At 35.9% G+C, this 72,089-nt stretch overlaps 1 protein-coding gene and 1 pseudogene across 1 annotated transcript; both read right to left on the bottom strand.

Moving 5' to 3' along the window:
- Nucleotides 1-18,381: 18,381 nt before the first annotated feature.
- LOC116020175 lies at nucleotides 18,382-23,702 on the bottom strand (annotated as a pseudogene).
- Nucleotides 23,703-40,053: 16,351 nt separating this feature from the next.
- LOC116020174 lies at nucleotides 40,054-44,021 on the bottom strand. Its single transcript, XM_031260657.1, has 2 exons — nucleotides 43,140-44,021; nucleotides 40,054-43,053 (listed from the first exon to the last, which is right to left on the bottom strand). The coding sequence occupies exons 1-2, from the start codon at nucleotides 44,019-44,021 to the stop codon at nucleotides 40,054-40,056; spliced, it is 3,882 nt and encodes a 1,293-aa protein (XP_031116517.1).
- Between the last annotated feature and the right edge of the window lie 28,068 nt (nucleotides 44,022-72,089).

The raw sequence follows: 72,089 nt of genomic DNA, 5'->3' as shown, positions 1-72,089 counted from the left end.
CTTTAATTTGTTTCATCTTCTTGTATAAGTTGTATCCCATAAGATTAAATCTTGAAACCTCGTTGCTTTTGATAGAGGAAGATTTAAAGCTTATAGGAAAGTGATCACACGCCTGAAGATCTCATTTCCTCACTTCCTTACACCTCTTATCCAAATTTACCAACAATCTATAAGCTTTAAATATCTGTTTCTGAGGAAGAATGAATTCTGGGTTCTTTGACTTTGCAACCAACATCCCAATGTTGGAACACTTTGAAGGCGTGGGCTTTCGTAGGTGGCAGAAGAAGATGGAATTCCTCCTTGCGGCCCTAAACGTGGCATATGTTCTCAGCACCCCAAAGCTGGAAGAACGCGAGAATGAGACTCTCGAAGCTTACATGAGATTGTCAGAATCCTGGACAGATAAGGCAACATGGCATGAATATGGATGACTCCATTGCTATTGCCAGTATCATAGATAAGTTGCCACCTTCTTGGAAAAAGGTACATCGTACCTTGATGCAAAAGAAGGAAGAACTTACCATGGAACAACTGGGTTCCCACTTTTATGTTGAGGAAGGGATCAGAGTGAAGGAAAGTAAGAACAAAAGCGGTGCAAAGGTCACCGGGGCCTCGGGTTCTACCATCAACTTTGTTGATGAAGGCAAATCAAGTGGAAACCGCAAAGGGAAAGGGAAACCGGNATCCATTCTAGGTAACAATTCTTTATTCGTTGCAAGTTGGAATCTTGAGTTTCATTCTTGATTTTTAGCCACCCTATCAAACATGAATTCGGATTGCAAGTTGTGGACCTGAATCCAAAAGGTCGAGACGTCCAACTCCACCATTGCCGGATCATCGCCTTGCTCTAGTCGTCGCATAACAACCAAATTCTGATCGAATGTCCAAAGACCATCTGCCAGTACTCGTGCAATATCCCCTTCATGGAAAAAACGAAATAGAAACCTACCAGTACCCAGTTCACTGATGTGCACGCCCTTCACAGGTTTCCAAGCTAAGCCTTTTCCATCACTTCATGAAAAACAACAAACTTAATGTTCCTATCGGTCACAACTCTCCCTACTGCCGTGAAACGATAATCCACCTCCTGCGGCTCCACCTCATCAACTTCCTCGATCACTCCCTCGTCGTCGTTATCCAAAGTTAACGCCTCGCAAGCTTTTTGTTGGACATTTATATAGTAATGGAGATTAATATTTCAGATGGACTATCATGAAACCTTAAATAATATTTGGAGATGTGGAGTTATGAATATTATTTTAGTTTGGTAGAAAGTTAATTGAGAAATATATTGGTATAGCCGAATTCATGAATGGTGGAGTACATGACCGAAGCCATGAGAATGGACGAATTCATGAAGCCGAGTTCATGACTTGAAATTACGTTGGCCGATTTCTTTTTGATTACGAATTCTTAATGCATTAGTGAATGCCGAAGTCATATGGCCGAACTCTTGCATGGATGATTTTTGGCCGAATTCTCAATTAAAAATTCGTGGCCAGAATGTTTCATTGGGTGCTATGCTGCATAGGCTATTTATATATTATTTATTTATTATTTTGCATGGTTACATGCATGCATAGAAGTAATAATTCTTATATGTAAATATTATAGTATATTACTTTATAATAATATCCCATGCATGCAGTGTATGAACCTATGAAAGTACATAACTTATGAAAAATGTATGTGTTATACATGGTTCATGTAATTATATTTTCCAAGATTAAGATATTTTAAAATATATATCTGGTGGAAGTTGGAGTATAAACTGCCATAAACTTCCATATAACCTCTCCTAACTGTTGGATTTTACATCTATAAATAGTTGGAGAAACATGTGAAAGAGATACATGTAATAACATTGCAGTATACTTTGATATTTCACATGTACAGTTCATCAACTCTACAGGAATTTCTTATTTAAAGTAACCTAAGAACTTTAATTTGTTTCATCTTCTTGTATAAGTTGTATCCCATAAGATTAAATCTTGAAACCTCGTTGCTTTTGATAGAGGAAGATTTAAAGCTTATAGGAAAGTGATCACACGCCTGAAGATCTCATTTCCTCACTTCCTTACACCTCTTATCCAAATTTACCAACAATCTATAAGCTTTAAATATCTGTTTCTGAGGAAGAATGAATTCTGGGTTCTTTGACTTTGCAACCAACATCCCAATGTTGGAACACTTTGAAGGCGTGGGCTTTCGTAGGTGGCAGAAGAAGATGGAATTCCTCCTTGCGGCCCTAAACGTGGCATATGTTCTCAGCACCCCAAAGCTGGAAGAACGCGAGAATGAGACTCTCGAAGCTTACATGAGATTGTCAGAATCCTGGACAGATAAGGCAACATGGCATGAATATGGATGACTCCATTGCTATTGCCAGTATCATAGATAAGTTGCCACCTTCTTGGAAAAAGGTACATCGTACCTTGATGCAAAAGAAGGAAGAACTTACCATGGAACAACTGGGTTCCCACTTTTATGTTGAGGAAGGGATCAGAGTGAAGGAAAGTAAGAACAAAAGCGGTGCAAAGGTCACCGGGGCCTCGGGTTCTACCATCAACTTTGTTGATGAAGGCAAATCAAGTGGAAACCGCAAAGGGAAAGGGAAACCGGGTAAGGCCTCCAAATCTTCTAAGTTTAAGAAGAATGGAAAANACTAGTCAGTTAATAAAAATATTACGTATTGACAGAGGTGGTGAGTATTATGACCCACTATTTTTCCAACCTGTGGGTATCATTCATGAGACCACAACACCCTATACACCACAACAAAATGGTGTAGCAGAAAGGAAAAATAGAGTACCCAAAGAAATGGTAAACTGCATGTTATCAGTTTCCGACTTGAGTGAAGGTTTCTGGGGAGAAGCCATGTTAAATGCATGTTATATTCTCAATAGAGTTCCTAACAAAAGAAATAGGGCAAATCCCTATGAACTTTGGCACAACAGAAAACCCAACTTGAATTATTTAAAAGTTTGGGGATGCATGGTCGTGGTACGGTTGCCGATCCTAAACGAAAGGCTCTGGGAGAAAAAGGCATTGATTCTATTTTTATAGGATATGCAGTACACAATAAAGCATACCGGTTCTATGTTATAGAACCAAAAGACTTTGTTTCGGTTCATACCGTAATAGAGTCCCAGGATGCTATTTTTGATGAAAATAGATTCTCATTAATAAATAGTACCAAGGATTTAATTCCTAGTTCTAGTGGGTCCAAAGTTGATGATCAAATTCATGATCATGTAGTGTCAAATGAACCTGAACTTAGAAAATGTAAAAGAGCAAGAAAAGGCAAAACATTTGGTCCAGATTTCCAAATGTATTTAATTGAAGGAAAAACATTTGGTCCAGATTTCCAAATGTATTTAATTGAAGGATCAAGGGAGTCTTCAGAGACTAAAAATCTATATTATTTTAATATAGAAGATTATCCTAATACTTTTGAGGGAGCTGTAAATTCTCATGATGTTGCTTTCTAGAAAGAAGCAATTAATGATGAGATGGATTCCATAATGGGGAATAATACTTGGATTTTGACTAATGCACCAAATGGTTGTAAACCCATAGGCTGCAAGTGGATTTTCAAAAAGAAAATGAAATTTGATGGTTCAATCGAAAAATTTAAAGCCAGGCTTCTCGCATAGGGCTTTAAACAAAAAGAAGGAGTTGACTTCTTTTACACTTATGCGCCAGTACCAAGGATTGCTACTATTAGATTGTTAATTGCCATTTCGGCTATACACAATCTAGTAATTCATCAAATGGATGTTAAGACTGCATTCTTAAATGGTGAATTAGAGGAGGAGGTTTACATGAAGCAACCAGAAGGTTTCGAGGTTGCAGGACAAGAGCATAAAGTTAGCAAATTAATTAAGTCACTTTATGGCTTAAAACAGGCCACTAAGCAATGACATGATCGGTTTGATCAAGTGGTGGTAGCTAATGGGTACAGAATAAATCAGTCTGATAAATGCATCTACAGTAAATTTAATAACCAAGGACAAGGGGTTATTATTTGCTTGTATGTAGATAACATGTTGATTTTTGGAACTAGTCTAGAAAAAGTTAAGGAAACTAAAAAGTTTCTTAGTTCCAGTTTCGCCATGAAAGATTTAGCAGAAGCAGAAGTTATTCTTGGAATAAGAATAACTAAAGTACATGATGGTGTTAGATTAACACAATCTCATTATATTAAAAAAAATGTTAAAAAGATTTAATCACTTGACTGGTTCTCCAGTTTCTACTCCTATGGATCCTTCATTGAAATTAATTCCAAATGAAGGTGATTCGGTTTCACAGTTAGAGTATTCTAAAGTGATAGGATGCCTAATGTATGCAATGACAAGTACTCGTCCCGATATTGCATTTGCAGTAGGGAAGATGAGTAGATACACTTGTAATCCTAGTGCAATGCATTGGATGACATTAAAAAGAATATTGAAATATTTGAACAAAACTATTAATTATGGTTTAGAATATTCAAAAGATATTTCCATCCTGGAAGGATATTATGATGCCAGTTGGATATCAAATCATGAAGATTATTCCTCAACTATTGGATGAGTTTTTCTACTTGGAGGAGGTGCAATTTCCTGGGCTTCTAAAAAGCAAAGTTGTATTTCAGATTCAACTATGGCATCTGAATTTATTGCATTAGCTTCTACATGCAAAGAAGCTGAGTGGCTAAGAAATTTAATTATGGAAATTCCAGTTTGCCCAAAACCGATGTCGCCAATTTTGGTATATTGTGACAACGCTACTACACTGGCCAAAGCATATAACAACGTTTATAATGGCAAGTCAAGGCACATAGGCATGCGACATAGTTATGTGCGGGAGCTCCTAAGTAATGGTGTTGTAGTGATAAGTGCCAAAAACAGTCAAAATTTGGGTCATGTTTAGATGATATTTTACTATCTCAGTACCCATCTATGATCACTTTCATGGATAAAACCTCTAATTAGCACCTATTTGACAAATCCAGCTCAAGGAATGTATTTTGAATCATTTCCGCAGGATATAGCAAAGTTTTGGGCCAAAAGAAGCAAACAAACAAACAGTCCACCAAGCAGGAGGCTGCCACGCACCATCACACGCGTGTGAGCATGCGTGGATTTATTCCAGAGAGTTGCCACGCATGGTCACACGCGCGGTAGGGCAACAGCGGAAATTCGACTTTTTGGAGCAGCTATTTAAACCCTTCCTTCTTATTTTCAAGGGAGAGCTCCAAATTTTCAGATCTGATTTCTCTCTCTATTTTCTTCCCCTTTGGGGAGGAAAAACACACTCAATTTCCATTAGATTAGTAGATCTTAGGATTGAAGATGGATTGAAGATGTAGAACCAACCATTCCTTGGGTAACACACTCTTTCCATTGAATTGCTTGTTTAGATTTATTGTTGGAAGTAATTTCTATTTTGTTGTTTTGAATGATTTACATGACTGAGTAGAGTAGTTTGGGTGTGTGTGCCCTTGTTAATCTATGGATTGATGCTTAGAACCTTATCTTATGATCTTGAGATTTGTGGGAGTATGATTGATGTTTGTATGGATGATGTTGTTTAATCTTTGCTTCTATTTCCAGCTGGGATAGTTAGTGAACCGAGTGGAAGTGAGAGAGTGCGGGATAGCGGCCTCTCACGAGCCCAACTCATCTATATCTCCGCTCTTAATCCGAAAGGATGAGATCCGAGAGGAGTGGTAGGCAAGGTGTTCGATAAAATGCCTCAACCGAATGAGGATTGAGAGTCTGAGTGTGACGCCACTCGGTACCAATCCCGAAACCCAATTCCAAGCTACCTACGATAATCAATCCTTTGGCTTAACTTTGGCATGAACCCCTTCCTTTTACCTTTTGTATTTTCTATCCCTTTTTACTTTCAAACCATCCATGAACAAAACCTCTACCTTTGATTCTTGTAACTCTTACCTTTCAACCTCATAAATGCCAACACGTATTCGGTTCCCATTCGCCATCCTTGAGAGGCGCAACACTCGGAGAGTTTAACTTTTCGTTTTACCACCTTCACATCCACATCTCCCACTAAAATCATACAACATCAAAATGGCGCCGTTGCCGGGAATGGCAAATGGTTCTTGAATTGTGTTGACAGTTTGGAAGTTGATTTTTAAGAGTTCTTGAATTGCTTTCTTTTTGTTTGTTTTATTTTCTTATTTTTGTTATTTGCTTGAAGAAGTGAGTTTACATTTCCTTGAATATCTTATGCTCACTTGCACCTACTTCTAGTTGCAAAAGATATGTTGTTGGTCAAGCGTTGTGCAAGGAATTTTATTGAAAATCAATTAGAAACTTGCCAATGAGAGCTCAAATGTATCCCCATGGTTGCCCACACCATGAGGGTAATCCTTTAAACCATATTCCACCCCAACCATATCCATATTATCCCCATTCCACCCATACTTACATTCCACCAACATATCACTATCCACCTCAAAGCCCTTATCCATTTCCATATCACTACTTACCGCACCCAACTTCTTATCCATCTTATATACATAACCATCACCCATCACCATACACACACCCTATCCCACCGAATCAAAACAAATTTCCGCCACAATACTCCATAGAGAGTAAGCTTGCACTAATGATGAGAACAATTGACCCAAGCTATACTCGCGAGCCATTTTCATTCCATAATTCCCAACTAAATACCCATTGCCCATTTCCATCAGAAGTTTTTAAAGGAAACAATCCTACACATTTCTTTGAAACACCACCTCCCAATCCGTATTTTACCATACCCAATCCTTGTGATTATATCCCATCGGCCAAGAACGAAATCGAAATTCTTAAATAGAAAATAGAAGTGTTCACAAGAATGGCCAAGGAGGATACGGCTAACTTGAAAGCCGAAATTAGGGGCGAATTAAAGGATTATCTCGCTACTCTCCGGGAATAAGGACTTCCATTGGAGGAGATTGAAACAAAAATGCTAGCCATGATGGAGGAGTTCATGAGGACAAGTTCATCACGGATAGACTATCCACTTGTAGAGAATCTCCCAATCTCGGAAGCCAATCCAAGGGTTGAGGCACAAAACGCTAGAAAAGATGTAGGTAGTGAAGGGATGGTAGATTGTTATGCTCCTGTGCTAGAAGAAGTTCCAATTTATGAATAGGAAAATCAAAAAGAGGTCGAGATGGAGAGCGATGATGAGAACATCGAAGTAGTGTGGGAAGATAAAGAGCCTACATATGGTAACATTCCTAAACCTTCTTGCGTTACTACCTTCGAAGATCCATGTTCTTTTGATAAATTTACTTTTGACACTCGAGTGGATAAATCCCTTTTACAATGCAACAATGATTTATATTTTTATGATACTGAATGTTTTTATTTCTGGGAGGATGATTCCATAGGCTTTGTTGACAATTTTATCAATGAGTGCGTAAGTCTTAATAAAAATACTGATACTCCTTGTAAAGACGACTCCCTACGCATTGATATTTCTATTACTTGCAACTATGATTGCTTTAATTTTTGGGAGGATGACTCTATAGTAAATCGTGATATATTGGTTGGAAATCATAGGGATTCTAGTTTGTTTGAAGATGAATATGATAGTTTTAAATTTTTGGAAAATGAATCATGTGATTTGGGACGAGATGAGTTGATAGGTGAGAGGGATATTACTTCGTTATATTCTGAAAAAGAAAAGGATGATTCTTTTAGACAATTAGAGTGGGAAAATGAGAATAGAGAGTGTGAAAAAGAGATGATGGATAACGAGGGAATTTTCATCTTTGACCTGCATTAGGAAATTGAGGGGAGTGATATGACTTCCAGTGAAGGGATATGGTCTCAACCTTATGATAAAATTGACAAGAATATCGGGGATGGAAGAGAGCATGAGAAAATAGGGGAAGATCACATTACCTTTGAGAAATCAAGGGGAGTGTTTGAGGCCATGAACTTTCCAATTATACACCTTGTTCTTCCTTTATCTGCATGGGAATTCAAGGATGTCCTACATCTTGGGGCATTCCTTGAAGCGAAAGTGCATGGGACGCTTGACAAAGTCCCGGAGTCTGTGTATTTAGCTAGATAGACCAATCCAAGTCTAGCCAAAGACTCTAAACAAAGGCGCACTTGGGAGGCATTCCCAACGTTATCCGTAGGACTTAGATTTTACTTTATCGTCTCTTATTTATTTTCCTTTTAGCAAATTTTGTCTTTTGTCTAGATTTCTCTTTTACTAACCAAGTAGATTCTCCATCCTAAAATGATCCTCAACAAAGGTCTATTCATCAAAGCTGATGACCGGGCTCAAAAAGGGGTAAGAAAAATTTAAAGAAGGCAGGCGAGGAAACTTTCCAGTAAGCCACCACGCCCGCTCACACGCGTGTGAGCAGGCGTGAAAATCTTCCAGAAAACAGCCACGCCCACTCCCACGCGTGTAAGTGGTGCGGTCGGGCACTAGAAGAATTGCGTAAATAAGGCGCAAATGTGTTCTAACCCTTGCCCATTTCTTATTTCACCACATCCAAAAGCTAAGAGTTTCATCCAAGGTAAGACTAGCCTCCTCTAAAGCAATTCTTGGTACAAATCTCTTGAAATTCCTTCTTGAGCTCTTCAAAAGGTAACATTCCTTTTCTCTCTCTTCCTTTACATCTATTGAAATTTATTTTCTTTGGAAGACATATTTGTATGAATGTATGTGGCATGATGATTTTCTTGATTGAAATGGCTTAGAAATAGATTTTAAGACTTGCTTGGAACCTATATTTGCTATTAGATGATGAGCATTGCATGCTTTGAGGAATTCTTGATATCTAGATTGCAAACCCTAGGTGATTTGGGTATATATTCTTGTTGTATGGAATTCAAGATAAAATGGGTAATATGAAGTAAGAAATGTGGAAGTTTCTTGCTTTTTGAGCTTTAAGAATGATGATCCCCACCTATTGCTTTCTCAATTTCGAAATGTTTATTGTCTTCTCATTTTTTCGATTCCTACCTAGCTAGGGGATGAAAAGGAAATTGACCTTATATTGACTATTTTGAGTTCTACATAATATTACCCATATATGATATGTTCATTTTCTTGAAACCAGTATGAATGTAATGGATACAATGGATAGGTTCTATGTTACTCCTTAGAATACATATGCCCACGTATCATATCAATATATTCAAACATTATTGATTGTATCTTTTAGGCAATGTCTTCCCACTCGTCCACAGCTGATCGAGAAGAAATACAGGATAGGAAAGGGAAAGCCTCAATGATGAAAACTAAGATGACTGAGCCTAAGAAAGAAAGGAATGAAAGAATTATGGAACAAACGATACTTTTAACGGAGAAATAGCAGAGACGTTTTGAGTATGCGGTCTATCTTCCGATAACCAGATGGAATTTCATCGATTTAGCAACATTGAACCCTTTTCAATGTCGAAACTCGCTAGCATGCCTCATTCATCAACCTTTCTGGAGTAAAATCTTTGGATGGCGTCACTCAACCTACATACCCACCGTCTTTGAATTTGTGGCGACTCTGGAGGTTACAGGAAAAACAAGCGACCTGACAAGCCCAACGATCAAATTCATTCTCTTCAACACGTCTCATCATATCTCGGTCAACACTCTAGGAGTCTTACTTGGATTCTATACTAAAGAGGACCAAGAGAGTTTGTGGTACAGAGAACTTCCAATAGATTTTGGTGACTCTGAGACTCCAAGGAGATATTGGAAACAGATTGCAAAACCGGGAGCTGAATGGAGCGGATCGAGAGTACTACAATCTCAGCTCAGAAGGGACGATATTCGAATTATCCGACGAATAATTGCTCAATCATGGGAAGGACGCACCGGGAATTTCGCAAAGGTCTACCGGACTGACTTATTTGCACTTTGGAGCATGGACACGAATACACCCGTGAACATGGGGGTAGTGTGCAAAAGATGGTTGAAGGCACAACAATTTGAAAAAGTTACTTCTTTGTTCGTCGGACCATTAGTCACTCAACTGTGCCTCGGTTTAGGGTATCAGGCAAGGATGGAAGAAACCAACAAGGTTATGAAAAGTGTAGCAATGACTCCGTTGTCTATGACGGAATTATTTGAGCTAAATATTGGTCGAAACTTGCGGATGAGAAAGAGAACAAGAGCAACTAAGAAAAGACTACCCAAGAAACCAAAGGAGAGAGTCAATCCATCACCTCCTCCTCCGTCCTCAGAATCTCTCCAACCAAACACGCCGAGAGAACAATCCCACACATCCTCGGATGATCAACATCATTCTTCGCCAACCCTATCGCTGAATATCTAGATCTCCAATGATGCACCACCTTCAAAGAGCCGGACTCCTATTCCGTCACCTTCATCACCTGTAGCTCCAGCACGCTTCACAAAGGTCACCAATTGGGAAACAATGCAAAGATTCCAGTATGAGTTGCACATGGAACATGAAGAACTCTTGGAGCAAAGGGACGCAAGACACTATGAACTCATTCAGGATTTGGGCATGCAAGTTGCATTTCTAAGAGAAGAACTGGCAAGAAGATGACCTAGTGCAGGGCTATGAATGACAAATTGAGGGAACCTTACCTCCATAAGAAATTTGGATGGTGAAATAACTTTGAAATGATCTTCGAAGATCTGCTTGAGAACAATATTTTATTTTTCTTTGTTATGCCTTTATTATGCTCATGCTTTTGTCTAGATCTTACCACATTTCGTCTAGCCAAGGACGTTAAATGTGGCGCTCTTGGGAGGCACCCTAAGCTCAATAAGGAAGAGATTGAACCAAGGAACTAAATGATCAAATGAGGTACAACTCTTACTATCCATCTTTTGTTAACAAATCTTTTATGGGATATTTTGTCTAGGAAAAGGGACAGTCAATGCTTAAAAGAAGAATTGCTATGCAAGGTATATCTTCCCTTCCCTTTTGAAAGAAGAATAATTTGTTCAAGTGATTGGTACGATATTCTTATTCTTTGAGTGATAATTTTGATTAAAGAACGATCTTTTCGGGTGATGAATTTGAGTAGATTAGTCCTAGCCCATGAAACACTTTTAAAGTGTGGAAAGGTGCTTCTTGTTAATTAATTCTTTGACCCAGCTTCTTTTCCACCGTTCCTCATGGAAACATCGAGGACGATGTTATCTTTTAAAGTGTGGAAAGGATGTTTTGCATAAGATGGGCAATCAGTTGAGTTGTTAAGGTTTTAGGTGATGAGAGAATGTTATTGTTTGCACTATCTAGGGAGACTCTTACTTTTATGCCAAAGCAAATTTTTGAAATATACTTTGAAAGCCACCTGTTGTGACACACACTGCACCACCATCAAAAATCTTAAATTTTGTATGAATGCATGCTTTTCGTCTTCTATTTTAGTGGGACCTTAGTCAAGGATCGCTCAAAGTGGGAGTGTGTACCCCCCTAAGCTTTAGAAAGATAAAAAATTACGAAGCCCAGAAATTGAATTAATCCTAGCAGGACATGGGGCAAAAGCAGAGCCTATAGAGAGTTTAAATAGTGAAAAACTCCCTAACCCCAAGAAAAAGGCATGAGGGGAAGACGCTGTGAAAGTTTGATTTAAGGCCTCAAAATGGCCACTCCCTAAGATAAAATGAGAGGTGAGCCGTCTTGCTAAGGTATGGGGCAACCATTGCACCGTTTTCGAAAAAGCATGGAGATCCATGTGAAGTCGGTTGTCCCAAAGAGATCCTAGAATATGATAAAATTGAGAGGAGGTGAGCCACCGCGCTTGGATTTGGGCACCCATTGCACTGACCTTCAAAAAAGCATGGAGCTCCATGTGAAGTCGGGTAGCCCGAAAAATGAGATCTGAGGGGGTTGAGAGGAAAGAGTGATCGCCCTAAGCCACGGCGATGAGCGGTCCATGTCCATGCCCTCACTTAATTTTCAGTACAGGGGCTTTGGCGTAGAGGATGGAAAGTTTGGCAAAGGGTGTGCATATCGTTCCCACTAGTGGGATCGGCTTTTAGGCCCCAACAAAATCAAAGACGAATTTTCAATAATTGCATGTTTGTCAAAGTGTGTTTGTCATTTTTGAAACTTTACTTTTGAAGATACTTGCTTTCTCAGTATATTCCTCACATTTGTTTGGCTTAAACTTAATAGCCTTGGAAGATAGTGAAGGGGATTTCACTCACTCTATTCCGACATACCTGAATGCAAAACTTTTGATTACCCTATCTCCACTTAACTGTTCTTGCCACTTAGATGATTAGGATTTGATAGTATACTTGCTTGAGGACAAGCAAGATCTAAAGTGTGGAAACTTTGATAAGTGCCAAAAACAGTCAAAATTCGGGTCATGTTTAGATGATATTTTACTATCTCAGCACCCATCTATGATCACTTTCATGGATAAAACCTCTAATTAGCACCTATTTGACAAATCCAGCTCAAGGAATGTATTTTGAATCATTTCCGCAGGATATAGCAAAGTTTTGGGCCAAAAGAAGCAAACAAACAAAGAATCCACCAAGTAGGAGGCTGCCACGCACCATCACACGCGTGTGAGCATGCATGGATCTATTCCAGAGAGCTGCCAAGCATGGTCACACGCATGGTAGCAGGCGTGGAGTGTGTCCAGTAGGGCAACATCGGAAATTCGACTTTTTGGAGCAGCTATTTAAACCCTTCCTTCTTATTTTCAAGGGAGAGCTCCCAATTTTCAGATCTGATTTCTCTCTCTATTTTCTTCCCCTTTGGGGAGGAAAAACACACTCAATTTCCATTAGATTAGTAGATCTTAGGATTGAAGATGGATTGAAGATATAGAACCAACCATTCCTTGGGTAACACACTCTTTCCATTGATTGCTTGTTTAGATTTATTGTTGGAAGTAATTTCTATTTTGTTGTTTTGAATGATTTCCATGACTGAGTAGAGTAGTTTGGGTGTGTGTGCCCTTGTTAATCTATAGATTGATGTTTAGAATTTATCTTATGATCTTGAGATTTGCAGGAGTATGATTGATGTTTGTATGGATGATGTTGTTCAATCTTTGCTTCTATTTCCGGCCGGGATAGTTAGTTAACCGAGTGGAAGTGAGAGAGTGCGCGATAGTGGCCTCTCACGAGCCCAACTCATCTATATCTCGGCTCTTAATCCGAAAGGATGAAATTCGAGAGGAGTGGTAGGCAAGGTGTTCGATAAAATGCCTCAACCGAATGAGGATTGAGAGTATGAGTGTGACGCCACTCAGTACCAATACCGTGACTCCCTAGATCAATCCCGAAACCCAATTCCAAGCTACCTACGATAAGCAATCCTTTGGCTTAACTTTGGCATGCACCCCTTCCTTTTACCTTTTGTATTTTCTATCTCTTTTTACTTTCAAACCATCCATGAACAAAACCTCTACCTTTGATTCTTGTAACTCTTACCTTTCAACCTCATAAATGCCAACACGTATTCGGTTCCCATTCGCCATCCTTGAGAGACACGACACTCGGGGAGTTTAACTCTTCGTTTTACCACCTTCACATCCACACCTCCCACTAAAATCATACAACATCATGTAGCACTAGACTTTGTACGGTCCCGGTTCAATTTAGCGGATCCGTTTACTAAAGCCTTGGCAAGGGACATGGTTTTAAAGACATCAGAAGGTATAGGTTTGAAACCCGAGTCTAGTCAAGAGGTGAAGGAAATCACAACTCACGCCTAAGTTATTACGTTAGGTCTTGAGTTCAATGTTGATGAGTACTTCATTAATTAGCTGCAAGTACTAAATAAAAGGTATCCCTAAAGTCATTACTTCGTCTGCATGGTTGTAGGGATGAGTTTACTCTTAACTAATTGATAAGCACTATTTTTATACTTATTTATATTTGATTCTTATAATAAATTAGTTTATTTATTTTACATTATATTTATTTTAAGCTTTATTTTATATTTTATACTAATATATTAATTATGTTAATAATTATGCTTAATAAATATTTTTAGACTAATCTTGTTTCTTTATATTAAATTGTTTAATGTTTAATTTAGCCTACCTAAATTCTTTTATTTATTTTATTATGAGTTAAGCAGCAACCCAAATTTTAATTTGACCCAAACTTAATCCGTTTAATTATTTTAGTTATTTGTTTATGAGTTCAGCAGCTAACAGCTGGGAGATCAATCCACTAAATTCTACTCTTTAATTAATTTAATAATGGTTTGTGGTGAGTTAAAGTGACACTTGTCACATTCTTGTGGTGAATCTTGGAAAATATCTTTGGCTTGCCAGTTATGGGTTAAAACAGATATAATTACAGTAGAAAATATTTTATTTAGGAATGATTTCGAAACCAAAATTATTCCGAGCTCGATCCTAACCTTAAATTCTAAAACCGGACAATGTTCGGTATATCGCGATATATGGCGATGCTAAGGTCGAAATAAATTTTCCCTCTTATCGGTTAATCTAATTTCAACTTAACTGAGTAGGAAGTTCATGGTTAATGGTACAGTGCAAACTTAACTGAGTAGGAAGTTCATGGTTAATGGTACAGTGCATACAGTCCACTTCCTAGGGCAATCTGAACTGAACGCATGTTCCTAAAAATGTTACGGATCGTGACCGGCACGCATGTTCGCAGCTTATTAACGACTATTCTAACTAGTAAAAATCATTTTGAAATATCTATAGATCACACTCACGTATGTCAATGCCTTAGAATAAAATAAATTTTTTTTTCGAACTCTAGACTTATTGGAACGAGTGGAGTGTTACAAAGCACAAGGGCTAAAAGTGTTTGAAAGCTAGTCCTAAGCAATTGTGTGTGTGAATCATGCTAAGAACAAAACAATTAATGCAAAAGAGTATGAAACAATCAAAAGAAAAGGGGATTCGAATCAACTTATCCAACATGCTCACCCTCGATTTTCTATGGTCCTAGGACTCGGCAATGCTAATTAGACACGATTGAGACAAGATCACAAGTGCTAAGGCCACTCTCGTGTACAATGGCCTCTCTCCTATACCTTAGCCTTATTCTCATAAGAGCTAGGTTAGAAAAGGCAATTCATCAAACACTTGATATGCCTCTTGCCTTCCACTCTCCCTTTTCTCAAAGGTGAGAGGGAAATGTGAATGGTGAGGGCTTAACACACTCCCTACTCTCGTAGGTGAGTGTTCCTATCCTAATCCTCTTGGACAACCGGATCCTAGTTGGCATAGAGTCAAGACATACATCCCAATCCACAATCAAACATCTAACAAGCATTGTCCAACCCTAGGTTTAAGAACTTTAGAGCTCAAGAGAGATTATGCAAGATTAATTGATTCAAATCCTCAAAAAGATCTAGCTACTCATATCTAGATTTGAAATCAAAGATGCAATTGAACTAATCAAAGCAATAGAATCAAATCAACAATTAAGAATTGAAATGCAAGAATAGGAATTGAAACTTTACTTGAATTTGAAGTAGAATCCTTGAGTAAACTTGATCAATACAAACTTGAAGTGTGAATTCCTCTCTAAATCTAGCTATGTAACATGAAATCGGATTGCAATTTAGCTACGAATGGGAGAGAATTGAGAGCTAAAACCTAGAGAGAGAAATATTCTAAAGTGGAGTGATGATCTATGATTGGAAGTGTTCCCCCCTCTCTGAAAATTGGATCTTTCATTGTAGAGAGTATGGCATAGGGTGCTCAACTGTATTCAATCTTAGCTTTGTAACTAGCTCAGTACTAGCTACATTAGTACAACTGCACCCGTCAATTATAAGCTTACACACTTTGTTATGAATGTGACATCTAGTGTGAAATATGTTTTCTCTTTGCTCTTCTTCACCTTTAGCTTGCAAGTTTAACAATCTTCTCACCATCAGCATATCTCCTTTAGCGGGGCTTAGAATTTCATCTTCACTTCCACTAGAACTTTAGATTCCTCCTCAGATTCTGGATCAGTCTCAAATTCCCCTGAATCAAGCAAAATAATATTTCTTTTGTTAGGACAATCTTTAGCTATGTGGCCTCTACCTTGGCATTTAAAACATTTGGTGTTGCTCGTACGGTTGGTAGCAATATCAACTTTGTCCTTGCCCTTGTTAATAGACTTGCTCGCTTCTCCTTTGGGCTTGAAGTCCCTTTTCACTTCTTTACTTGACCTCCAGTTCTGAGCCCTTAGTTTTTTTTTCATAAGTTTCTTTTCTACTTGGATGGCCTTTTGAACCACCTCCTCGTAATCCAAGTAGTCACACATTTCAATTTCATCTTGGATGTCCCAATTCAACCCTTTGATAAACCTAGAAATAGTAGTTTCAGGATCTTCTGCAATTCCAAGCTTTGTCAAGAGTTTCTGCTCCTCATGGTCATACTCAGCTACAGACATTCTACCTTGTACAAGTTCTTGTAACTGTTGATGTAATTCTCGTTGGTATGAAGCAGGGACCCATTTCTTTCTCATCAACACCTTCATTTCTCTCCAACTCCTTACCTCTCTATCCCCACTCCTTCTCATATCCAACACCTCTTTATCCCACCAAAGAGTAGCAAAATCACTAAATTCTAGTATCACCATCTTAAGTTTTTTTCTTTCAGAGTAGTTATGGCAATCAAAAATTCTGTCTACCTTCCTCTCCCATTCTAAATAAACATCAGGATCTCTCTTACCCATAAAGTTAGGAATAGGTGCGTTAATGTTCCTAATGTCATCATCTTCCTCATCTCTATCCCTCTTATATCCTCTATTATCTCTCCTTCTTCTCCTATCATATTCTTCTCCCCTATCTTCCTCACTTGTATTGCCTTCATCTCTTCTCTCATTAACTCTCACATTCACCCTCTCATTTTCCCTCTCATTTTGACCTTCATTTTGATGATTCGGTCTCCTATCTCCCTCTAGTCTCTCTATTCGTCCATTCAACCCCTCAATCGCATTGGTCATTTTAGCGAATTGTCCCTTCATGGCTCTCATCATAAGGCGCATGTCAAGACTTAATTCTTGCTCGTCATTCTCACTAGGACCCGACATTTTCCTAACCCCCAAGTATGAGAATTGGACCTCACATCACTCCCTCACTTGCACTCTTTTAATGGGTGATCACTAGTTATTTTACCACTCATGTATAATAAAGCACTCTAATGATCTCACAATTAAAATTCACTCAAGTAGTAAAAACAAGTCTTGTCCTATAGAGTTCTTTCAGAGTTTAAGACTAAGTCAAGAAACTTAACCCAAAATGACTAAACTCACTGGAAGGGTAATATTTGGGAGAAACAAATGACCAATATGAGACAAGGAATTCCAAATGCTGCTTTTCACCTTCTTTTTTTTTTGTTTTTTTTTTGTGTTTTCAATATTCTTTCCTTGACTTTCTTTTTTTTATAACAAAACTAGCAGCAGATCAAGGTGATATCAATCAAAAAACAATATAGAGTGTAGCAAAAAGTACGCAAAAAAATTTTATTCAGTAGGGTGGATTCACAGATTTTTCTGTGTTTTTTAGAATAATATTTTGCCTCAAATTTTTTTTGGTCGGTTAGAATGATAAGTTGGCTATGTCCACAAAAATTTTCAAGGTAAAAGGACACCCGGAAGTATTTTTTTGAATTTGTTTTCTCTAACTGGGCAGACTGAAAATTTCTGCAGAAACTATGCTTGTTTGGGGTGTAGTTACTAATTAATGCAAAAAAAAAAAATCAAGTAGAACGACAGGAACAAGATCATGTAGAAGAATATACGAATGAAGTTCGTATATGACACTTAGAACAAGCGCAAAATTTCAGTAAATACTCAACAGAATATAACTTACGTTGCATGTGTAGAAACTGAAATTTGGAATGATTGTAACATGCATGTTCATGTAAGGATTTGACACCAAAGCTTTGACACCAAAATTGTTGTGGGCTCCAGCTAAGGAAGAAGAACGGTTGGGTGATGGAAGTAAAGGTCGGAGTGTGGTGGTGCAAAGTCTCGCCACTCCAAGGATGGAGATAAGAGTTAGACGCCACTTAGGATGGAAAGTACCAAGATAAGTCAAAATACTCCTCAAGAACTCAAGGAGAAGAAATTGCCAAAGCAATATTCTTGAATTTATTACTATCAAAATTGTCTGTCTAACACAAATAAAAGCAGGGCTATTTATACACTTTAGCTAGTCCTTACATCAGGGCATTTAAGTTCAAAAAGTGCTATTCTAATGCTAAACTAGCAAAAAGATGTAACTAGCCACAAGAATAGGATAACTAAGTCAAATAAGTTTATAAAAACTAAATTCTAATTGAATTTAGGATTTATAAGCTTAATTTGGACTTTACAAATTGAATAACATAAATACGGACCAAAATAATCTCAAACTTTTATTTGCATGAAAAAATACTCCAAGTGTTGATTTATAAGGTATAAACCCCCACTCGATTTTATTCTTCAAATTGTGTGAATCAGATGGACCACCTTCAACTCAACTCCATCTTCATATTTTTGATTAGCTTGACTTATTCCTTTAATAAGGCCACTCATAGCTTCATGAAATATCTGCACCTTTGCTCTCGTCATTGGACCCTCCAAGATCAAAGGACTATTTTCTTTGTCATCCTCATAGTTTTCCTCAACATCTCCTCCCCCCTTAGAAAGATTCGTCCACGAATCAATTTCGCTGGCAGGACAAGGAGATAAATCCGCAACATTAAAGGTAGAACTAATCCCATACCCATTTGGTAATTCTAATGTATAAGCATTGTTGTTGAGCCTAGTAAGCACACGAAACGGTCCATCGCCACGGGGTAGCAACTTAGATTTTCTTTGGGAAGGAAACCGCTCTTTCCGCATATGGACCCATACGAAGTCCCCTGGATTGAAAATCACCTCCTTCCTACCCTTGTTCACATACTTGGCCACCTGCTCATTTTTGTTAGCAATTTGTTTTCTCACTTTTTCATGCATTTTCTTTACCATGTCAGCTTTATTAGCTCCATCTAAATTGTGATACTCGTTCACTGGATATGGCATCAAATCAAGTGGAGTTAAGGGATTAAACCCATAAACCACCTCAAAAGGGGAAAAACCTGTAGTGGTGTGTATGTGCCTGTTATAGGCAAATTCAGCAATAGGCAGCAATTCTTCTCAACTTTTCAAATTCTTTTTAATTAAAACTCGAAGCAAAGTTCCTAGAGTTCTATTGACAACTTCAGTTTGCCCGTCAGTTTGCGGGTGACATGTAGTAGAAAACAACAACTTAGTACCAAGCTTACCCCAAAGAGTTTTCCAGAAATAGCTCAAAAATTTTACATCCCTGTCAGAAACAATGGTTTTAGGCATCCCATGCAAACGAACAATCTCTTTGAAAAATAATGTAGCAACATTGCTAGCATCATCAAATTTATGGCAAGGAATGAAATGTGCCATCTTTGAAAACCTATCAACAACCACAAAAATTGAATCATGGCCTTTTTTGGTTCTCGGTAGCCCTAAAACAAAGTCCATGGATAAATCAACCCAAGGATGTTCAGCGACAGGCAAAGGATGATATAACCCATGCGGTTGACTTGTAGACTTAGCCCGTTTGCAAATAATACATCTATCACACATTTTATTTACATCCTTTCTCATTTTTGGCCAAAAGAAGTGTTCACACAAAATATCCAAAGTTTTATGAATGCCATAATGGCCCATCAAACTTCCCCCATGGGCTTCTTTAATTAGAAGTTCTCGCATAGAACAACAAGGAATACACAATCTATTTTCTTTAAACAAAAAACCATCATGCACATAAAATTTCCCATGAGCTCCCTTTTGACATTCCCCATATAATCATTGAAAATCAGAATCAGTAGCATATAACTCCTTTAAATGCTCAAATCCTAAAAATCTAACATGCATAGTTGTCAACAAAGAATATCTACGAGACAAAGCATCAGCCACCACGTTATCTTTACGATGCTTGTATTGAATAACATATGGAAAAGATTCAATGTATTCAACCCATTTAGCATGGCACCTATTGAGTTTGCTTTGACCTTTAAGATACTTCAAAGATTCATGGTCAGTATGGATTACAAACTCTTTAGGCCTTAAGTAATGTTCCCAGTGTTCCAAGGCTCTAAAAAGAGCAAAGAACTCTTTGTCATATGTCGGGTAATTAAGAGTGGCCCCGTTCAGTTTTTCACTGAAATATGCAATAGGCTTGCCACCTTGCATTAGGACAGCTCCAATTCCAACTCCCGAAGCATCACAATGCAATTCAAAAGTTGCCTCAAAATTAGGCAAGGCAAGAACAGGTGCAGAGCTTAATTTTTATTTTAGTATTTTAAAAGCTAGCTCTTGTTTTTCACCCCATTGAAAATCAACAATTTTTTTAATCACCTCTGTTAGTGGTGCAGCAATGGTGCTAAAATCTTTCACAAATCGGCGATAAAAACTTGCTAAGCCATGAAAGCTACGCACCTCACTAACTGTCATTGGTGTTGGCCATTCACTAATAGCTTGGACTTTGGCACTATCTGCTTCAATTCCATTGGCACTAATAATAAAGCCAAGAAAATGAACATATGAGGTGCAAAACTCACATTTTTTTAAATTTGCGTATAATTTATTAGTTCTTAAAACAGAAAAAACATCATGCAAATGTTGAACATGCTTTTCAAAGCTTTTGCTGTATATTAGTATATCATCGAAATATACCACTACACTTTTTCCAATAAAATCTTTAAGCACATGGTTCATCAAACGCATGAACGTACTAGGTGCATTAGTGAGTCCAAATGGCATAACTAGGCATTCATATAGACCTTGTTTGGTCTTGAATGCAGTTTTCCATTCATCCCCCTCACGAATTCTAATTTGATGGTACCCAGACCTCAAATCAATTTTAGAAAATATGCATGAACCATGTAGCTCGTCTAACATGTCATCTAAACGAGGAATGGGAAAGCGGTACTTTACTGTGATCTTGTTTATAGCTCGGCAGTCCACGCACATCCTCCATGACCCATCCTTTTTGGGCACTAGCAATACTGGTACAGCACTAAGACTTAAGCTCTCCCTTATTTGTCCTTTTTCCATCAACTCATCCACTTGTTTTTGAATTTCTTTAGTTTCTTCGGGGTTGCATCTGTAAGCAGGTCTATTTGGAATAGGAGCCCCAGGTATTAAGTCTATTTGGTGCTCTATTCCTCTCATAGGAGGTAAGCCACCTGGAATCTCTTTTGGAAATACATCTTCAAAAACCTGCATCAAAGATGAAATAGCCTTGGGCAAATGCTCAAGGTTATCTAGTTGAGGCACAGACCCTTTGCAAAGCATAAGAAATATAGACTGTTTAGCATCAATAACTCTCTCAATTTCTTTTCTTTTGCAGAATATGTTTGTCTTTTTCCTTCTCTCTTTCTTTTGCTCACTTTCTTTCTTTTCATTTTTTTCATTTTTTTCATTGTTTTCTTTTTCCTCGTTTTCTTTTGTTTCTTTCTCATCATCATGAATTTGACTAGGAGTCAAAGGTACAAGAGTTACTTTCTTTCCTTCATGTACAAATGAATATCTATTACTAAAACCTTCAAGGATGGTTTTCTTATCGAATTGCCAAGGCCTCCCCAAGAGCACATGTGCAGCCTGCATGGGAATTACATCACATAAAATCTCATCGGTATACCTTCCAATGGAGAGCGGAACTAACACCTATTTGTCAACCTTGATTTCTCCATTTTTGTTTAGCCATTGTAGAGAGTATGGCATAGGGTGCTCAATTGTATTCAATCTTAGCTTTGTAACTAGCTCAGTACTAGCTACACTAGGACAACTGCCCCCGTAAATTATAAGCTTACACACTTTGTTATGAATGTGACATCTAGTGTGAAATATGTTTTCTCTTTGCTCTTCTTCACCTTTAGCTTGCAATTTTAACAATCTTCTCACCATCAGCATATCTCCTTCAGCAAGGCTTAGAATTTCATCTTCACTTCCACTAGGAACTTTAGATTCCTCCTCAGATTCTGGATCAGTCTCAAATTCCCCTAAATCAAGCAAAATAATATTTCTTTTGTTAGGACAATCTTTAGCTATGTGGCCTCTACCTTGGCATTTAAAACATTTGGTGTTGCTCGTACGGTTGGTAGCAATATCAACTTTGTCCTTGCCCTTGTTAATAGACTTGCTCGCTTCTCCTTTGGGCTTGAAGTCCCTTTTTCACTTCTTTACTTGACCTCCAGTTCTGAGCCCTTACTTTTTTTTTCTTAAGTTTCTTTTCTACTTGGATGGCCTTTTGAACCACCTCCTCGTAATCCAAGTAGTCACACATTTCAATTTCATCTTGGATGTCCCAATTCAACCCCTTGATAAACCTAGAAATAGTAGTTTCAGGATCTTCTGCAATTCCAAGCTTTGTCAAGAGTTTCTGCTCCTCATGGTCATACTCAGCTACAGACATTCTACCTTGTACAAGTTCTTGTAACTGTTGATGTAATTCTCGTTGGTATGAAGCAGGGACCCATTTCTTTCTCATCAGCACCTTCATTTCTCTCCAACTCCTTACCTCTCCATCCCCACTCCTTCTCCTAGTGAAGGCGGAGATATTCACCCCCTAAGTCTGACTGGATGGCTTTGATAGAACGGGAAAACCGACGTTCTACCATCACCCGAAAAGAATCAAAGATTTTATATATGTCTGATTTTAACCGTAATGGGTAAAACCAACAGTAGCGTGAAAAATCCTCTACAAAGAGTAAAAAATAACAAGACCCATAAGAAGAAATTACAGAAGACGGACCCCATATGTTCGTGTACGATAAATCTAGTACATTTTGACTAGTATTAGCAACCCTATCTAATGGAAAACGAGCTGATTTTCCTAGCTGGCATGCAGTACAAACTTTTAGATTGCTTGAGTTATTGGTTGACACGGGACAATTTTGCAAGACTCGACGAAGGACTTGACTGTGCGGATGGCATAGATGCTGATGCCACACGGTTGAAGAAGCTCTAGCTGACAGGAACACAAAATGTGACCGGTTTATTGGTAATTTGTATAAACCACCCGCCGTTGACCCTTTAAGAAGAACCGCCCGAGTGTTGCAGTTCTTCACAAGAAAACAATCATTATGGAACTCAAAAAATACATTGTTTTCATTAGTAAATTGATTAACTGATAGAAGGGGTAACGATAATTTCGAAACGTGTAATATGTTGGACATGGTTAATTGTTTAGATTGTGTTGGAATTACTGCATGGCCCACACGTGAGACTACCAAACCTCCGCCATTGCCGTCTTTGAGCACGTCGCCGCCAGTATATGCATCGGATTGGTCCATCATTTGCTGATCCGGGGTTGCGTGAGTCGAGGCTCCCGTGTCAGGGTACCAAGCCTCGGAGAGCTGTTGTGTGTCACCTGAAACAGCAATATTAGCACGGGGAGTCGGATTATCGTCGTATCGTTTATAACAATACAATGTCGTATGCCTTTGCGCTCTACAGATCTGGCACCGTGGAGATCTAGAACCAGATCCATTGTCACTACCGCTCCGTCCGCGCGCCAGGGAATTTCTCCCTCGTCCTCGCCAGTTTCTGCCGCGACCACCCGACGAGTGCCGACCGCCGGAAATGGAACTGCCTCGATCGCGACCCGCATACAGAGCCGTTGGAGGAGGCGACGTGGCCACCGTGAAATCCTCGGAGTGTATGAACTCTTGGTTTTGCAGATGATCTGCACGCTGGGATAGCGAAATAGGGACGCCGGTCACGGTAAGGGTGCTCGCCATGGATCGATACTCCGGCCGTAAACCACGTAGGACGTACAAAACTTGTTCGTCGGATGAAAGGGTCCTTGCCTAGGTATTCAGGCAACGCGACCACGACGAAGACGCTAGTGCGGTGGTGATGGAGTCTAGACCTCCCGCGAGGTATTCCGGCCGATGGCGAGATATATGGTTTCGGCGGTGAGGGAGGAGATCAGCAATGACAAGATTGACTGATCTTGTTGCACCCAGGCCGGATATGCTGGATTCGGCTACGGTGGTGACGCCGACGCAGCGGCCGTGGGCAGTTGAGGGGAAGGCGGAATGGTCGCCGGCGGACAGGGGTGCGATCCATCGAGAAATCCAAGCAGTCCTTGGCCCCGGAGGAATGGAACCAGTTGCATTCGCCAATATAGGTAATTTCTCGCTGTTAGCTTGATGGAGATGAAGTGGTGTGCCGCCGTGAAGGCGGTGGGGGTCACCGGCGGAGGGGCGGCAGTGGTGGCGACCGTGCCGTCGGTAGTGGGCGTGTTCATGGTGAGAGGCGAAGGAGACGTAGGGTAGCTTTCGGTTTGGAAAAAAAAGGAGAAAAGAGTGAAACGATACACCTAACGCTTCTGATACCAGATTGGATAAATGATTTTGAATTTCACAACAGATTACAGAGAGAGACAGTCCTTTTTATCATAGGCTTCTAAAGACTCTCCTATTCTACTGATTACAGTTAAACACTAAACCGTAACCACTAATACTAAAATATATAATAAAACAAATATAGAATACATATTAATGATATAACTCACACAATCGAAATCACTCGGGGCTCCTTGCTGGGATGAATGGTCCAGGGTCAGCTTGAATGGGAGTACTTTGTTTGCTCTAATACGTTTTAACCCTGCACCACTAGCCTTGCGATCAAAGTCTTCTCCGTCTGGGCAACGCGGGGTCGCTTAGATTTTTGCTCGCATAATGTTGTATACATATTCTTTTGTTTTGTGTTTGTATTTTCTTTCTTTTGCTTTTTTTCTTATCGTTTGCTTTTTCGCATTGGCGTTAGACCAAGGTACCTCAACCCTCAGCCCTTAGCGCACCCGTTCGATGCTAGGCAAGGTCCAACCTTGTACCCTCCTTTGGGTGTCAGTCGTTCTAAGTCGAGACCTTTCAGTCTTACACCTAGAGACCCTTCCATTCGACAATAGGCAAGGTCGGACCTTATATTGCCCCTAGGGTGTTTAGTCGTTTTAAGTTAAAACCTTTTGGCTTTTGAACTTAAAGACTTACTCGTTCAGCGATAGGCGAGGCCGGACCTCGTATCGTGATAAACACTATTTTTATACCTATTTATATTTGATTCTTATAATAAATTAGTTTTATTTATTTTACATTATATTTATTTTAAGTTTTATTTTATATTTTATACTAATATGATAATTATATGAATAATTAGACTTAATTACTAGTTTAACTATTAAAATTGTATTAACATTTTTTAGAGTGGACTTTTTGCTAATTCATTTTGAGCAAACCAAAGTTCTTTATTTATTTTATCAATGATCCCAAATTCATATTCCCTTTTTTTTATTGTAATTATGAATGTAAACAGCAGAATTCGAAAATGACGCGAACTGCTGCGGCAATGTGCGGCTCCTGCGAAGATTTTTGTCCGTGAATTGCTCCTAACCAAAGAACTCATCCACAAATTACTCTTGCGAGTGAACGGATGGAATTAAGCCTAACTTACTATAAATAGGGATGCATTTTGTCAGTAGAAGATATCAGTTTAGGAAAGAAATTTTATATACATTGTAAACACTTTCTACGATACGATGTACTGCTAAATTCTTATTTTTCCAATTCGAGGATTATGGAAGTTTGATTCTACAAGACCAGTAAGCTTTAGTTAGCCTAAATTGTTTTTTTGCACTTTATTATCTATATATCTTCTGTTTTATTCATATATATGAATTATTGCTTGGTTAATTGTTGCAAAAGGACCCATTGTTCAATTATAAAGTTATTAAATTGCTAGTTAGAACCTTGAATCCGTAATTGTTTGAGTGTTCTGATGTTGGTAGCAAATAGCACAATTTGATTATAACTAATTTTCAGTTTGTGTTATGAAGATATATAGTCTAGCTTAAATGAACCGAGCTTATGAGTTTGTTGGCTAGGATTGGTAGTCTTTCTAATTCGATTAATGTTGTTAGTAAATTAAATCCTAAGAGCTTGTTTAGGGTTGTTTATTAGCATTAAATCCTAAGAGCTTGTTTAGGGTTGTTTATTAGCTAGGGAAGTAGTCAAAGAGCTTGTCTTGATTACCGACGAAGTAAGGAAAGACAGGTTGTTAGAGCTTGTTAATAACCATAACCAATCTAGTAAAGAGTAAAGTTAGTTTGGCTTGCATATCAATATTTTTCTTGTTAGAATTAAACTGATATTATGCCTTGGGTTGGATACTAGTTGTCATTGACGTTTATTTGATAATTATTTGCTATTTGATATTATTATCTATTTTATTGTTACTATTTAATTTTATATTCTCATCTCATTATTTATTGAATCTATAAGTCTAACCAATCTCTGTGGGTACGACCTTACTCATCACTATTACAATTCATAAGAGTAAGTATTTATTATTTGTTGGTTTCGACACCCACCAAATTTTTGGCGCCGTTGCCGGGGATTGGTGTCGACTAGATTTATTTTTATGCCACGTTCTTCTCGTAAACTATTATGTCAACTCAAATATGATTGAATAACCCAGAGTTCTCCACATGACATATCCATCTTCTAATTAACATGATTTTATTATCTAAGAAATATAGATAATGCTATATACGGACGTATGGGTGGAAGTGCATGCATGCCTGGATGTCATCATGTTCTCCATTTCTAGAAGTTTTCTTCTTCTCTCAGGGTTGACCGCCACTTGAAAAATGCATCAAACAGAGCCTATGCTTCTAGGAACATCTCAATTCATATCCCAAAAGAGAAGTAACTGATACCAACCATTATTGATGTGACACATTATTTGCACGAGTAAATGAATGTGCAGAGAAGATGATTACCAACAATTTTCTATGGCATCGCAATTTTCTGCTATGGTCTTGCAGGTTATTGGTAACAGCCAATCTGCCATAGCCGGGTGACCTGAGGAATTGTGAGCACTCTATTTCTCTCATATGTAAACCTAGACCGAGACCATCCTCGTCGTTGGGATACGCGATGCTGCCACCTTAGTCACATTTTTTATATTCATCACTGGAAAGGGCAACAACTAGTTGGTATCAAAGGCTGGATGGCTAGATGATTTTAGATGGATATACCATGCATTATGCTATCCAGCTAACTCATAGCAACTAAAAGTTGTTAAAGAAATTAAAACAAATTAAGATAAGTGGGTGGGGCTGCAGCGAGGCAGTGACAGTGCCATACCGGCCAATTTAGAAATGCTTCGAGCCTTTGAGTTATGACGACGCGCGGTGGTCTATGGCCATCAAAGGATGCTCGTCAACTTTTGATGGCTTCCCGCTGGTTCCGTCGAGTTGCTGCGTGGTGTGGCGAGACTCTTCTGGCATGTGTTGAGGTCGAGAGTCAAAGCTTTAAGGAATTTAATCAACAGCTTCTTCGATCAAATCCACAAAGTTATCTCATGGATGCTGACGGCCAAAGATCCGCTTCTGAGTTGCCCGAATCGCATCGAAGAGAATTCGCGGAATGGGTCCAGGATGAACACTCTGGGCAGTCGTATTGCAGAGCTTTATGCATGAGGAAGGATGGAATGTTGATCCTTTTCTCCGATCACTGATTCTTCGACGTTTGATTCCTGGGCAATCTTAACGTGGCTTTATTTTTATCCTCGCAACAAATTTTCCGATTCTCAACTTTTCATAGAATTTGATCTCTCAAACAACGATTCTCCCTCATCCTCCTCGCAAAAATCTCCTAGCCGAATTAAACAGAATTTGCGAGAAACCGGCCGTCCATAGATGGATTATATTAATGAACCTAGCTTTTCACAGTCAAATGCACGCCGCCGCCGCCAATCTGATACGATTCATCTGTCCTCCTCCACTCCGAGGTTTCTCTACTACCTGGGTCGCTGAAATACGAGACCACGATGTTCCGAGCTAAGTGCATTCATTCTAGTACGAACGTCGGTGGATGAGGATTCCAACATAATGGCCGGAGTAAAGAGCGTTAATGAGCACTGCTTTGTTTATATGTACTCTGATCTGGATAGCCGAGCGAACGTAAGAGTTAATGTTCATACTCTATTGCTCTTATGTCATAGACCCAGACCAGGATCATCGATCGCACACCCCGGCGACGATCCTTCAGTGAACATCGAAATTCCATGCCGTCGTGACCAGCACTGCTTTTATTGTTGCGGGAATGAAGATTGATAGATGAAGTTGTGGTAAGAACTCTAAGCGATCGTCTTCATTGATGTCCGAGGTCGTACTTTGTTGAAAATCTCTTCATGATCGAAATTTGCCAACACATGCTTCTGATTAAGCATGCCTAGTGTAAATGCCCCTCCAAATTAAACCATTACCGACCAAGGTTTTCGTGTGAAATCGTCATGGATGGTCGATTTCGTTGGAGACGTTGTTTAGGAGCATGCTCGAGCTTGTATGTCGAGCTCTCAATGAAAGCACCAATGACAGATTTAATTACCCGGGGTATCCCGAATTAATAAACCCAATAAATCAAGGAAAGTATAAATGAATAATAGAATAAGCAAAGCTATAAGAAAAATATGTGATGTAGGTCTCGGAGACCACATGTTGTATTGATTCATAGTCGCAAAGGCTATTACAAAAGAAGTGTAATGCTATTACAGTAATTGCTTGGATAAAGTATGAAGAAGATGTCTTGTAATGCTAAAACAATGACCTTTTATACTATGAACTACCAACCAAATTAGGCTAAATTTGTGGAGGACCACAAGACCAAGTTCAAGTCCATGTGGTGGGCCACCAGACTAAGTCAAGGCCCATTATTCTGGGCCCGGAGACAGGTTCGGGAATCTTCTTGGTCTACTCAGATTATCTTCTTGGACCCCGAGCGATGTGCTCCTAGGCCCCCGGGTTCATATTATTGGACCATTTCTAATATATCCATCATTTGTGTTTAGGAAATTACAATTTACGTATGTTAAGTGTAGGGTGTTATGGTAATTTAAGTATCTATAGTACGTGAATTGAAATTTTGCATTTTAGTACATGGTGTTGTGCGTTTTAATAATGCTGTGGTGCGTTTTATTACGTATGTTAATACATTTAACTATGTTGTGGAATGATGTGTTTTAATCCATCCTCTGGTGCATTTTAATACGTAGAATGGTGTGTAACTTTGTTGTGGAATTGTGTGTTTTAATCCGTCTTCCGGTGCATTTTATTATGTAAAATGATGTGTATTTTAACACATATTTTCTAATAAGTGTAATATTCCATGTTTATAATCTGGGATGGGGATTTTCAATAAGTGGAATTGTGAATTTTAACACACGGTGTGGTGCATTTTAATACGTAGAATGGTGCATATTTTAACAAATGTTTTCTAATCTATATCTATATCTATATCTATATCTATATATCTATATAAAAATAGAAGTGTCTGAAAGAGTTTTCCCGCCCAAACTGAAGGGCATTTTTGTAATAATACAATTAATAAAAAATTAAGTCAATTAAATAAGTAATTAATAAAAAAATTAAATCTTTTAAATCAGCAATAGATAGAGTAAAGTAATTCTTATTTTGCTATCTACGACTGAAGTCAACCCAATCCGTAATTATTTAAAGAATTAAGGAATAGATTAAGGAATATTTATTTTTCGTAATTAATTGAATAGATTTAGGAATTATTATTTTAATATGTTATTTATGTGTCTGATTATTCATTTTTCTCTTTTGATTAGCTTATTTAGCTTCTCTCTTTCTCTCTTTCTCTCTTTGTTACTAAATAAAGTTACAAATATACATCATCTATAAATGTTGAAACCCTCTCAATGTTTTCTCTGCTCAACTCCTCACCCGTAAGTATGTATCTTCCTGCACTCTATCTTTTGAATTTGTATATGCACGTAAAGAAACAATGGATGATATAAGGCAACAAAAATTCGTATGGTGCAAATTCAATGATAATGCCGGTTGGTTTGGGTCACGATGAGGTAGCCTCGATCTCCTTTGCTTAATCTGTGCCGAGTCTATTGAGTTTTAAAGCCAGCAATTTCTAATTGTTACTGGGTATATGATATTCTAATATTTTAATATGATTTGGTTTTTAGGAGTTCCCCATTTGAAAGAGGGTGATGCTCGGCCGCAAGGAGGAGACCAAGATGGGCGCCACCAAATCGTAGGATGGGTCCTTGGTTGATTCTCTTGAATTGAAGAAGATTGCTCAGTCTCATAATCTGCTTCCTGAGTTTGAGGTATGTAGAAAAGTGTGTTGAGAAAGTTTTTGGGGTGTTTTCTAAATAGTTGTTAGACTTGATTGGGTTAGTGCGGTTTTTTATTCATCATATTTCTATTTCTTTTTATTAAAATGCATCTTATATTCATCATATTTCTATTTCTTTTTATTAAAATGCATCTTATTATTTATATACACATGAGCTGTTGTCCATTGTCACATTCTTGGTGACAATTTTTTTGTAACACCCCGACTCGGCTATATCGTACAACCGGAGTAGTTACCGCCACACCTAGGCTAAACCCGATCTTATTCAGATAGGATTCATTCTAGATGCACAGGCTAACTGACTAAAGATAAGGATCGTGTTTCTTATCGTCAAAATCTAACATACCCATTAAAAGAAGCAGCCTTTATAGCATCGAGAAGAGAGTGGCTAAACAAGCCACCAAAACAAAGGAGGGTTTAATAATAATACAACCCATCAAGAAAGTTTAGTGAGACCTGGCTAGACAACCATCAGAGTTAGCAAAAGATATATTTACACAAAACACTAACTGAACCCCCCCCTACTCTAGACTCTACCTAGTCTAGTGAGTGGTACACTGGGCCCGTATAGGTGCCCCAAACCACGTGCCAATCACCCTCAAACCACATGATATGGTCTAGAAACCGACAAGTGCTCATATGCATCATCCATTCGTCATGGTAATCCGGGGGACTCGAATCCCATGGGTACGGATAATGAACCACGGACTCTAGAGGACGGCTATCAGGAACGACCTCTATGGGATAGAACCCATGACTGGCCTGTAGGGCATCGAAGGGGCACAGAGGCTCGACGGGAGCAGGGGTCCACACAGGTACCTCTGACGAGACTGGAGCAGGAGTGGGGTCTGGAGTACAATTCAGCGTCGGCGGGTCAGGTGCATAGCCAGGGGCATAGGGATCTCCATCTAATAAGTACTGTGCATAATCATCATAATCATATATAGGGAACTCGAGCTCAGACGGATCTGAGTCCGGAGGGCTGCAAGAACCGGTACTAGATTGCATCTGATAAATGACACAACGAAGTGTAGTTAGCACGACGGCTAAGTAAGGGGATCCATGGTCACTCGAAAGTAAACAAAGGTTTTCGAAAACAACCATCAATAATAAATACAGTAAGATAAACATTACCCAACAATCGCAGTCTACCTGCAAGAAATCTAACAACAAACAATTTCACATTATGTCGGTAACTTCGGCACATAACACAGCCATTAATTCACACGTGGGGTACACAACACCCACACTACTGTTCAAGACACCCGACAGTTAGCTCTCACATAACCCAACCGTTAATTCAAACGTGGGGTACACAACACCCACTCGTTAATTCACACGTGGGGTACACAACACCCACTCGTTAATTCACATGTGGGGTACACAACACCCACTCGTTAATTCACACGTGGGGTACACAACACCCACCTTCCTGTCACACAACACTCAGTGAATAGACTTCGCTCTGCAGTATGAATTAATCATACAAAATCCTCACATGTTCGCTCAGCGAATAGACTTCGCTCTGCAGTATAGATTAATCGTACAGACCCCTCACCATTTCACTCAGCAAAGGAACTTCGCTCTGCAGTACCGATTAATCATACAGACTCCCTCACATTCATTAAGTATTATTACACGACTCCATAACCAATATACTTACTCAAGTATATTTCCCCAACCCACACACTTAGGTTAGTGTTAGTCATATCACAGAAATTCAAGTACAGGAGTCACAATAATGTTCAAAACATAATTATTTTCCACGTTAATATAATGCACAAAAATAATATTTGTCAAAATTGTTTCTAACCATTCTTTTTCAGAAAATTTCAGCTTGGCGCAGTCCGAAAGATTGAGCCGGTAAAAATAGTCCCCGAACTCTTTTTCACTTGAAAATTTTATGGTAGAACCCCAACTTATAGTACTTGATGTCCATAAAAAGTTTTGGTCGTTTTGATCCGCGAATAAACACAGAAAATTCCATTTTTGCCCTTGGCAGTGTGCTGTCCAGAATATTTTTCTCTCTGGACCAGTTTTGGAAACAAATTTGAAAACCATACTTATACTACTCCGATCATTATGAAATTTTATATGCGGGTTCTACACTTATAGAACTACATGTCTAAAAAAAATGGGATCAAAATACCTTACCGATTTTTCCCAGTAAATCTCGGAAGTTACTGCCAGAGACTATCCTTATTTCTTTTCACTATTTTCACAAGTATAAGCCTATATGGGCATAAATTCAACATATACATGCATAAATTAGCTATGAACATGTATACAAAAATTACCAAAAATCCAAAGTGTAGTTTCTTAGGCTAACTTGTAGATCCACGAACTTAACACATAATTTCCACGTAAAAATTCCTAGTCATATAATTTACTAGCATTTGTTCACCTCCAAGTGATTGAGCCAACTTAAGGGATTCCTTACCTCGATGGAAGATTTTAAAACCGAAGAAGTGCTAGATCTTTCCTTGGATTCAAAGTCCCCTACAACATCACCACAATAACAATATTTTTCATGCACTAAACATTAACACTTAAGTTCAAGCTTAAGTCTTAGGAGGGGTAGAATCCGAACAAAACCGAAGTTCTTACCTAGAGTAGAGTCCTTGGAGTTGAAGAATTGCCTAGGGTGTTCTTGGATCACAATAGAAGACTAAGATAATTTCCCTTCTTCCTTCCCTAAGTGTGTATTTCGAAAATGGAGTGGAAGAGTGAGAGAGATGATCATGTGATTAGTGTAGATTTAGTTCTTGAAGATCAAGTAACAAGTGCAACTAGGCCATACCTCATAAATGTCACATTTAATGCCCAATCTTAGTCTTAGGTTTGCCTTGCCACTTGTCATCACCCCATGGAGTCCTTAGAAGATCTCAAATCTAATTGGCCAGTTTATGCTTAAATCAGATGAATGTTCGGAGGATTATAACTTAATTCGGGAAAATTCTAATACCAAAATTATCCTAAAAATATTCCCGTCGCAAATCACCAAGTTTGGGAATTTTTTGGTATTCCGCTAAATATAGGTACAGAGTCCGTAACAACTTATCCCTTACAGTCCATTTGAAATTTTTCTTGAACTAACTAGAAATTCAGGCTTAATCGTATAATACTTAAAAATCCAAATTCTAGAAAATTCGAACTGAATCTATATCCTTAAAATTTTCTCGGTTCGTGACTGGTACGTAGTTCGCAGCTTATCGATAACTAATCCAAAAATTATTTCGAGCACCGAACAGTCTTTTCTTAAATGTTATAGCTTAAAAAAAATTTATACCGCTATTCTCGAACTTTAACCTTGTCGTAAAAACCGAGGGGTTACAGTCTTCCCTCCTTAAAATAGTTTCGTCCTCGAAACTGCTCCTTTCGTCATTCGATGGTTTCTACTTACCCTTTTCCTACCTAAAACGAATTTTCTAATATGCCTAATCTAAACACATATCTTAGCTAGGCACGAAAAAGGTTAGATCGATCCTACTAACCTGAATTAAATAATTCGGGATAACGTCCCCTCATATCGCTCTCTAATTCCCATGTAGCTTCGTCGGGACTGTGGTTCGACCATTGTACTTTGATCATTTTGACCGATTTTCTCCTCGTGTCTCGCGTCTTTGAGTCCAAAATTCGAATTGGTCTCTCCTCGTAGGTCAACGAATCGTCCATTTCGAGCTCCTCTGGTTCTAATATATGGGATTCGTCAGGTACATATCGCTTGAGTTGAGAAATATGGAACACGTTATGTACTTTATCAAGCTCAATCGGTAGGGCTAGTCGATAGGCTAGGTTTCCGACTTTTTCTAGAATTTCGTAAGGTCCTATATATCGAGGACTTAATTTTCCTTTCCTCCCAAACCTTTTTACTCCTTTAGTAGGTGAAACTTTCAGTAACACCTTCTCTCCAGCCTGATATTCCGTGAATTGTCGCTTCAAGTCGGCGTACGACTTTTGTCGATCCTGAGCGACTTTCATCCTTCTTTGAATTAATTTGATTGCCTCAATGGTCTCATGGAGGTACTGTGGTCCAAGTGTAACGACATCGCTCTTGTCGTTCCAGCACAGAGGACTTCGACACTTTCGCCCATATAATGCCTCGTAAGGTGCCATCTTAATACTCGCATGGTAGCTATTGTTATAGGAGAATTCTATTAGATCTAACTGTTCATCCCATGAACCTTGGAAATCGAGTACGCAACCTCTGAGCATATCTTCCAACGTTTGTATCGTTCGCTCCGTTTGACCATCGGTAGCGGGGTGAAAAGCCGTACTCAATTTGAGTTGAGTGCCCATTGCCGCTTGTAATGCTCCCCAAAAACGTGATAGAAACCGTGAGTCTCTATCTGAAACGATATCTCGCGCCACCCCGTGGTTAGCTATTGTTATCTTATACTATCTTTTATTATTATCAAATGCAGATGTAGAAAACTGTAGCTTTACTATTTCTTATGAAGAGATAGTTAAACTGGCAGATTAAGAAGACATAGTTTTATATCAAATCTGTATTTTTTAGTGTGTAATTGATATTTTTTTAAAAAGAAGTATTGTGTACTGCTTTCCTTATAAGTAAAACTAAATTTAATAATTTTCTATACTTTTTAACAATTGCCACCCTAACAACCTATTAGTCAATCAATCAATCAATAATAATAATAATAATAATAATAATAATAATAATAATAATAATAATAATAATAATAATAATCTTTATATATATAAAAACAAAATCCTCCAAAACGAAATCTTCCTTCCCGCCCAAAATATTGTACATTAAAACAATTAAAATAATAGAATAATATTAAAACAATATAATTCCTATACTACAATTCCAATACAATTCGTATAAACAATAGAATAATAATATTAAAACAATACAATTCATATACTACAATTCCAATACAATTCGTATAAAAAAATCTGCTATTAAAACACGAAATGCAATACTACAAAATGAAGTCTACTATTCTACAACACGAAATGCAATACTACAAAATGAAGTCTACTATTCTACAATTCCTATACTACAATTCTAATACAATTCGTCTACTACAATTCCTCTACAATTCCTATACTACAATCTATACTTCTATCTATACTATATATATAAACAAAAACCTCACTTTAAGCATCCCGCCCAAAAGAGTCTTACAATATTTTGGATGCGATTATTTCCTATTTTCCTATTCGTTGTACAATTCTACATTATAATTCCTATCATACTACAACTCTATCATAATAAGACTATCTATATATATATATAAACAAAATCCTATTTCCCGCCCAAATTATTGTACATTAAAAAAATTAAAACAATAAAATCTATACTATTAATAAAAACAATATCCTCAGCTGTAACTTCCCGCCCAAAACAGACCGATAGTATTATGGTTTGCGTAATATTGTAAAATATGGTAATACAATTCCTATCTCTAATACAATAGTAAATTAAAATAGAATTCCTAATAAAATATATATTCATCCCTACGTTCCTATTCGTAATACAATTCTAGACTTGAATTACTAATGGTAATAATTCAGTATATATATTTCATTGCAATGCAATCTATCTATACAATTAATAAAAACAATATCCTCAGTTTTAACTTCCCGCCCAAAACAGACCTATAATATTTTTGTGTGCGTAATAATATAAAATATGGTAATAGAATTCCTATCCCTAATACAATTGTAAATTAAAATAGAATAACTAATAAAATATATTCTTCCCTACGTTCCTATTCGTAATACAATTCTAGATTTGAATTACTAATTAATAATAATAATTCAGTATATATATTTCTTTGCAATGCAATCTATCTATACTATTAATAAAAACAATATCCTCAGTTTTAACTTCCTGCCCAAAACAGACCTATAATATTATGGTTTGCATTATATTGTAAAATATGGTAATACAATTCCTATCCCTAATACAATTGTAAATTAAAATAGAATTCCTAATAAAATATATTCTTTCCTACGTTCCTAATCGTAATACAATTCTAGACTTGAATTACTAATTAATGGTAGTAATTCAGTATATATATTTCTCTGCAATGCAATCTATACTATTAATAAAAACAAAATCCTCAGTTTTAACTTCCTGCCCAAAACAGACCTATAATATTATGGTTTGCATTATATTGTAAAATATGGTAATACAATTCCTATCCTTAATACAATTGTAAATTAAAATAGAATTCCTAATAAAATATATTCTTCGCTACGTTCATATTCGTAATACAATTCTAGACTAGAATTACTAATTAATGGTAGTAAGTCAGTATATATATTTTTCTACAATGCAATCTATACTATTAATAAAAACTATATCCTCAGTTGTAACTTCCCGCCCAAAACAGACTGATAGTATCATGGTTTGCGTAATATTGTAAAATATAGTAATACAATTCCTATCCCTAATACAATTGTAAATTAAAATAGAATTCCTAATAAAATATATTCTTCGCTACGTTCATATTCGTAATACAATTCTAGACTAGAATTACTAATTAATGGTAGTAAGTCAGTATATATATTTTTCTACAATGCAATCTATACTATTAATAAAAACTATATCCTCAGTTGTAACTTCCCGCCCAAAACAGACTGATAGTATCATGGTTTGCGTAATATTGTAAAATATAGTAATACAATTCCTATCCCTAATACAATTGTAAATTAAAATAGAATTCCTAATAAAATATATTCTTCTATACGTTCATATTCGTAATACAATTCTAGACTAGAATTACAAATGGTAATAATTCAGTATATATATTCCTCTGTAATGCAATCTATCTATACTATTAATAAAAACAATATCATCAGTTTTAACTTTCTGCCCAAAACAGACCTATAATATTATGGTGTGCGTAATATTGTAAAATATGATAATACAATTCCTATCCATAATACAATTGTAAATTAAAATAGAATTCCTAATAAAATATATATTCTTCCCTACGTTCCTATTCGTAATACAATTCTAGACTAGAATTACTAATGGTAATAATTCAGTATATATATTTCTCTGCAATGCAATCTATCTATACTATTAATAAAAACAATATCCTCAGTTTTAACTTCCCGCCCAAAACAGACATAATATTTTTGTGTGCGTAATATAGTAAAATATGGTAATACAATTCCTATCCCTAATACAATTGTAAATTAAAATAGAATTCCTAATTAAAATATATTCTTCCCTACGTTCCTATTCGTAATACAATTCTAGATTTGAATTACTAATTAATGGTAATAATTCAGTATATATATTTCTTTGCAATGCAATCTATCTATACTATTAATAAAAACAAAATCCTCAGTTTTAACTTCCTGCCCAAAACAGACCTATAATATTATGGTTTGAATTATATTGTAAAATATGGTAATACAATTCCTATCCCTAATACAATTGTAAATTAAAATAGAATTCCTAATAAAATATATTCTTCCCTACGTTCTTATTCGTAATACAATTATAGACTAGAATTACTAATTAATGGTAATAATTCAGTATATATATTTCTCTGCAATCCAATCTATACTATTAATAAAAACAATATCCTCAGTTTTAACTTTCTGCCCAAAAAAGACCTATAATATTATGGTTTGCGTAATATTGTAAAATATGGTAATACAATTCCTATCCCTAATACAATTGTAAATTAAAATAGAATTCCTAATAAAATATATATTCTTCTCTACGTTCATATTCCTAATACAATTCTAGACTAGAATTACTATTAATGGTAGTAAGTCAGTATATATATTTTTCTGCAATGCAATCTATACTATTAATAAAAACTATATTCTCAGTTGTAACTTCCCGCCCAAAACAGACTGATAGTATCATGGTTTGCGTAATATTGTAAAATATAGTAATACAATTCCTATCCCTAATACAATTGTAAATTAAAATAGAATTCCTAATAAAATATATTTTTCCCTACGTTCCTATTCGTAATACAATTCTAGACTAGAATTACTAATGGTAATAATTCAGTATATATATTTCTATGCAATGCAATCTATACTATTAATAAAAACTATATTCTCAGTTGTAACTTCCCGCCCAAAACAGACTGATAGTATCATGGTTTGCGTAATATTGTAAAATATAGTAATACAATTCCTATCCCTAATACAATTGTAAATTAAAATAGAATTCCTAATAAAATATATTTTTCCCTACGTTCCTATTCGTAATACAATTCTATATTTGAATTACTAATTAATGGTAGTAATTCAGTATATATATTTCTCTGCAATGCAATTTATACTATTAATAAAAACAAAATCCTCAGTTTTAACTTCCTGCCCAAAACAGACCTATAATATTATGGTTTGCATTATATTGTAAAATATGGTAATACAATTCCTATCCCTAATACAATTGTAAATTAAAATAGAATTCCTAATAAAATATATTTTTTCCTACGTTCCTATTCGTAATACAATTCTAGACTTGAATTACTAATTAATGGTAGTAATTCAGTATATATATTTCTCTGCAATGCAATCTATACTATTAATAAAAACAAAAATCCTCAGTTTTAACTTCCTGCCCAAAACAGACCTATAATATTATGGTGTGCGTAATATTGTAAAATATGATAATACAATTCTATCCATAATACAATTGTAAATTAAAATAGAATTCCTAATAAAATATATATTCTTCCCTGCGTTCCTATTCGTAATACAATTCTAGACTAGAATTACTAATGGTAATAATTCAGTATATATATTTCTCTACAATTCAATCTATCTATACTATTAATAAAAACAATATCCTCAGTTTTAACTTACCGCCCAAAACAGACCTATAATATTTCTGTGTGCGTAATATTGTAAAATATTGTAATACAATTCCTATCCCTGATACAATTGTAAATTAAAATAGAATTCCTAATAAAATATATTCTTCCCTACATTCCTATTCGTAATACAATTATAGACTAGAATTACTACTTAATGGTAATAATTCAGTACATATACTTCTCTATAATGCAATCTATACTATTAATAAAAACAATATCCTCAATTTTAATTTCACGCCCAAAACAGACCTATAATATTATGGTTTGCGTAATATTGTAAAATTTGGTAATACAATTCTTATCCCTAATACAATTGTAAATTAAAATAGAATTCCTAATAAAATATATTATTCCTTACGTTCCTATTCGTAATACAATTATAGACTAGAATTACTAATTAATGGTAATAATTCCGTATATATATTTCTCTGCAATGCAATCTATACTATTAATAAAAACAAAATCCTCAGTTTTAACTTGCTGCCCAAAACAGACCTATAATATTATAGTTTGCATTATATTGTAAAATATGGTAATACAATTCCTATCCCTAATACAATTGTAAATTAAAATAGAATTCCTAATAAAATATATTCTTCCCTACGTTCCTATTCGTAATACAATTATTGTAACCCTCGCCTATTCCGATAAGTTGGAGTTCGAAAAATATTTTTAAGCTACGATATTTACGAAATGGTCTCTCGTTACTTCAAGAGTATTTTTTTTTTTAGTAAGGAAAGTTATTAATAAGTTACGATTTACGTACCGGTCACGAACCGTAAAATTTTAAGGACGTATATACAGTTCGAATTTTCCTAGAAAATGGATTATTAAGCATGATACGATTACGCGTGAGCTTCCGACTCAGTTCAGTGAAAAAAATTAGACGAACTGTAAGAGTGAAATTTGCTACGGACTTCGTACCTATATTTCGCGAGATACCGAAAAATTCCCAATTCTAGTGATTATCGACGGGATTATTTTTAGGATAATTTTGGTGTTAGAATTTTCCCGAATTAAGCTATAATCCTCCGAACTTTCATTTTTTTTTTTTTGAAAAACAAAGCAACTTCAATTCATTAAATCAAAGGTTCAAGACATGGAGGAATAGACGAAATCCAAACAGAAGGACCAGACTGTGAATGAGCCGCTCTAGCTAATGCATGGGCAAGCTTATTCGCTGATCTAGGAACAAAACAAACTGACACTACATCAAAGTGTCTTAGAATCGCCTTGCAATCTTCAATGACGCAACCCGCATAAGATAGGTCCACTACGGACCTATTAATAAACTTACAGACCTTCTGACAATCAGAAAGGACCAAAATCTTCATATCACCTCTATCTTTAGCCCAAGACAATGCTTCCTTTATTGCCATGGCTTCTACAAGATCAGCATTGTTCATGCAACGGAAAAAACCATTACGATCAGCCACAAAGCCACCATCACAATTCAAAATGACCACACCGTAAAACACATGATCATGATTTGGAAATACAGCCGCATCCACGTAATACCTGAGCATCCCTTCATTCATGTTAGAAGCACCACCCAGTTGCGGTAAACAGGCAGCAGCTACAACCTCATTTTGCAGACCTATCCAATCATTAACAAGTTGAACAGCTTCAGAAGGAACATTGTTTGCATGCCATGGTGTGCTATTCCATATTAGCCCATTTCTCCTCCGCCAAATACTCCAGCAGATCGCCACACTCCGGAGTATTGTCATCATATTACCAGCAACTACCACACCTTCCAGCCACGTCGCGAAACCAGAGCTAGCATTAACCGGTTGAGTAAGATCAGACCAAGTCGAAGCCGTAAGGGGGCATTCAAAGAATAAATGTTGTATAGTTTCGGGCATATCATTACATAAAGGACAAAGAATATCAACACTCACCCCACGATGGTGAAGAGCAGTCATTGTGGGAAGAACATTATGAACACATCGCCATAGAAAGTTATGAACACTGGGTGGAATTTTTAGACGCCACAACACACGCCAAATTCCGCGCGCAGCAACATCCTGTTCATTCGGGGTAGATAACATGCGATACCCATGTCTAACAGAATAGCACCCTCTCAAATCGCCTCTCCAGCACCAGTGATCCTCAAAGTTAATAGAGACTGGGATCCGCATGATTAATTCGACATCACGCTGAACAAAGATAGAATTCAGCCTATCAATATCCCAATCATAAGTTTGAGGGTGGAGCAAAGAACTGACCTGCAAATTTTGATCATGCCCAAGGGACGGAGAGATAGGGAATGGATTAACATCATCGGGAAGCCAAGGCTGCTTCCACACAAAGGTTGAGCGCCCATTTCCAATTCGCCTATAACACCCTTTCCTGAGTACATCCTGACCGGCCAATATAGACCTCCAGCAAAAACTAGGATTAGCACCAATATTAGCATCCAAAAAATCAGACTTGGGGAAGTACCTCGCTTTATAAATTCTAGCAGCTAAGGAATTAGGCTTAGTTAACAATCTCCAGCCCTGCTTTGCCAACAGAGCCAGATTAAACTTATGGAGACTTTTAAAACCCAACCCACCGAAAGCTTTAGGACCACACATGCGTTCCCAGGCCATCCACCTTATACCTCCACCATTACTGCTTCCCGAAGACCACCAAAACTTATTCATCATCCGCTCCAAACGAGTACACATAGTAATAGGAAGAAAATATATACTCATAGTGTAGGTAGGTAGGGCTTGAGCCACACTTTTAAGTAATATTTCCTTGCCCGCCCTAGAGAGCACCTTCTTATTCCACCCTCCAAGCCGATGTTGTAACTTAGCCTCAATATATGAAAAAATCTCTCTTTTATTTCGGCCCACTCCCATAGGTAAGCCTAAATATCGGCCAACATTACCACTCTGTTGAACATTAAAAACCGCAGCCACACTATTTCTCAACGGCTCCATCGTGTTCCTACTGAATACAATACAGGATTTTCCAAAGTTAACAGACTGCCCAGAGAGTCGTTCATACTTCACCAAGCAGGACTTTACTGATTCTGCCTCTTGTAGGGTAGCCTTGAAGAATAACAAACTATCGTCTGCAAAAAATAGGTGAGATATTCCAGGAGCTCCCCTAGCCACAGAACACTGCGAAACCAGTCCTTGACGAACTGCCCCTAAAAGCAAATGAGAGAGGCCTTCCGCACAAAGAATAAACAGGTAAGGCGACAAGGGGTCACCTTGCCTCAGACCACATGTTGGCACAATATAATCTGTCAGATCACCGTTTACTCCAACCTTATACCGAACTGTAGTGACACAGTTCATTACAAGATCGATGAAGCCATTATGGAACCCCATCCGACTCATAATCTCCTTCAAAAAAGGCCACTCCATTTTGTCGTATGCCTTCGCCATGTCTAGTTTTAAAGCACACCAACCATCCCTGCCCTCCCTTTTCCGATTCAGATAGTGAATAACTTCAGATGCCACTAATACATTATCAGTGATTAAACGGCCGGGAATAAATGCGCTTTGCATCGGAGAGACCACATGATCAAGCACTCCTTTAAGGCGATTAGCAATCATTTTAGAAAGTATTTTATATGTGACATTGCATAGTGCAATTGGTCGCAGGTCCGCCATGGTTACTGGTACAGACTTCTTTGGAATAAGAGTGATTATAGCATCATTCATCCCTGTTGGAAAACCTGCACCATTAGCACAACCAATAATAAAATTAGCCACATCAGGACTGATTTCATTCCAGAAATGCTGATAGAATGCCGGGCTAAACCCATCCGGACCCGGTGATTTATCCGGGGCCATGGAAAATAGGGCCTCTTTCACTTCATCCACCGTAAAAGATTGCATTAAACAAGCATTGTCCATATCAGTGACTTTTGGCACAAAATCCTCCAATAAACCATCTGCATGAGAGCCTTTAGTAGAGAAAATATTCTGAAAATAATTCAATGCAACTCCCAACAAATCAGTCCCCTCCACCCACTGACCTGTACCATCTTGTAATCTCTGGATTCGATTTTTCCTCTTCCTGGCTGACGCATAAAGATGATAAAATTTAGTATTTCTATCACCCTTCAAGAGCCAGTGCTGTTTAGCCCTTTGGCGCCAAAAAATATTAAGTTGGTCATATAGAGCACGGAGTTGGGAATCGAGGTTGCGAAACATAGCCAAACTGTCAGCGTCCCGCCATCTCTTAAGTTGGTAAGCCGCCTTTGAATGTTCTGAATATCACTCTGAACACGCTTCACAAAGCCTCCACCCCATTTCTTTAACGCCATTCCACAATGATCAAGCCTGTTAGGAAACCATTCACCGCACGAGGCATTCCAGGATTCAAGAACCGTTTCTTTGCAACCATTCTCTGTGAGCCATGCATTCTCAAATAGAAAACTTCTGCGTCGACGCGCTATTTTTGTGGCCTCCAATTCTACGAAAATTGCAGTATGATCAGAAGTAAGGACTTCAAAATTCAGGACCGACGCGTGAGGAAATAGACTACACCAATCCACCCCCACCACAGCTCTGTCCAGCCTCTCCTCAACCCAGTTTTCAGTCCCTTTACCACGTTCCCATGTGAAACGTCTTCCTCGCATCCCAAGATAAAAAAGACCATAGTCTTCCAAAGCAGAGTTAAAACCATCAATCAATGAAGTGGGGTGAGGATGGATACCACGTTTTTCCTCTGGCGATGCAATATCATTAAAGTCTCCTACCACCATCCATGGAAGATCGGATTTATGCTTCAGAGATCTCAAAAAATCCCATGCTTGCTGACGTCTGCCTCTTTCTGGGAAGCCATAATAAAAAGTCACACGCCAAGCATTGTAACCAGGCAACCTTACTTGGACATCGATATGATTTTTAGAGTAACTAATTAGGCTCGCAACCCCCTTATCTCGCCATAACAATGCTAGTCCACCTCCTAAACCGCCACCATCCACATAGAACAGACCTTCGAAACACAATTTATTCTTCAACCGTTCCGCATGATTTTGTCGTACCTTAGTCTCCATTAAAAAGATAAACATTGGCTTGACCTTAGCATCTAAGGCCATAATTTCATGAACTGTTCATGGGTCGCCAAGTCCACGGCAGTTCCAGCATAATGAACTCATTGAGAAGGGCGGGACTGGGTTGCACCAGCTCCCGCCAATTGCAAGCTTTTTGGCACATCATCATGCATCTCCATGGTAACCACTGGCATAGTAGTCACGGTCTCGCATAATCCACTACGTCGACGTTTTAATTCAAGGATAGTACGAGTGACAGTACCATCCTCCATGCACGTAGACTTACCATTTTCTGCTTCGTTAAAATCCTTTCCATACACAGACTTACCATGTGAAGTTTCAGTCTGCTTACCATGCAAAGCAGTTGCCAAAGAATCAGTAACCATATCCTGCAGATTCTTTCCTTTTGAATCAAGGTCAGCCTTCGTTCCCGGAGCAACCCAAACTGGCAAAATAAATTAAGATCTTCAAGGAGACACCATAGGGAGTTGACATGTGGCACTCAAAATCCCCACTTGGATTGGATCATTAATGGCATGTCATATAGGTATGGGAATGTTGCACTTGTTACTTAATTCTCAAGCCAAACTCACATCATCTCTCTCTCATCTCTCCCATTCCCTCTCCCATTTTCGAAAATACAAAGGAAAGAAAGAAGAAGGAAAATCTTAGTCTTCTAACTTTGTGATCCAAGAACTCCCTAGCTATCTCTTCAACTCAAAGTGCTCTATTGTAGGTAAGAACTTTGGTTTGTTCAGTTAAATCCCTCCTAGAACTTAAGCTTAAACTTAAGGTTCATGAAAATATTGTTGTTATGGTGATATTTTTAGGATCTTTGGTGAAGGACTCCAAGGAAGGCATCATCAACTCTTACGTTTTTTTTTTAGGTTTCTACAAAGGTAAGGAATCCCTTAAGTCGGTTCAATCACTTGGAGGTGAACAAATGCTAGTAAATTATATGACTAGGAATTTTTACGTGGAAATTATGTGTTAAGTTCGTGGATCTACAAGTTAGCCTAAGAAACCACACTTTGGATTTTTGTTAATTTTTTTATACATGTTCATAGCTAATTTATGCATGTATATGTGGAATTTATGCCCATATAGGCTTATACTTGTGAAAATAGTGAAAAGAAATCAGGATAGATTCTGGCAGTAACTTCCGAGATTTATTGGGAAAAATTGGTAAGGTATTTTGATCCTATTTTTTTTTAGACATGTAGTTCTATAAGTGTAGAACCTGCATATAAAATTTCATAATGATCGGAGTAGTATAAGTATGGTTTTCGAATTTTTCTCCAAAACTGGTCCAGAGAGAAAATAATTCTGGACAGCACACTGCCGAGGGCAAAAATGGAATTTTCTGTGTTTATTCGCGGATCAAAATGACCAAAACTTTTTACGGACATCAAGTACTATAATTTGGGGTTCTACCATAAAAATTTCAAGTGAAAAAGAGTTCGGGAACTATCTTTACCGGCTCAATCTTTCTGACTGCGCCAAGCTGAAATTTCTGGCAGATTTGGGTGGACGCGGCCTTGGACGCGCGTCCATCGACGCCCAGAGTTACGGCGTCACGGTCGAAAGGCCGGACGCGGACACGGACGCGCGTCCGCTGCGCGTCCGTGGGCGCCCAGTTTCGACGCCATTTACCGAACGTGCGGACGCGGCTCGGACGCACGCGTCCGCTGTGCGTCCGCAGCTGCGGCCAACCGCGAGTCCGTGCGACGCGGCCTCGTTTTCGACTTGTTTGACCAAACTTTTCCCCGATGTTTTTAATTCCGAGTGTTATGATGTTTGAAAGGCCTACGGGCAAAAGAGATCTATTTTTGAAAGAAATATCTGTTTTGGAAAAATTATGTACATCACTTTAGAAGAAAATATTGTTGTTGAGAAATAAGTACAACTCTTGTAACTTGAGGTATTGTGTTGGAAAGCCTATGAGTAAATAAAAATGTTTATAAAACTTACGTCGAAAGAACGTATGCTATTTTGGTAAACAGGTTGTCAAAACCTTATTTTTGAGGAAAATACTACTTTTAAGGAGTGAGTACATTACGTGAGAAAAACGAGAAAATGACGATTGAAAAGCCTGCGGGCACTGAGAGTATTTTGAAAATCCTTCTTGGGCTGATGAGATAGCCGATTTCAACTATTGGACTCAAATGAGAAATATGTCCAAAAGAAATGATTTGAGAAAGAAAAACGGAAGGAAGAATTATGTTTTCAAACCCTTAGTTTCTAAAGCGAGTTGAGGAGGACCTTGATTGACCCACGGGTGGCTTTAAGTGCCATGGCCCAGTGGTCGTTGTGGATATTGTATGACCAGTTCATACTGCAGGGCGAAGTCTATTCGTCGATATGTTATAGTGTATGACCAGTTCATACTGCAGGGCGAAGTCTATTCGCCGGGTACTATATAACTCATAGGATGAGGTATTCCTATGGGGGTGTGCACACTTAAGGTATAGTTACTCCAGAAGTCCGGGTAGGTGTCGTTTTTATGGACCTAGCTAGGCCAGCTAGGAATCATTTTAACGAACCTTACGTCCAGGGGATCAGTGTTAGACCGGGTGATGACCACTGAACCCGGGTTCCATGATCCAAGTGGTCAGAGTGGGAGTTATGAGAATGCTCCAAAGGCCTCACGCTTACTAAGAAGAAACTAAGGAAGTTTTAAAGATGAGAAAAGAGTTACTCTGTAACGACTTGAGAAGGAAATGATTCTATCCAAAATGTGACGAATTTTGAGCACGGAAATGTGCTGTTGAACCTCCTTTTTGAGTTAAAATGAGGGAACTACTGGAAACGAAATATTTTACAAACTTGTCTGAAAAACAGAAAAATGTGTTTTAAGTGGCAATGATGCCAGTACCTTTATATGAGAAAGGTTTACGTGTTGAGTTAGCTTTACGCCTTATATTATATTATCTATTATTGATAACCTGATTGCAGGTAGAGCTATAACTCGTGGGTAAATTTTACAACTTACAAATTATAATATTTTCGAAACCTTTGTCTACTTTTGAGTGACAATGGATTTCCTTACTTAGCCGTCGTGCTAACTACACTTCATTGTGTACCTTATCAGATGAAGTCTAGCGTGGGTATGCCCTTGTGTACCTTATCAGATGAAGTCTAGCGTGGGTATGCCCCTGCCTCTGTTTCTGATCCTCCAGCTCTGGCTCATGCTTCTGTCCCAGTTGCACTCCTGATCCCGTCCCTATCCCTGTTCAATCAGTGGTACCCATTTTGGGCTCCTGCCTTCGTTAATCCGTTATGCCTCAAGAGAAAAGTCAAGTCTGACCTTTTTGTACATATCTTTTGTAGCCATGGTAGTACTAACATGGCTAGTAAGAACGGGAATAGTCCAAACTCTTTGTTGATGGGCTGTAAGAAACTCTTATATATATATGTATATTCGTGGCTAGTATAGCTACTCTTTTGCTGCATGTATATAAGATTATGTAGGATTTTGACGATAAGAAACACGATCCTTGTCTTTAGTCTGTTAGCCTGTGCACCTAGAGTGAACTCTATCTGTATTCGAGTGGGGTTCAGTCTGGGTGTGGCGGTAACTACTCCGGAGATACAGAATAGCCGAACCGGGATGTTACAATTATAGACTAGAATTACTAATTAATGGTAATAATTCAGTATATATATTTCTCTGCAATTCAATCTATACTATTAATAAAAACAATATCCTCAGTTTTAATTTCCAGCCCAAAACAGACCTATAATATTTTTGTGTGCGTAATATTGTAAAATATAGTAATACAATTCCTATCCCAAATACAATTGTAAATTAAAATAGAATTCCTAATAAAATATATTCTTCCCTACGTTCCTATTCGTAATACAATTCTAGACTTGAATTACTAATTAATGGGAATAATTAAGTATATATATTTCTCTGCAATGCAATCTATACTATTAATAAAAACAATATCCTCCGTTTTAATTCCCGCCCAAAACAGACCTATAATATTATGGTTTGCGTAATATTGTAAAATATGGTAATACAATTCCTATCCCTAATACAATTGTAAATTAAAATAGAATTCCTAATAAAATATATTCTTCTCTACGTTCATATTCGTAATACAATTCTAAACTATAATTACTAATTAATGGTAGTAAGTCAGTATATATATTTTTCTGCAATGCAATCTATACTATTAATAAAAACAATATCCTTAGTTGTAACTTCCCGCCCAAAACAGACCGATAATATTATGGTTTGCGTAATATTGTAAAATATGGTAATACAATTCCTATCTCTAATACAATTGTAAATTAAAATAGAATTCCTAATAAAATATATATTCTTCCCTACGTTCGTATTCGTAATACAATTCTAGACTAGAATTACTAATGGTAATAATTCAGTATATATATTTCTCTGCAATGCAATCTATCTATACTATTAGTAAAAACAATATCCTCAGTTTTAACTTCCTGCCTAAAACAGACCTATAATATTTTTGTGTGCGTAATATTGTAAAATATGGTAATACAATTCCTATCCCTAATACAATGGTAAATTAAAATAGAATTCCTAATAAAATATATTCTTCCCTACGTTCCTATTCGTAATACAATTCTAGACTTGAACTACTAATTAATGGTAATAATTCAGTATATATATTTCTCTGCAATGGAATCTATACTATTAATAAAAACAATATTCTCAGTTTTAATTTCCCGCCCAAAACAGACCTATAATATTTTTGTTTGCGTAATATTGTAAAATATGGTAATACAATTCCTATCCGTAATACAATTGTAAATTAAAATAGAATTCCTAATAAAATATATTATTCTCTACGTTCCTATTCGTAATACAATTCTAGACTTGCACTACTAATTAATGGTAATAATTCAGTATATATATTTCTCTGCAATATATATCTATACTATTAATAAAAACAATATTCTCAGTTTTAATTTCCCGCCCAAAACAGACCTATAATATTATGGTTTGCGTAATATTGTAAAATATGCTAATACAATTCCTATCCGTAATACAATTGTAAATTAAAATAGAATTCCTAATAAAATATATTATTCTCTACGTTCATATTCGTAATACAATTCTTGACAAGAATTACTAATTAATGGTAGTAAGTCAGTATATATATCTTTCTGCAATGCAACCTATATCTATAATATTAATAAAAACAATATTCTCAGTTGTAACTTCCCACCCAAAATAGACTAATAGTATTATGGTTTGCGTAATATTGTAAAATATGGTAATAATCTCTAATACAATTGTAAATTAAAATAGAATTCCTAATAAAATATATATTCTTCCCTACGTTCCTATTCGTAATACAATTCTAGACTAGAATTACTAATGCTAATAATTCAGTATATATTTCTCTGCAATGCAATCTATCTATACTATTAATAAAAACAATATCCTCAGTTTTAACTTTCTGACCAAAACAGACCTATAATATTATGGTGTGCGTAATATTGTAAAATCTGATAATACAATTCCTATCCCTAATACAATTGTAAATTAAAATAGAATTCCTAATAAAATATATATTCTTCCCTAAGTTCTATTCGTAATACAATTCTAGACTAGAATTACTAATGATAATAATTCAATATATATTTCTCTGCAATTCAATGTATCTATACTATTAATAAAAACAATATCCTCAGTTTTAACTCACGCCAAAAACAGACCTATAATATTTTTGTGTGCGTAATATTGTAAAATATGGTAATACAATTCCTATCCCTAATACAATTGTAAATTAAAATAGAATTCCTAATAAAATATATTCTTCACTATGTTCCTATTCGTAATACAATTCTAGACTTGAATTACTAATTAATGGGAATAATTAAGTATATATATTTCTCTACAATGCAATCTATACTATTAATAAAAAAAATATCCTCAGTTTTAACTTTCTGACCAAAACAGACCTATAATATTATGGTTTGCGTAATATTGTAAAATATGGTAATACAATTCCTATCCCTAATACAATTGTAAATTAAAATAGAATTCCTAATAAAATATATTCTTCTCTACGTTCATATTCGTAATACAATTCTAAACTAGAATTACTAATTAATGGTAGTAAGTCAGTATATATATTTTTCTGCAATGCAATCTATACTATTAATAAAAACAATATCCTTAGTTGTAACTTCCCACCCAAAACAGACCGATAGTATTATGGTTTGCGTAATATTGTAGAATATGGTAATACAATTCCTATCTCTAATACAATTGTAAATTAAAATAGAATTCCTAATAAAATATATATTCTTCCCTACGTTCGTATTCGTAATACAATTCTAGACTAGAATTACTAATGGTAATAATTCAGTATATATTTCTCTGCAATGCAATTTATCTATCCTATTAATCAAAACAATATCCTCAGTTTTAACTCCCGCCCAAAACAGACCTATAATATTTTTGTGTGCGTAATATTGTAAAATATGGTAATACAATTCCTATCCCTAATACAATTGTAAATTAGAATAGAATTCCTAATAAAATATATATTCTTCCCTACGTTCGTATTCGTAATACAATTCTAGACTAGAATTACTAATGGTAATAATTCAGTATATATATTTCTATGCAATGCAATCTATCTATACTATTAGTAAAAACAATATCCTCAGTTTTAACTTCCTGACTAAAACAGACCTATAATATTTTTGTGTGCGTAATATTGTAAAATATGGTAAAACAATTCCTATCCCTAATACAATTGTAAATTAAAATACAATTCCTAATAAAATATATTCTTCCCTACGTTCCTATTCGTAATACAATTCTAGACTTGAACTACTAATTAATGGTAATAATTCAGTATATATATTTCTCTGCAATGGAATCTATACTATTAATAAAAACAATATTCTCAGTTTTAATTTCCCGCCCAAAACAGACCTATAATATTATGGTTTGCGTAATATTGTAAAATATGGTAATACAATTCCTATCCCTATTACAATTGTAAATTAAAACAGAATTCCTAATAAAATATATTATTCTCTACGTTCATATTCGTAATAAAATTCTTAACTAGAATTACTAATTAATGGTAGTAAGTCAGTATATATATCTTTCTGCAATGCAATCTATATCTATAATATTAATAAAAACAATATTCTCAGTTGTAACTTCCCACCCAAAATATACCAATAGTATTATGGTTTGCGTAATATTGTAAAATATGGTAATAATCTCTAATACAATTGTAAATTAAAATAGAATTCCTAATAAAATATATATTCTTCCCTACGTTCCTATTCGTAATACAATTCTAGAATAGAATTACTAATGGTAATAATTCAGTATATATTTCTCTGCAATGCAATCTATCTATACTATTAATAAAAACAATATCCTCAGTTTTAACTTTCCGCCCAAAACAGACCTATAATATTTTTGTGTGCGTAATATTGTAAAATATGGTAATACAATTCCTATCCCTAATACAATTGTAAATTAAAATAGAATTCTTAATAAAATATATTTTTCCCTACGTTCCTATTCGTAATACAATTCTAGACTAGAATTACTAATGGTAATAATTCAGTATATATATTTCTCTGCAATGCAATCTTTTCATACTATTAATAAAAACAATATCGTCAGTTTTAACTTTCTGCCCAAAACAGACCTATAATATTATGGTGTGCGTAATATTGTAAAATATGATAATACAATTCCTATCCCTAATACAATTGTAAATTAAAATAGAATTCCTAATAAAATATATATTCTTTCCTAAGTTCCTATTCGTAATACAATTCTAGACTAGAATTACTAATGATAATAATTCAGTATATATTTCTCTGCAATGCAATGTATCTATACTATTAATAAAAACAATATCCTCAGTTTTAACTTCCCGCCCAAAACAGACCTGTAATATTTTTGTGTGCGTAATATTGTAAAATATGGTAATACAATTCCTATCCCTAATAAAATTGTAAATTAAAATAGAATTCTTAATAAAATATATTCTTCCCTACGTTCCTATTCGTAATACAATTCTAGACTTGAACTACTAATTAATGGTAATAATTCAGTATATATATTTCTCTGCAATTCAATCTATACTATTAATAAAAACAATATTCTCAGTTTCAATTTCCCGCCCAAAACAGACCTATAATATTATGGTTTGCGTAATATTGTAAAATATGGTAATACAATTCCTATCCCTAATACAATTGTAAATTAAAATAGAATTCCTAATAAAATATATTATTCTCTACGTTCATATTCGTAATACAATTCTTGACAAAAATTACTAATTAATGGTAGTAAGTCAGTATATATATCTTTCTACAATGCAATCTATATCTATAATATTAATAAAAACAATATTCTCAGTTGTAACTTACCACCCAAAATAGACTAATAGTATTATGGTTTGCGTAATATTGTAAAATATGGTAATACAATTCCTATCCCTAATACAATTGTAAATTAAAATAGAATTCCTAATAAAATATATTATTTCCTACGTTCCTATTCGTAATACAATTCTAGACTAGAATTACTAATGATAATAATTCAGTATATATTTCTCTGCAATGCAATGTATCTATACTATTAATAAAAACAATATCCTCAGTTTTAACTCCCGACCAAAACAGACCTATAATATTTTTGTGTGCGTAATATTGTAAAATATGGTAATACAATTCCTATCTCTAATACAATTGTAAATTAAAATAGAATTCCTAATAATATATATATTCTTTCCTACGTTCCTATTCGTAATACAATTCTAGACTAGAATTACTAATGGTAATAATTCAGTATATATATTTCTCTGTAATGCAATGTATCTATACTATTAATAAAAACAATATCCTCAGTTTTAACTTTCTGCCCAAAACAGACCTATAATATTATGCTGTGCGTAATAATGTAAAATATGATAATACAGATCCTATCCCTAATACAATTGTAAATTAAAATAGAATTCCTAATAAAATATATTCTTCCCTACGTTCCTATTCGTAATACAATTATAGACTAGGATTACAAAGTAATAGTAATAATTCAGTACATATATTTCTCTGCATTGCAATCTATACTATTAATAAAAACAATATCCTTAGTTGTAACTTCCCGCCCAAAACAGACCGATAGTATTATGGTTTGCGTAATATTGTAAAATATGGTAATAATCTCTTATACAATTGTAAATTAAAATAGAATTCCTAATAATATATATATTCTTTCCTACGTTCCTATTCGTAATACAATTCTAGACTAGAATTACTAATGATAATAATTCAGTATATATTTCTCTGCAATGCAATGTATCTATACTATTAATAAAAACAATATCCTTAGTTGTAACTTCCCGCCCAAAACAGACCGATAGTATTATGGTTTGCGTAATATTGTAAAATATGGTAATAATCTCTTATACAATTGTAAATTAAAATAGAATTCCTAATAATATATATATTCTTTCCTACGTTCCTATTCGTAATACAATTCTAGACTAGAATTACTAATGATAATAATTCAGTATATATTTCTCTGCAATGCAATGTATCTATACTATTAATAAAAACAATATCCTTAGTTGTAACTTCCCGCCCAAAACAGACCGATAGTATTATGGTTTGCGTAATATTGTAAAATATGGTAATAATCTCTTATACAATTGTAAATTAAAATAGAATTCCTAATAATATATATATTCTTTCCTACGTTCCTATTCGTAATACAATTCTAGACTAGAATTACTAATGATAATAATTCAGTATATATTTCTCTGCAATGCAATGTATCTATACTATTAATAAAAACAATATCCTTAGTTGTAACTTCCCGCCCAAAACAGACCGATAGTATTATGGTTTGCGTAATATTGTAAAATATGGTAATAATCTCTTATACAATTGTAAATTAAAATAGAATTCCTAATAATATATATATTCTTTCCTACGTTCCTATTCGTAATACAATTCTAGACTAGAATTACTAATGATAATAATTCAGTATATATTTCTCTGCAATGCAATGTATCTATACTATTAATAAAAACAATATCCTTAGTTGTAACTTCCCGCCCAAAACAGACCGATAGTATTATGGTTTGCGTAATATTGTAAAATATGGTAATAATCTCTTATACAATTGTAAATTAAAATAGAATTCCTAATAATATATATATTCTTTCCTACGTTCCTATTCGTAATACAATTCTAGACTAGAATTACTAATGATAATAATTCAGTATATATTTCTCTGCAATGCAATGTATCTATACTATTAATAAAAACAATATCCTCAGTTTTAACTTTCTGCCCAAAACAGACCTATAATATTATGCTGTGCGTAATAATGTAAAATATGATAATACAGATCCTATCCCTAATACAATTGTAAATTAAAATAGAATTCCTAATAAAATATATTCTTCCCTACGTTCCTATTCGTAATACAATTATAGACTAGGATTACAAAGTAATAGTAATAATTCAGTACATATATTTCTCTGCAGTGCAATCTATACTATTAATAAAAACAATATCCTCAGTTTTAACTTTCTGCCCAAAACAGACCTATAATATTATGGTGTGTGTAATAATGTAAAATATGATAATACAAATCCTATCCCTAATACAATTGTAAATTAAAATAGAATTCCTAATAAAATATATTCTTCCCTACGTTCCTATTCGTAATACAATTCTAGACTAGAATTACTAATGGTAATAATTCAGTATATATATTTCTCTGCAATGCAATCTATACTATTAATAAAAACAATATCCTCAGTTTTAACTTTCTGCCCAAAACAGACCTATAATATTATGGTGTGTGTAATAATGTAAAATATGATAATACAAATCCTATCCCTAATACAATTGTAAATTAAAATAGAATTCCTAATAAAATATATATTCTTCTCTACGTTCGTATTCGTAATACAATTCTAGACTAGAATTACTAATGATAATAATTCAGTATATATATTTCTCTGCAATGCAATCTATACTATTAATAAAAACAATATTCTCAGTTTTAATTTCCCGCCCAAAACAGACTTATAATATTATGGTTTGAGTAATATTGTAAAATATGGTAATACAATTCCTATCCCTAATACAATTGTAAATTAAAATAGAATTCCTAATAAAATATATTATTCTCTACGTTCATATTCGTAATACAATTCTAAACTACAATTACTAATTAATGTTAGTAAGTCAGTATATATATTTTTCTGCAATGCAATCTATACTATTGATAAAAACAATATCCTCAGTTGTAACTTCCCGACCAAAACAGACCTATAGTATTATGGTTTGCGTAATATTGTAAAATATGGTAATAATCTCTATTACAATTGTAAATTAAAATAGAATTCCTAATAAAATATATTCTTCCCTACGTTCCTATTCGTAATACAATTCTAGACTAGAATTACTAATGGTAATAATTCAGTATATATATTTCTCTGCAATGCAATCTATACTATTAATAAAAACAATATCCTCAGTTTTAACTTCCCGCCCAAAACAGACCTATAATATTTTTGTGTGCGTAATATTGTAAAATATGGTAATACAATTCCTATCCCTAATAAAATTGTAAATTAAAATAGAATTCTTAATAAAATATATTCTTCCCTACGTTCCTATTCGTAATACAATTCTAGATTTGAACTACTAATTAATGGTAATAATTCAGTATATATATTTCTCTGCAATTCAATCTATACTATTAATAAAAACAATATTCTCAGTTTCAATTTCCCGCCCAAAACAAACCTATAATATTATGGTTTGCGTAATATTGTAAAATATGGTAATACAATTACTATCCCTAATACAATTGTAAATTAAAATAGAATTCCTAATAAAATATATTATTCTCTACGTTCATATTCGTAATACAATTCTTGACAAAAATTACTAATTAATGGTAGTAAGTCAGTATATATATCTTTCTGCAATGCAATCTATATCTATAATATTAATAAAAACAATATTCTCAGTTGTAACTTCCCACCCAAAATAGACTAATAGTATTATGGTTTGCGTAATATTGTAAAATATGGTAATAATCTCTAATACAATTGTAAATTAAAATAGAATTCCTAATAATATATATATTCTTTCCTACGTTCCTATTCGTAATACAATTCTAGACTAGAATTACTAATGGTAATAATTCAGTATATATATTTCTCTGTAATGCAATCTATCTATACTATTAATAAAAACAATATCCTCAGTTTTAACTTTCTGCCCAAAACAGACCTATAATATTATGCTGTGCGTAATAATGTAAAATATGATAATACAAATCCTATCCCTAATACAATTGTAAATTAAAATAGAATTCCTAATAAAATATATTCTTCCCTACGTTCCAGTTCGTAATACAATTCTAGACTAGAATTACTAATGGTAATAATTCAGTATATATATTTCTCTGTAATGCAATCTATCTATACTATTAATAAAAACAATATCCTCAGTTTTAACTCCCGCCCAAAACAGACCTATAATATTATGCTGTGCGTAATAATGTAAAATATGATAATACAAATCCTATCCCTAATACAATTGTAAATTAAAATAGAATTCCTAATAAAATATATTTTCTTCCCTACGTTCCTATTCGGAATACAATTCTAGACTAGAATTATTAATGCTAATAATTATGTATATATATTTTTCTCTGCAATGCAATCTATCTATACTATTAATCCTCAGTTTTAACTTTCCGCCTAAAACGGACCTATAATATTTTAGTGTGCGTAATATTGTAAAATATGGTTATACAATTCCTATCCCTAATACAATTGTAAATTAAAATAGAATTCCTAATAAAATATATTCTTCCCTACGTTTCTATTCGTAATATAATTCTAGACTAGAATTACTAATGGTAATAATTCAGTATATATATTTCTCTGCAATGCAATCTTTCCATACTATTAATAAAAACAATATCCTCAGTTTTAACTTTCTGCCCAAAACGGACCTATAATATTATGGTGTGCATAATATTGTAAAATATGATAATGCAATTCCTATCCCTAATACAATTGTAAATTAAAATAGAATTCCTAATAAAATATATATTCTTCCTTAAGTTCCTATTCGTAATACAATTCTAGACTAGAATTACTAATGATAATAATTCAGTATATATTTCTCTGCAATGCAATGTATCTATACTATTAATAAAAACAATATCCTCAGTTTTAACTTCCCGCCCAAAACAGTCCTATAATATTTTTGTGTGCGTAATATTGTAAAATATGGTAATACGATTCCTATCCCTAATACAATTGTAAATTAAAATAGAATTCCTAATAAAATATATTCTTCCCTTCGTTCCTATTCGTAATACAATTCTAGACTTGAACTACTAATTAATGGTAATAATTCAGTGTATATATTTCTCTGCAATGCAATCTATACTATTAATAAAAACAATTTTCTCAGTTTTAATTTCCCGCCCAAAACAGACCTATAATATTATGGTTTGCGTAATATTGTAAAATATGGTAATACAATTCCTATCCCTAATACAATTGTAAATTAAAATAGAATTCCTAATAAAATATATTTTTCTCTACGTTCCTATTCGTAATACAATTCTTGACTAGAATTACTAATTAATGGTAGTAAGTCAGTATATATATTTTTCTGCAATGCAATCTATACTATTGATAAAAACAATATCCTCAGTTGTAACTTACCGACCAAAACAGACCGATAGTATTATGGTTTGCGTAATATTGTAAAATATGGTAATACAATTCCTATCTCTAATACAATTGTAAATTAAAATAGAATTCCTAATAAAATATATATTCTTCCCTACGTTCCTATTCGTAATACAATTCTAGAATAGAATTACTAATGGTAATAATTCAGTATATATTTCTCTGCAATGCAATCTATCTATACTATTAATAAAAACAATATCCTCAGTTTTAACTTCACGCACAAAACAGACCTATAATATTTTTGTGTGCGTAATATTGTAAAATATGGTAATACAATTCCTATCCCTAATACAATTGTAAATTAAAATACAATTCCTAATAAAATATATTCTTCCCTACGGTCCTATTCGTAATACAATTATAGTAAAGAATTACTAATTAATGGTACTAATTCAGTACATATATTTCTCTGAAATGCAATCTATACTATTAATAAAAACAATATCATCAATTTTAATTTCCCGCCCAAAACAGACCTATAATATTATGTCAATTTTAATTTCCCGCCCAAAACAGACCTATAATATTATGGTTTGTTTAATTTCCCGCCCAAAACAGACCTATAATATTATGGTTTGCGCAATATTGTAAAATATGGTAATACAATTCCTATCCCTAATACAATTGTAAATTGAAATAGAATTCCTAAAAAAATATATTCTTCCCTACGTTCCTATTCGTAATACAATTCTAGACTTGAATTACTAATTAATGGTAATAATTCAGTATATATATTTCTCTGCGATGCAATCTATACTATTAATAAAAACAATATTCTCAGTTTTAATTTCCCGCCCAAAACAGACCTATAATATTATGGTTTGTGTAATATTGTAAAATATGGTAATACAATTCCTATCCCTAATACAATTGTAAATTAAAATAGAATTCCTAATAAAATATATTATTCTCTATGTTCATATTCGTAATACAATTCTAGATTAGAATTACTAATTAATGGTAGTAAGTCAGTATATATATTTTTCTGCAATGCAATCTATACTATTGATAAAAACAATATCCTCAGTTGTAACTTACCGACCAAAACAGACCGATAGTATTATGGTTTGCGTAATATTGTAAAATATGGTAATACAATTCCTATCCCTAATACAATTGTAAATGAAAATAGAATTCCTAATAAAATATATTCTTCCCTACGTTTCTATTCGTAATACAATTCTAGACTAGAATTACTAATGCTAATAATTCAGTATATATATTTCTCTGCAATGCAATATATCTATACTATTAATAAAAACAATATCCTCAGTTTTAACTTCACGCACAAAACAGACCTATAATATTTTTGTGTGCGTAATATTGTAAAATATGGTAATACAATTCCTATCCCTAATACAATTGTAAATTAAAATAGAATTCCTAATAAAATATATTCTTCCCTACGTTCCTATTCGTAATACAATTCTAGACTAGAATTACTAATGGTAATAATTCAGTATATATATTTCTCTGCAATGCAATCTATACTATTAATAAAAACAATATCCTCAGTTTTAACTTCCCGCCCAAAACAGACCTATAATATTATGGTTTGCGTAATATTATAAAATATGGTAATACAGTTCCTATCCCTAATACAATTGTAAATTAAAATAGAATTCCTAATAAAATATATATTCTTCCCTACGTTCCTATTCGTAATACAATTATAGACTAGAATTACTAATTAATGGTAATAATTCAGTACATATATTTCTCTGAAATGCAATCTATACTATTAATAAAAACAATATCCTCAATTTTAATTTCCCGCCCAAAACAGACCTATAATATTATGGTTTGCGCAATATTGTAAAATATGGTAATACAATTCCTATCCCTAATACAATTGTAAATTAAAATAGAATTCCTAATAAAATATATTCTTCCCTACGTTCCTATTCGTAATACAATTCTAGACTAGAATTACTAATGGTAATAATTCAGTATATATATTTCTCTGCAATGCAATCTATACTATTAATAAAAACAATATCCTCAGTTTTAACTTCCCGCCCAAAACAGACCTATAATATTATTGTTTGCGTAATATTGTAAAATATGGTAATACAATTCCTATCCCTAATACAATTGTAAATTAAAATAGAATTCCTAATAAAATATATTCTTCCCTACGTTCCTATTCGTAATACAATTCTAGACTAGAATTACTAATGGTAATAATTCAGTATATATATTTCTCTGCAATGCAATCTATACTATTAATAAAAACAATATCCTCAGTTTTAACTTCCCGCCCAAAACAGACCTATAATATTATGGTTTGCGTAATATTGTAAAATATGGTAATACAATTCCTATCCCTAATACAATTGTAAATTAAAATAGAATTCCTAATAAAATATATTATTCTCTATGTTCATATTCGTAATACAATTCTAGACTAGAATTACTAATTAATGGTAGTAAGTCAGTATATATATTTTTCTGCAATGCAATCTATACTATTAATAAAAACGATATCCTCAGTTGTAACTTCCCGCCCAAAACAGACCGATAGTATTATGGTTTGCGTAATATTGTAAAATATGGTAATACAATTCATATCTCTAATACAATTGTAAATTAAAATAGAATTCCTAATAAAATATATATTCTTCCCTACGTTCCTATTCGTAATACAATTCTAGACTACAATTACTAATCGTAATAATTCAGTATATATATTTCTCTGCAATGCAATCTATCTGTACTATTAATAAAAACAATATCCTCAGTTTTAACTTCCCGCCCAAAACACACCTATAATATTTTTGTGTCCGTAATATTGTAAAATATGGTAATACAATTCTATCCCTAATACAATTGTAAATTAAAATAGAATTCCTAATAAAATATATTCTTCCCTACGTTCCTATTCGTAATACAATTATAGACTAGAATTACTAATTAATGGTAATAATTCAGTACATATATTTCTCTGCAATGCAATTTATACTATTAATAAAAACAATATCCTCAATTTTAATTTCCCGCCCAAAACAGACCTATAATATTTTTGTGTGCGTAATATTGTAAAATATGGTAATACAATTCTTATCCCTAATACAATTGTAAATTAAAATAGAATTCCTAATAAAATATATTATTCTCTACTTTCATATTCGTAATACAATTCTAGACTAGAATTACTAATTAATTCATATTCGTAATACAATTCTAGACTAGAATTACTAATTAATGGATATTCGTAATACAATTCTAGACTAGAATTACTAATTAATGGTAGTACGTAATACAATTCTAGACTAGAATTACTAATTAATGGTAGTAAGTCAGTATATATATTTTTCTACAATGCAATCTATACTATTAATAAAAACAATATATCCTCAGTTGTAACTTCCCGCCCAAAACTGACCGATAGTATTATGGTTTGCGTAATATTGTAAAATATGGTAATACAATTCCTATCTCTAATACAATTGTAAATTAAAATAGAATTCCTAATAAAATATATATTCTTCTCTACGTTCATATTCGTAATACAATTCTAGAGTAGAATTACTAATGGTAATAATTCAGTATATATTTCTCTACAATGCAATCTATCTATACTATTAATAAAAACAATATCCTCAGTTTTAACTTCCCGCCAAAAACAGACCTATAATATTTTTGTGTGCGCAATATTGTAAAATATGGTAATACAATTCCTATCCCTAATACAATTGTAAATTAAAATAGAATTCCTAATAAAATATATTCTTCTTTACGTTCATATTCGTAATACAATTCTAGACTAGAATTACTAATTAATGGTAGTAAGTCAGTATATATATTTTTCTACAATGCAATCTGTACTATTAATAAAAACAATATCCTCAGTTGTAACTTCCCGCCCAAAACAGACCGATAGTATTATGGTTTGCGTAATTTTGTAAAATATGGTAATACAATTCCTATCTCTAATACAATTGTAAATTAAAATAGTATTCCTAATAAAATATATATTCTTTCCTACGTTCCTATTCGTAATACAATTCTAGACTAGAATTACTAATGGTAATAATTCAGTATATATATCTATACAATGCAATCTATCTATACTATTAAAAAAAACAATATCCTCAGTTTTAACTTTCCGCCCAAAACAGACCTATAATATTTTTGTGTGCGTAATATTGTAAAATATGGTAATACAATTCTATCTCTAATACAATTGTAAATTAAAATAGAATTCCTAATAAAATATATTCTTTGCTACGTTCCTATTCGTAATACAATTATAGACTAGAATTACTAATTAATTGTAATAATTCAGTACATATATTTCTCTACAATGCAATTTATACTATTAATAAAAACAATATCCTCAATTTTAATTTCCCGCCGAAAACAGACCTATAATATTTTTGTGTGCGTAATATTGTAAAATATGGTAATACAATTCTTATCCCTAATACAATTATAAATTAAAATAGAATTCCTAATAAAATATATTATTCTCTACATTCATATTCGTAATACAATTCTAGACTAGAATTACTAATTAATAGTAGTAAGTCAGTATGTATATTTTTCTGCAATGCAATCTATACTATTAATAAAAACAATATCCTCAGTTGTAACTTCCCGCCTAAAACAGACCGATAGTATTATGGTGTGCGTAATATTGTAAAATATGATAATACAATTCCTATCCCTAATACAATTGTAAATTAAAATAGAATTTCTAATAAAATATATATTCTTCCCTACGTTCCTATTCGTAATACAATTCTAGACTAGAATTACTAATGGTAATAATTCAGTATATATATTTCTCTGCAATGCAATCTATCTATACTATTAATAAAAACAATATCCCCAGTTTTAACTTCCCGCCCAAAACAGACCTATAATATTATGGTGTGCGTAATATTGTAAAATATGGTAATACAATTCCTATCCATAATACAATTGTAAATTAAAATAGAATCCTAATAAAATATATTCTTCCCTACGTTCCTATTCGTAATACAATTATAGACTAGAACTAGTAATTAATGGTAATAATTCATGTAACACCCCGACTCGGATGTACCGAACAATCGGAGTAGTTACCGCCACACCTAGACTGAACCCGATCACATTCAGATAGGATTCGATCTAGATGCACAGGCTCAAGATAAGGGAACTGCACTAGACATCATAACCGTCAACTTGATATGCATGTGTATAGCATCGACAAAAAGGTGTAGCTAAATTAGCTACCAAAAGGACCAAGAGTTTACAAATACAGCCCATCAAGAGTTTAGTTAGACCCAAACTTGATAGTCATCCTAGAATTAGCACCGCTACAAAAGATATATGTACACAAAAGAACTGATTGGACTCCCCACTCTAGACACTATCTAGTCTAACGAGTGGTACACTAGGCCCGTGTAGGTGCCCCAGACGACATGCCACTCGCCCTCAAACCACATGATGTGATCCAGAAACTTGCACGTGTTCACATACATCATCCACTCGTCATGGTAGTCTGGGGGACTTGGATCCCACGGGTAAGGATAGTGGACTACAAACTCGAGAGGGTCGCTACCGGGTAGGACCTCTATGGGGTAGAACCCATAGCTAGCCTGAAGAACATCGAACGGACACATCTGCTCGACAGGAACGGGGGACCAAACCGGTACCACCGGCGAGACAGTAGTAGGAGTAGGCTCAGGAGTACAAGTCAGTACAGGCGGATCTGGTGCGTAGCCTGGCGCGTATGGGTCTCCATCAAGTAGATAGTGCGCATAATCATCATAGTCAAGCACTGGGAAATCGAACTCCGAGGGGTCGGAGTCCTTTTATTCATCAGCACATATAGTATATAAGTGACATCAGCACATAACACTACCATTTCCAAGAATTCATCATTTAATTCAAAGGAGAGTTTCACAACACCTGCTTTACTAATCAGGACTTACGACCTTTTATTCTGCGATCTAGATACGGAGTAACTAGATTTCATAATTATTAAAAACACTCAAAAATTTCATAACTCGTTTTTCCTCTCAGCGAATAGACTTCGCTCTGCAGTATGAATTAATCATACAAAAACATCTAACTAATTCTCTCAGCGAATAAACTTCGCTCTGCAGTATGACTCAATCATACAAAGACATCTCACTATTCTCTCAGCGAATAGACTTCGCTCTGCAGTATGAATTAATCATACAAAGACATCTCACTATTCTCTCAGCGAATATACTTCGCTCTGCAGTATGACTCAATCATACAAAGACATCTCACTATTCTCTCAGCGAATAGACTTCGCTCTGCAGTATGAATTAATCATACAAAGACATCTCACTATTCTCTCAGCGAATATACTTCGCTCTGCAGTATGAATTAATCATACAAAGACATCTCACTATTCTCTCAGCGAATAGACTTCGCTCTGCAGTATGAATTAATCATACAAAGACATCTCACTATTCTCTCCGCGAATAGACTTCGCTCTGCAGTATGACTTAATCATACAAAGACATCTCACTATTCTCTCCGCGAATAGACTTCGCTCTGCAGTATGACTTAATCATACAAAGACATCTCACTATTCTCTCCGCGAATAGACTTCGCTCTGCAGTATGACTTAATCATACAAAGACATCTCACTATTCTCTCCGCGAATAGACTTCGCTCTGCAGTATGACTTAATCATACAAAGACATCTCACTATTCTCTCCGCGAATAGACTTCGCTCTGCAGTATGAATTAATCATACAAAGACATCTCACTATTCTCTCAGCGAATAGACTTCGCTCTGCAGTATGACTCAATCATACAAAATCATATAGACTTCGCTCTGCAGTATGACTCAATCATACAAAATCATCTCACTATTCTCTCAGCGAATAGGCTTCGCTCTGCAGTATGAATTAATCATACAACGACATCTCACTATTCTCTCAGCGAATAGGCTTCGCTCTGCAGGACATCTCACTATTCTCTCAGCGAATAGGCTTCGCTCTGCAGTACATCTCACTATTCTCTCAGCGAATAGGCTTCGCTCTGCAGTATATCTCACTATTCTCTCAGCGAATAGGCTTCGCTCTGCAGTATGAATTAATCATACAAAGACATCTCACTATTCTCTCAGCGAATAGGCTTCGCTCTGTAGTATGAATTAATCATACAAAGACATCTCACTATTCTCTCAGCGAATAGACTTCGCTCTGCAGTATGACTCAATCATACAAAGACATCTCACTATTCTCTCAGCGAATAGGCTTCGCTCTGCAGTATGAATTAATCATACAAAGACATCTCACTATTCTCTCAGCGAATAGGCTTCGCTCTGCAGTATGAATTAATCATACAAAGACATCTCACTATTCTCTCAGCGAATAGGTTTCGCTCTGCAGTATGAATTAATCATACAAAGACATCTCACTATTCTCTCAGCGAATAGGCTTCGCTCTGCAGTATGAATTAATCATACAAAGACATCTCACTATTCTCTCAGCGAATAGGCTTCGCTCTGCAGTATGCATTAATCATACAAAGACATCTCACTATTCTCTCAGCGAATAGGCTTCGCTCTGCAGTATGAATTAATCATACAAAGACATCTCACTATTCTCTCAGCGAATAGACTTCGCTCTGCAGTATGAATTAATCATACAAAGACATCTTACTATCAGTATATTCACATGACGACTCAAAATTATCATACTTGCTCAATTTTGTTTCCAACATTCACATATTGGTCAATGATTTTCCACCATGAAAATCCAAGTAACGAGAGTCACATTATTTCTTAAAACGCAATTTTTCCCCCAGTTAAGAAATGTAATGCACAAAAATAATATTCGAGCTTTCAAAAATTTACCCGGTTGCCCGTAGGCCTTCCAAACATCATAACACTCGGGATTAAAAACATCGGGGGAAGGTTCGGTTAAAAACGAGTCGGAAACGAGTCCGCGTCGCGCGGACTCGCGGCTGGCCGCACCAGCGGACGCACGGCGGACGCAGGCGTCCGAGCCGCGTCCGCTGGTTCGGCATTTCTCTCCGAAAATGGACACCCACGGACGCGCAGCGGACGCGCGTCCGTGCCCGCGTCCGGTCTCTCGGCCGAGGCGCCGAACCATTTTTCCGCAATGGGCGCGCGGTGGACGCGCGTCCACTGTCGCGTCCATCCGATTCTGCCCACTTTGGGCCGCAAGAACGGGGTTGTAACGACCCGATCTTCCACCATTTTCACAAATATAAGCATATATGGACCTAACACAACATATACATGCATAAAATAACTACGAACATGCATATCAAAATTTACCAAAAATCAAAGTATAGACTTTTGAGCCAACTTGTAGATCTATAAACTAAACACATAATTTTCATATAAAATTCCTAGTCACATAGTTTACTAGCATTTGATCACCTTCAAGTGACTAAGCCTACTTAAGGGATTCCTTACCTCTTTAGAAGATTTTAAAAACCGTAAGAGTTGATGATTTCCTCCTTTGAGCCCTTCAGCAAAGATCCTAACCAAAAATCGCCATAATAACAACATTTTCATGCAACATTTTCTAGGAAGGATTTAACCGAACAAAATTAAAGTCTTACCTATACTAGAGCGCTTGAGTTGAAGAGATGCTTAGGAGTTCTTGATCACAAGTGGAAGACTAAGCTCTTTTCTCTCTTCTTCTTCTCCTTATGCTATTTTCGAAATTATGGGGAGATGAGAGAGATGATGGATAGTTTGGCTTGAAGATTAAGGAACAAGTGCAACATTCCCATACCTCTTATGACATGCATTAATTGCATTCACCATGTGGTAATTAGGATTGCCACATGTCAACTCCCTATGGTGGCTCCTTGAAGAACAAAATTTACTTTGCCAGTTTGGGGTTAAATCAGATGAAAGTTCGGAGGATTATAGCTTAATTCGGGAAAATTCTAACACCAAAATTATCCTAAAAATAATCCCGTCGATAACCATTAAAATTGAGAATTTTTCGGTATCTCGCGAAATATAGGTACGAAGGTCCGTAATAATTTTTACCCTTACAGTCCGTTTAAATTTTCCCTTGAACTAACTAGAAGTTCAGGCTTAACCATATCATACTTAATAATCTAATCTCTAGGAAAATTCGAACTGTATAAGCATCCTTTAAAATTTTACGGTTCGTGACCGGTACGTAGATCGCAGCTTATTAATAACTAGTATCAAAAAAAAATTCCTTCGAACACCGAGAGACCTTCTCATAAATGTCATAGCTTAAAAAAAAAAATTCGAACCTTAACTTTGTCGAAAAAAAATCGAGGGGTTACAGTCTTCCCCCCTTAAAATAGTTTCGTCCTCGAAACTCCCTTTTCGTCTAGCATGCCTAGTCTAAACACCTAATTTGTTTAGGCACATGAAAGTTAGATCGATTCCACGCACCTGAGTTAAATAATTCCGGATAACGTCTCATCATATCGCTCTCCAACTCCCATGTAGCTTCCTCGGGACTGTGATTCGACCATTGGACTTTGATCATTTTGACTGATTTCCTCCTCGTATCTCGCGTCTTCGAGTCCAAGATTCGAATTGGTTTCTCCTCGTATGTCAACGAATCATCCATTTCCAGTTCCTCCGGCTCTAATACGTGGGATGCGTTGGGTACATACCGCTTGAGTTGAGAAACATGGAATACGTTATGCACTTTATCAAGCTCCATCGGTAGGGCCAGTCGATAAGCTAAATTTCTGACCCTCTCCAGAATTTCGTAAGGTCCTATATAACGAGGACTTAATTTTCCTTTCCTCCCAAACCTTTTAACTCCTTTAGTGGGTGAGACTTTCAGTAACACCTTCTCTCCAACCTGATATTCGGTGAACTGTCGCTTCAAATCGGCGTACGACTTTTGTCGATCCTGCGCGACTTTCATCCTCCCTTGAATTATCTTGATTGCCTCGATAGTCTCTTGGAGGTACTGAGGTCCAAGTGTAACGACATCGCTTTTGTCGCCCCAGCATAGAGGACTTCGACATTTTCGCCCATATAATGCCTCATAAGGTGCCATTCGTATACTTGCATGGTAACTATTGTTATAGGAAAATTCTATCAAATCCAACTGTTCATCCCATGAACCCTGGAAATCGAGTACGCAACCTCTGAGCATATCTTCCAGCGTTTGTATTGTTCGCTCCGTTTGGCCATCAGTGGCGGGGTGAAAAGCCGTACTCAATTTGAGTTGAGTGCCCATTGCCATTTGTAATGCTCCCCAAAAACGTGATAGAAATCGTGAGTCTCTATCTGAAACGATATCTCGCGCCACCCCGTGGTGTTTAACCACATGCTTAACATAGGCTCTTGCCAACTTCTCCATTGACCATGTTTTGTTCATCGGAATGAATCTTGCTGTCTTGGTTAGTCGATCGACAACGATCCACACTTGATCGTTTCCTGCCTTGGTTCTAGGCAATCCTCCCACGAAATCCATAGAGATTGAGTCCCACTTCCACTGCGGAATCTCTAACGGTTGTAATAATCCCTTTGGTTTACTTCTTTCTGCCTTGACCCTTTGACAGTTCAAACATCTAGCCACAAATTCAGCTACATCATTTTTCATGCCCGACCACCAAAAGTTTTGTTTCAAGTCCTTATACAATTTATCCCCACCAGGATGAACTGAATAAGGCGTGTAGTGGCCTTCTTTCATTATTTGCTCCATTATCTTCTTACACCCTTTTGGTATTACCCATCTACCTTGAAATCTTACACTCCCATCCGGGTGTAGTTCAAATGGTCCATGTTTTCCACTAACCATTTTCTCCTTGATGTTCCCTACCCAATTGTCCTCTTCTTGCGTCCTTTTGATTTCCTCAAATAGGTTTGGAGTAGCCGACATGTAATATAATCTCTTCTCTTGCTCCTCTTGATCGCTCATTCTCACTTCCAGATTGAGTCCTTGAAACTCCTTGCATAACTGCTCGGGTAATATCCAAAGAGCATGGTTTGTCTTTTGACTCAGAGCATCAGCCACTTTGTTGGCTTTGCCCTCGTGATACTGAATTTCCAAGTCGTAGTCTTTGATCAACTCCAACCATCTCCTTTGTCTTAAATTGAGATCCTTCTGAGTGAAGATGTACTTTAAACTCTTGTGATCTGTATAAACCTTGCATGAGATTCCATAAAGATAGTGTCGCCAAATTTTGAGAGCAAATACCACTGCTGCCAGTTCCAAGTCATGTGTCGGGTAGTTAGCTTCATGAGTTTTCAATTGTCGAGAAGCATACGCTATTACCCTTCCATTTTGCATGAGGACACATCCTAGTCCTTTGTGAGACGCATCGGTGTATAACTCATAACCTTCTGTTCCAATAGGTAGAGTTAACACTGGAGCGGTGGTTAACCTCTTCTTAAGCTCCTGGAATGCCTGCTCGCATTCTTCGTTCCAACTGTACTTGGTTGTCTTTTTGAGCAAGTTCGTCAGTGGTCTTGCTATCTTTGAGAAGTCTTGAACAAACCTTCGGTAATAACCCGCCAAACCTAAGAAACTACGGATTTCTGTAACTGATTTGGGCACTTCCCATTCAATTACCGCTCGTATCTTGGCTGGATCCACCCTTATGCCTTCCTTGGTGATTACGTGACCAAGAAATGCGACTTCTCCTTTCCAAAATTCGCACTTTGAAAGTTTTGCGAAAAGTTTCTTTTCCCTCAGTGTCCGCAACACTGTTCTGAGGTGTTCCTCGTGTTCCTCCGTTGTCTTGGAGTAGACTAAGATGTCATCTATGAAAGCGACGACGAATTTATCCAGGTACGGAAGGAAAATTCGGTTCATCAAATCCATAAAGGTTCCTGGGGTGTTAGTCACTCCGAATGGCATGACTGTGAACTCATAGTGCCCGTACCTCGTCCGAAATGCCGTTTTAGGCACATCTTCTTTTGCTACTCGCACTTGGTGATACCCTGACCGTAGGTCAATCTTCGTGAATACACCCGCTCCTTTCAACTGGTCAAATAGATCATCGATCCTAGGCAACAGGTATTTGTTCTTTGCTGTGACTCGATTGAGTTCTCTATAGTCAATGCACAGTCTAAGGCTCCCATCTTTCTTCTTTACGAACAATACTGGTGCGCCCCAAGGTGATACGCTCGGTCTAATAAATCCCTTCTCTAGCAATTCTTCCAATTGTGTCGGTCTAATAAATCCCTTCTCTAGCAATTCTTCCAATTGTGCCTTCAGCTCCTCCATCTCTTTGGGTGCCATCCGATAAGGCGCTTTTGAGTCCTCCATCTCTTTGGGTGCCATCCGATAAGGCGCTTTTGAGATAGGCGAGGTTCCTGGTACAAGATCGATGGTGAATTCCACCTCCCTTTCTGGTGACATCTTAGTGAGATCGTCGGGGAATACGTCAGGAAATTCGCGTACAATTGGAATTCGATCCAGCTCGAGTTCTTCTACTTCGACGTCTTGCACCAAGCAGCGGTATGCTTCACATCCCTGGCGAACACACTTCTTTAATTTCTGCATCGTCAACAACCTTGACTCGGGTTGTTTGCCAATTCCTCGGTAGGATATCCTCCTTCCCTTTGGTCCTTGCAGTACAATTTTTCGCTCATTACACACGATCTGAGCCTTGTACTTATCCAACCAATCCATCCCGAGTACTACGTCGATGCCTTCAAGTTCAAAACGAATGAGATTTCCAGGACTGTTAAATCCCGCTATTTCTATTGCAACGTCATCATAACCATCCTTACAGGATACTACTACTCCCGAAGCCGTTGTGACATTGAGATCTAACTTAGCCGTAGGCCTTAACTTTAGTTTATCAGCGAACACAGAGGACATAAATGAATTGGTAGCCCCAGTATCAAATAGGACTAATCCAAGTACTGAATTTATGGGGAANCGAAGCCGTTGTGACATTGAGATCTAACTTAGCCGTAGGCCTTAACTTTAGTTTATCAGCGAACACAGAGGACATAAATGAATTGGTAGCCCCAGTATCAAATAGGACTAATCCAAGTACTGAATTTATGGGGAATGTACCAGTTACGGCGTCGCTAGCCTGAGCCTGAGCGCTATTGACAACGTAGATCCTGCATTGTCTCTCTCCGCTGCTTTCCCCCATCACCTGCTTTCCCTTCTGATTGGAACCAGGCGTAACGTTCGCCGAATTCCCAGGTTGGTGATTGGAACCAGGCGTAACGTTCGCCGAATTCCCAGGTTGGAAGTTGGAACCAGGCGTAACGTTCGCCGAATTCCCAGGTTGGAAGTTGGTCCCAGGCGTAACGTTCGCCGAATTCCCAGGTTGGAAGTTGGTCCTCTTGTCTTCGGCTCTCGCGGAATTCCAGCCGGCATTCCCATTGAATCTCCTTCCTTGATTCGCATTCTGCAGAGGCTTTTGGGAACTGTCTTCTTGATTTCGGCACTAAGCAGCTTTGTGCCCCAAAAGACCACACCTGTAACATTTGATTTTTATCCCTTGACAGTTTACTCCGGGGTGATCCCTCCCACATCTTGGGCAAGCAGAACGGTTCCCCTGATTGACTCCTCCTCTTCCTTGCACTGGATTGAAGCTGCCTTGGTTGGCCTTCTTGTTTCCTGCCGGAAACTTCCGAGACTTGTCTTCAGCTTTCCTCTTATTTCGGCCGTAGAATTCCTGCTGGTCCAGGTATACTTGATAATGATCCGAAGCTCTGTCATACGCCTCTTTCAAGGTAGAGCACATGAAAGGTGCGATCATTCCCTTTATACTCCAGTCCAATCCCCGAACAAATCTCCTCGCCTTACTCGCCTCATCCGGTACGATTTCTTGGGCAAATCGCATCAGCTAAACGTACTGATCATAGTATTCCTGAACGGTCGCTCCCTTCTATTTCAATCGCAGAAACTCTTCACACTTAATCCCTTTGATACGTTCGGTGTAGAACTGTTCCCTCAATTCCACCTTGAATTCTTCCCAACCAAAGGCTGGGTCTTGCAGGAGATTAGGTCCGACCGTCGCCCACCAGTTGTCTGCAGCTTTCGTCAGGTAATAGACTGCCAAGGATACTCGTTGGTTCGCAGGGCAATTCACTGCGTTGAGTAATTTATCGAAGGTTCGGATCCACTCCTCCAAAATCACCGAATCCTTTTCACCTGCGTAGTACGGTGGCTGTCGGCTGGCTATCGCCTTAGCATAATCCACTCTCAGTTGTCCCTGGTTTTGGTTTTGACCTTGCTGAGCTAGCATAAACTCAACCATTCTCTCCATGGCTTGAACCATTCGATCTATCGCAGAGAGGTTATTGTCGTTACCCGTAGGCGTATTCCGTCTCGGCGGCATCTTTGCTGGATGATAATCCCAAGTTAGTACTCGAGGTATAAAAGTCCTCTCGGAATTAGCTAGTTAAGCAGTT

The sequence above is a fragment of the Ipomoea triloba genome, chromosome 5 (genome assembly GCF_003576645.1).
Source record: "Ipomoea triloba cultivar NCNSP0323 chromosome 5, ASM357664v1".
Taxonomy (NCBI): Eukaryota; Viridiplantae; Streptophyta; class Magnoliopsida; order Solanales; family Convolvulaceae; genus Ipomoea; species Ipomoea triloba.
This window is presented reverse-complemented; position numbering and strand designations above follow the sequence as displayed.

Excerpts from the sequence above, each read along its gene's own strand:
- LOC116020174 (XM_031260657.1), bottom strand. The coding sequence starts at position 44,021 with ATGGCCTTAGATGCTAAGGTCAAGCCAATGTTTATCTTTTTAATGGAG. Across the intron at positions 43,054-43,139 it reads GAGATGGCGGGACGCTGACA|CACTGGCTCTTGAAGGGTGA; the intron begins GTTTGGCTATGT and ends AGGGCTAAACAG.